Raw genomic sequence first — 72,089 nt, forward strand, 5'->3', positions numbered from 1 at the left:
GAGTGTGAGTGACACATACATGCCTCTCCAGAGAACAGCTCAGGCTTCATTCTATGAGATTTTGAAGAGAAGAGAGACGCCCCAAACACAGATGGACCTCAGGGATCTCAGAATCTTTGTTTTCCACCCTCCATAACTTGAACTTGCATTGCTCGTCTTTTTTTATTATTATTATAATTATTGTAATGTGCACGGTTGCAGGCTGTTAGGGACAATGGTAGTTGCCTGTAGAGTAAACATTGTCCATGAGCCATTTCTAATTAAGTAGAGAGCGATCAGGACCAAGACTGCATGATTGCTACATGAGCAACAGAGGGCTGGAAGAACACTGTTAAAACTGAAGTTTTAAAGTAAGTCTGTAAATGCCGTCCCATAGCAAAGGTGTTGTGATGTGACTGACTTGCTCCCTGTCTTATGCTGATCATTTCCATGTCTTAATTAAATACATGTTGCTCAGCCTATCTATAATATTTAGTATTAGTCCTATGCAAAGTTTCTTTGAGTGGTGCCATCCACGGGTGATGGAAGACATAGCATTTCACATGTTAAATGTAAACATATGACTTTTTAGCACTAATAACATATTTTGAAGAACAAGGGTCTCAGTGGTTCAAAATTAGGAAGTTTGCCTGCCACTGAAGTTTAGTATGTTGTTTGCAATAGACGTGAATTTATCTTTAGCACGGGGTCAAAAGCAGGGGTTTCACATGCACGCATCGTGTTAAAGGATGTACTGATCATGTGGTCTGAAGTGTGAGAAAAAAAGGACAAGAATAAGGGCAGAAAAAAGGCCCCTTGGTTAAAGAGAAACAAGAACATCACACTCTGGATGAAACTAAATATGTGGAAATATCTGAGTATGCACTCAGGACATCATTCATGTTTCATTGGTCATGTTTCCTGCACCACTAGTCACCACATAGGTCAAGAGGTCATCTGTGTACCAGCCAGTGGTAGAGATACAGATGATAAATTGGATCAAGTGCCACAACAATAGACAACACTGGTCTGAGGAAGCTGTTTGTGGGAGGAGTGATCATATGTCAGCAAGGGCCATCAGCATTTTGGAAAAACCCACAGTGCAAAAGGAGAAGTATTTTCTCAGCTTATCGTTTCCACATTCACACGTTCAGTCACTCGTCAAAGGTACCGTTATTCAGACATTGCCAGACATCTCTTCATAAGAAGGTAGGAGAATATTGAAGAAATCTTTAAGAAGACTTTTATTTTAGAAATATTTTTTTTTCTTTTAAACTTGTGACGTTTCAATATTTTTGTTTTGTTTTTAATCTCTGTGTTAACCTGCTTGTTTAGACTTGTATGTAGTTTCTGCTTCCTGTTGCTGCTATGAAAAATTTCTGTGAACTGGACTTAATTGCTTCTGATCTTAAAGTGTAGGTACTTATTTTAAGACTGTCATACAATCATTTAGGCCAAGTGCTACGAGCTTTGCAGTTCAACATGTACTAAATGTGTGTTGCATTCATTAAAGCAGGGGAAGCACAGAATGGGTTTTGAAGGAATATGCATGTTGGTGGTATTATGTCTAAACCTGCCAGGTAAAGTGGAACATACTGCTACTTTAATTCCTCAGTGATATTTTTGGATTTCTTACACAGATATTGAAGATCTTAATTTTATTTCAAAAATGAAAACTGGAGTCACTAGGATTGAATTAATTGTTTGTTGTCATTGACTCTTTCAGCTGTGCAGTGTGGAGGGGTTGTGCTGTACACCACCACTAGTGTCTGTGGTCTTAAAGGAGCATCAGTGGAACTGCCCTGCAAATATCACTATTCTGGGATTGGTCACTATTGGAGAGGAGAGTGGTATGAAGAGAGGAGTGGGAGAGTCATAAAATATTACCCTCCTGATTATGACTGCAGTCTGAAAATCGATAAACTTACAGACGATCACTCTGGTGTTTATCAGTTTCGGTTTTACACAACACTACACCGGAGCTGGATAATAAGCAAACTTGGAATTACAGTATCTGTTACTGGTACTGCTCAGCACAACAATTCAAAATCATTACATGTCATTTTCAAATCATACAGGCCTAGCAATGATTAACTGATTTTAATGTCAGTAAGTCATTATCTCAACTTATGTCTCACTCAAATCAGATTTGAAAGTAAAGGAAGTTGATGCAGGAGATGTGAATCAGACTAAAGTGACCTGCAGCACCTCCTGCAGCGTAGGCCTCCAGTATGTCTGGTACAAGAATGGACAGACTCTACAAGACAAAACCACAGCCTCCATACGAGTCCCAGAAGTGGCCAGTTACTCCTGTGCTGTGAAAGGTTATGAAGCTCTACGCTCCCCTGCAAAGTGTAAGTGCAGAACACCTTCAGTGTATAAGCTTAGAACCTATTTTAGTTAGAAAGTAAATACCGTATATTTATGCTTTGTTTCATATTTGTTCAGTGGTATCTCATCTGACAACTTCATTGTTTTTATGTCAGAGTCAGATAGCTAGGTGGAAGCCTTAACACACTCAGCTTTAGGGCTCTATCTTGCACTCCAACACAATTGCCTTTGCGCAAGTCGCTTTGTGGGCGGATCTTGGGCGCTTTTGCTATTTTACCGAATTTTTTTAATGACTGTTGCGCCCGACACAAATCTAAAATGGGGTGGTCTGTAGTAGCTACATTACTCATGGGTGTGGTTTGGGCGTAACATGCAATAAACCAATCAGAGCGTCATCTCACATTCCCTTTAACAACAGGCCCGTGTGGTAAATTTCCAACATAAAGTGAAAAAGACCTGAGTACCACTCTGCAGTGAAGAATGTCCTGTTCCCTTGAAGGTTCATGCATCCACCTGCACGTGGGTTTCGCTCGCCAAGTCCCTTCTCTGCTCTCACGCACCTCGAAGCATTGATAGCACGCGATCCAGGTATCGTTCACTTTTCATTGACAAGAGAATGACACCTGGCAATAGGGAAAACAGTTCTAAGTGCTCCAAAACGAAAGAACCCAAAACACAGACTCCATTAGGAGCCCATTTAATGACGGAACCGAGACAGCTATATGGTAATAAAGTACTATAGGCCATTAGTCAAAGTCACGCACACTAAAACATCACACCAAGGCGTGATCATTCAGAGGGCCATACATCATACATCATACCTGAAGGACGCGTTATGTCAGCAAGAACCGTACATTAAAATGACACATGAGAACACCAAACTTAAAGCTGTGCATTAGCTCGAAACATGAGAACACCTTATTTTTTATTGAAAAGTGTCAAAACGAAATCCACTATTATGATCGATTGGAATAATGCTGATTGGCTAAGTCAGGTGTCAATCACTAGTCACGAGGAAAAACCTTGATTTCGGATTGGGTGAGTGACGTATGGAAACTAGGAGGATCTGGGATCTCGCACATAGCATACAGTAAAAGGTGAAGCACAGTCGCTCAGACTTCAGATCGTGCGCACCTTCTCATGGGAACAGGTTATCTACTTGGTCAGACTTTGTCAGACTTTGTCCATTGTCAGTACTCGTGAATTAAACTTGGTCAACGGCAGCTCTCTTCAGTCTCCAGTGTCTTCTTGGATCGGGTTCATCAGAGTGCTAGTGATAGTGATTCAGAGTGCTAATTGGAGGTTGATTGGATTACTTGTGGTTTCATTTTCCACGACACACGCTTGTTCCATAGCGGATTGCTATTATGATGGCGGATTTGCCAGGCGCAGCGAGGAACGGTTCACAGCGCTATAGTCAGTTGGGTTTGCTGTTGATTTTTCCTCTTGACAAAATGTAATACAGAAATGTCACTTTCCGATGTTTTGGGTTTAATCTCACTGAATCACGAGGTTATGAATGCATGGTGATATTTTTGCAATGTAATCTAACATTACCTCACTATAGACAATGCAGATCTTCTGTCAGATAAGCTCTCCTCTCCCTTGCTGCTGCTGGGGCATTTGGGTTAAATGGCATCGGCATGCAGTTCAACATCACGTCTCATTAAGTCCTGTAATATTTCCTAATTTATGTCATCAACACATCCGTGATTCGTGGAAATGTGTATGCTAGATGTATACCTATTTTTTCACATCGGACACCACACTCATTTCCCTCATGTAGCAATATTTGTCCTTATAATTATGTAGGGTTTGGAGAAATGGGAACTGCGTCGTATAGATGAGAGGAGCAAAGTGCATTGCGCAACACAGGCGCCCAAGCAAGCGCTACTTCATGTGTAAGCTACGCTGTACCTCACCATCAGGCAACTCAACAACGAGAAACAGTTTCCAAGTTGACCTAACTTTCCAACTCTGCACAGTATCCCATTAAAGGCACACTATGCAGGTTTTTTAGTTTAATATGCACATTTTTAGCTTAATTTACCTTCATTTAACTGCTTCAGAGTCATTGGAATGGTTATATGACTTTTTTCGGGTTGAATGGTGGCTGTCTCGCTTCCCCCTAGCGCCTGTGAGCGGAAAAACCACCCTTGCAACTGTGGGCCGGCGGGCCGACGGCCTCAGTGTCAGGAAGTATAACGAGTGTAACGAATTGCTTTACTGCATTCAAATACACATACACGCCAGGCACCGGGTAGAAAAAGGTAGCGATGGAGTTTCTCAGACATTCGTCATGACAGAGCCAGCGAAAAAGAAGCAAAAACCGAGAAAACAGTAAGGAAATTGCCAATACTGCATAGTTTACCTTTAACTGTATGACAGTAGGCTATTTACAATATTTTATGATAGAGTTTGTAAACATGTTATCATCAACAAAAACAACTTTTGTTTGAGCAGGACAGAGAATAACAATGAATGGACGCAGCAACTACAGAAATTGTAACCAAGGCTACTTGCTGCTTTCTTTTACTATGGTTGCTGGTTAACAGTACATAATAAGCCGATTTAAGCTAATTCACAAACTCAAGACTTCAAGGCCATCAGGGATATAAAACGTTTTTGAAAACAACGAAAGGATGGAGGGAACATAGCAAAGCTTGGAGTTATTTTAGATGGGCTACAACAAGGTAGGCAAAATTGTGGTGCTTGTCAAAACCTTAGCGCAGCTGGAATAATGCTTATAGGCTGATGTTAAAGCGCACACGATGTTTAAAGCCATACACAGTGGTAAACTGGAACAAAACTAAAGGTAACTTTAGCCTTTATAGGGCTGTATAAAGTTGTCCAAATTAATAGGTCGTAATTAGGCGTTGCTGTTGTAAAGATATTGCATGTAGATGTACTATATAGGCTACTACATTTTTAGTTGACCAATGCATGAACAAAACCGGGAAACGGACAAATATTATCAAGACTTTGAATGTTTCCATCTGTGCACAGGGTGTCTGTAGATCGATGTCCATAGCATTCATTCCTGCAGGCCTGTGGCCATGCAGCGCCCTTAAAATAGCATCTGAATTTGCGCCACTGACTTTAGACCAGGAGGCGGAATTGTTTTCTGAAACTGCAAAATATCAACAGGGACCGTCTACGCCGGAACACGCCCCCTCTTTTCGCTGAAACGCCCCAGTGAGCGCATATGTACCTGTGGAGGGAAAATTCCAATGTGGAGGGAAAATTCCAATATGCACTGACTGCAAAATAGGAAAGACAAAAGCGCGAGTATACAAAGTCAATTGCGCTGGAGTGCAAGATAGAGCCCATAATGTGCACTGTATGTTCTTATTGATATGAATTTTGGTGTTCTTTTTTGGTGTACGATTATAGGTATTCCAGATAAACAGTGCTGGGGTGTGACCTACTCCTATGAGAATAGCTGTGTATTATTGGGCTCAGCGGTGGACATTCCCTCCACTTACTTACATCCAAAATATGACAGCATCAACAACACATTTTGGTTTAATAAACAAAAATCTAACAATCCCCTAGAAGATCTCAATTTGGCTGACGAGTACAAAAATCATGTGGCATATCTTGGTGACAAAAAGAGCAGTTGTACTCTGAGACTGAAAGACATCAGAGTCAGTTACTCTGGAGAATATGTCTTCAGGTTTACAACCAAAGAGGGAGAAAGTTACTCTGGATTACCTGGAGTCAACATCTCTGTAACAGGTAAACGATTTACCCTCTTCTTCTCTACATACATCAGTGTGTCTTCTTGTATCTTTACATACTTAATCCTCCAGCTCTGCAGATGTTGACCCCTCCTGAAGCAGTGACAGAGGGAGAGAGAGTGACCCTCTCCTGTGATACCACCTGTGCTCTGAGTAAAGACCCCACCTTTATCTGGTACAATAATGGACAGCCTGTGACCTCTAAACACACAACCAGAGACAACAAGCTGCATCTAAACCCAGTCAGTGAGGATGCAGGCAGTTACTCCTGTTCTGTAAAAGGACATGAGAGTCTCTCCTCAAATGATGTCTCTCTTAACGTGAGATGTAAGTGAACATATCTGCACTTCTTTATAATTTCCATGTAATGTTCTGAAGAAAATTATTTGCAGAGTAAAACAGCTTTAAGATGTGAGTGATGGATGGATAATGTAAACTGGTGTGGCATATAACCTGGCTGCACATATGTTTTAACAGACAGACCAACACATGTCTCAGTTTCCATCAGTCCCTCTGATGGAATAAAGGAGGGGACTTCAGTGACTCTGACCTGCAGCAGTGATGCCAACCCACCAGTGCACAACTACACCTGGTACATGAAGAGTGGAGCTGAATCTCTTGTTAGGGGCACAGGGGAGAGCATCAGCTTCAATGTGACCTCGGATACCAGTGGACTTTACTACTGTGAGGCACAGAATGAAGTAGGCTCTCAGAACTCTACTGATGCTGCAGTTCCTCCCAAAGGTCAGTGAGGTGTAATTTAACACTAACAGTGGATTCATCTCTGGTTGTTAAGACTGTAACAGTGAGAAACATGGGTGTGGTGGAGCAGCAGTGACGTCACTGTCTGATAGTAGGTTGGCCTCGGCCCCATTCCCAGACCCTGCTATTGTGAGTCCATGTTGCTTTGGATTAAACAAACGCATCTTCTTAATACCAGTCACTAGGGATGTCCGATATTGGCTTTTTTGCCGATATCCGATATGCCGATATTGTCCAACTCTCAAATTTCGATTCCGATATCAGCCGATACCGATGTCGATATGTGGGTTATTTTTCCTCAAAACTAATTTAGGTAACATCACATATCTCCTGTTGTGGAATTAACACAACATGCTTAATGTTATTGTGATGCCCCACTGGATGCATTCTTGAATGCAACAAGGCTTTCCAAATGTTAACATTGTCTGTGCAAAATAAGAAAAATACTTCAACTTAATTTAGGGAAAAAGTGCCATGTTTATTTATTTTTTTTAAATTGTCTTAAACAACAGTTTGGATTACACTCTCCCTGAGATAATCTTGACAATGCCCACAACAAATAGGGCAAATTTGACTTCTTCACAAATGATAAAACATTGTACCTGAACAACTATGTGCAACATAGCAGAATGTAAAGCTAACTAAAACTAGATGTACCGCAGAGCGGTACAAAATATGACCGCCGCCCAGTCCAGCACATTTTTTCCACAAAAATAAATCACGCTGAAAGGCCTATATGATTCTAACTGTCTCACTAAATTGCATTATCCACACGTACTCAATTCTCACTGATATCTGCTAGACAACAAGTACCAAAACATGATTAGTTCATAGATTTCACATGTAAAATTCATTTTATACAACCCCACCTCCATCTTGCCTGTTCATAATTCTGAGAAATTCTTGAATTGTGTGCATGTGTGCATGTTCATGTTTGTGTGTGTGTGTGTGTGTGTGTGTGTGTGTGTGTGTGTGTGTGTGTGTGTGTGTGTGTGTGTGTGTGTGCGCGTGCGTGTGCGTGTGCGTGTGCGTGCGCTTGTGTGTGTGCCTGCGTATGTGCCTGTGCAAGCGTACATATGTCTACTGTGTGAGTATGTGTCATACATATGATTACTGTGAATGTATGTGTGTGTGTGTGTATCTGTTGGTGCACATGTGTGTACATGAAATGGGTTAACATGACCCCTGGAGGCAAACATACGGAAAAAAATGGTCATCCTAGTCCCTACAGTTCTCAAGATATTTACAGAGAACTGTGTCTGCCCTACCCTCCTTTCGGGGGTCCAGTCCAGCGGGGGGGCTACAGATCAAAACGAAAAACAACGGTTCCATGCTATCCATGTGGGGTTACATGCCCACCAAGTTTTGTGTACCCCGGTCTTTCAGTGTCCCGGGAATCATTGTTGGTGTACGTCACTAAATGTACAAATAAATTATTTTATTGTAAGGCCCCCCATGAACGAAAGTACACAAAACTTGGCATGCATTCGGAGGGTGTCATAATGATCCTACACTTTTAATTTCGTGCAGTTTTGACCTTGTCAGCCAGAGATATTGTGATGAAAACACCTAATTTTTTGCTTTTTAATTTTTAACTAGGTGGCGCTATACATGAAATAAGTGGTAATGGGATGGGTTGACATGCCCCGTTAAGACCAACATACATAAAAAAGGTGGACCTCCTAGGCCCTACGGTTCTCGAGATATTCACAGAAAACTGTCTCCGGCCACCTACAGGCCAGTTGGTGTATAGTAACATAAATTAATTTATTGTGTGGCCCCCCATGAACGGAATTCCACAAAATTTGGCGTGCATACAGAGGGTGTCATAATGATCATACACTTCCAATTTCGTGCAGTTTTGACTATGTTAGGTCACAGATACCTTCAATTACAACACCTCATTTTTCCTTTTTTGTGTTTAACTAGGTGGCGCTATACATGAAATGAGTGGTTATGGAATGGGTTGACATGGCCCCTTGAGATCAACATACAAAAAAAAAAATGGTCCTCCTAAACCCTACGGTTCTCGAGATATTCACAGAAAACTGTGTCTGCCCTACCCTCCTTTCGGGGGTCCAGTCCAGCGGGGGGGCTACAGATCAAAACGAAAAACGATGGTTCCATGCTATCCATGTGGGGTTACATGCCCACCAAGTTTCGTGTACCCCGGTCTTTCAGTGTCCCGGGACTCATTGGCGGAAATTTGGGCATGCGAAAAAGAAAAAAAAAAAGAAGAAAAAAAAAAAATCTGACTAAACCTATATGACCGCCGCTTCGCTGCGCGGCGGTCATAATAACAGGCATAGTGTATGACAGGCTACCCTTTTTCTGTGTTAAATGAGCCTGCATTTGTAGGATGCTTCATGAACTGTTTCTTTAACTAAAACTCAATCACCTTAATTGAATGAATGCACAAATATGAGTCAATTACAATGTGCCAACTTTACTGCACAATTTTGAAAACATTTGTTTGAGCTACAAAAAATACTTCAGGCTTGAGGTGAAGTACAAAAAATGAAACATTTAAGGTGTACAAATCTAAGCAGCCCGGTGTCCCTAGCCCATTACTTGGGCTAATGCAATCATTTAAATTATAAACTGGGCTCAATCAGCACTGCTCTACATGAGCAACAACAAAGAGATGCAACATGAAGGTAGTGTGCAATAAGAACAAGGAAGGCACAAAGTTTCAGTCCAGACCTTCCAGAGTAGTAAACAAAGTCCTCCTTTAGTATTAGTCCAATGAACGGGGCTAAAAGACTGACTGGCCTTCATAACGGGCCATACCCACAATCAGGCTTAGCATTTCACCAGGGGCAAGGCCACTTGGCCTTCAGTTGGGCATATTTGGTGGGGGGCACAAAGGCCACATGTCAGGGCACCAAGGCCAAAGTTAACTATACAGTAGTAGGCTATAAACATGATCAAAGTTGTATTCACTGCAGTAGACCTGCATCACTGTATGAAACATTACAAAAACATAAAACATGACATATTATAACTGTAAATCATCTGATCATCTAATATTTTCAGATATCTAGGCTATATTTAACATTTATTTTATATTTGGCCTGTTATGAAATCATGTATTGAACAATTTAAGCACAGCTCAGCTTTAAGAAACTTAATAGATGCATGCTTAGCATTTTGTGATCATGAAGGCTACTTTCACAAACTCTTATAGTCAGCTGTCCTCTGATTTACCGATATCTAGGCGACATTTGTAATATTTGTTTTGTATTTGGCCCGTTATGAAATAATGTTGAACAATTTAAACACAGTGTAAAACTTAAATCCCAAATTTGGAGACATCCATGTATGTTGAAATTTACTGCAAATTCAAAACGGGATTAGTCTGGAACGGCTAACTGTACAGGGGACTGCTTTACACCTTTCTGTTCGGTAAGGTCTGCTGTTTATTCTGATATATGGTTTGTCATATGTTAAACGAAGGGTTCTGAAGTATTCCACCGAGATGAATGGGTAGGGAGATGGACGCAAAACCTTCGGTAGAATTTATGATTAAATTGACTGATATTATTTACTTTTCTCGCGAACCGTTCACCACAGCAATTAGCGGCTAACATTGTTTAAAAGCTGAGAAAAAGCTTTCATGTGATAATTGTGATGTCTGTGTGATGAGTAGGATGGGTTAATTTGGACGCACTTTCTTTCTTGCGCTGTCACTTTCTCCACTGCGTAATTTGGCCATAGGCCATAGGCTAAATATATATCGCTATTAGTAGGACGCAAAGCAGAATATTTAAAGAAGGGGGCACCAACGCCACCGTGGCCTGTAAACCTCTGATTTTCAAAGGGGCGTCACGGCCAACGCAAGGGGCTACTACGGCCACGAGCAAGTTTGTTACTGCAGCCATACACGCTTGTTTGTAACAGAGACGGTTGATAAAGGTTAACTATAGAATCTTTGTTTGTCATAGTATATATCTATGTTTGTTTGTAAGCTTCAAGACGCAGATTGATGAGGTCATCATCTGTGCGCCTGTAAACGCTTCAGGAGCGCATAGGCACTATTTGGGTGTAACGCAAGCATTATTTTATCGGTTTTAAGGCAAAAAAAATCCGATAACGATATTAACAGATATTAAATTTTTATGCTAATATCGGGCCGATAATATCGGTTGGCCGATATTATCGGACATCTCTACCAGTCACCTTACATTTCTGCTCTAATGTGTATGTCAAGCCGCATGGAAGGCTTTAGTGGTTCCACTTAACTTGTCCAAAGTATCACTGACATCAGAAGTGATTATGTTTACTGGTTCTTCAAATTGTTTTTCATTTTCCCTTTCTTAATTTCTCAGAGGTAGCTGCCATGATCCTGACAGCTATAATCACCACATTAATCATTCTCGCTGTCCTGCTGATGCTTGGAATTCTGCACTTGAGGTGATTGATAGTGTTTTTTTCTTTGATGTACTTTTGTGCAAAAATAGGCTTGGCATACACATTATTTGCGCCTGTATATTATTTCTCCTTGATATGATGTTATTTTGCCTCACAACATCAACTCAAAATGCATATGATTGTACAAAACAGCAAGAAGAAAGTTGAAATGACTGCAGATACAAGGACCACAAATGCAAACACACAGGTTAGGAACTTGCCGCTCAAAGCCTTTTACTGTTTTCTGTTGTGCAAACATCCTGTATCTTATATGAAACCATCCAAGCCTAAGTAAGCCTGGGAGCTTTTGCAAGAGTTGTACACTATAGTACTTAGACTTCTGCATCACTCATAATAACATGATGATTTCTCTTTCCTGATCAGAGTGACGCTGGTCTTGTGTACAGCACCGTCACAGCAAGAGCCATGACCTCTGACCCCGCACAGAGAGTGACCACACATGATCAAGACGACGTTCAGTATGCCAATGTTCAGATCAATCGCTCCAAAAGACAGGAAGTGCCTCTGTACTCCACTGTCCAGATGCCTCAAACCTCTGCACAGGATGATGATGTTGCCAACACTTCAGTCCAGTTCCACAGAGGGAGTGCTGCCACCAGGTGGGCATTTCTTCTCATTACAACAAAACTTGTAGCCTCTTACACATCAACGGTCTACTTATATTTGTACTCCAGGGGCCTATTGCACAAAAGCAGAATTAAGACATCCGGGTTAAGGTACTGAGCTGCGCTCAATGAATCCAAAACAAGAGCGTAATTGGTTGCACAACGAGCAAGCCAGGATGAGCAGACACGGATTCATCAAGCCAGGTGAAATCTATCCTGGATAGGTGCGCGCTCACGGCTCCCTCAAATAGACCCCGCCGCTGATCACAGATTCACTGATTCACCATGGCAACTAGAGCGGCTTTATTGCTCCTTCTACGGTGTAAAGTAGGTAGCAATAGCCTTTTCATAACAGCAACAAACAGCAACACCTCTGTTTAGGAGAATATTGCAACTAGTGTCACGACCACCACGCACAAAATGGTTATGGCGCTCCCATGACGTCACATTGTCGCATGACAGGTCGGGAATGGCGATATGTAAAAGTTAAGTAGTGATCACAAACGTTTAAATAATGAAAGTGGGTCTAGTTATATGTGATAACAATGTCTAGTGGGCAGTGGAATAACTATTGGTTTCCATTTGTGGTGACTGCTGACTGAGATAAGGGATGAGATTAAATAGATCCTGGAACTTAGCCTGGTCTGGAGCAGGCTAGCTCCACAGAATAAATCGCCATGGTAACTTATACCATAACATATCCTGCTGCCCCCTATCCCGCTTTTGTGCAACCGGATCACAGATAAATTGAGCCAGGATAACCAAGATATCCCGGCTTAATCCCTTATCCTAGTTTTGTGCAATAGGCCCCAGGTGAGGAGACCTCTACCCTGGAAAATCCAGAGTTCTCGCAAGAGCACAATTTGAATTGTCTCTGCAAGACACTCTGGCAATGAGTAATGACTTTTGCCACTTCTATCGTGGGGAGCCAATCACATCGGTGTATCTGATATAGGCGGGCCAGTCAGTAAACATTGGTCGTATATAGAGATGTCCGATAATATCGGCCAACCGATATAATCGGCCCGATATTAGCATAAAAATGTAATATCTGTTAATACCGGCGCACAGATGATGACCTCATCAATCTGCGTCTTGAAGCTTACAAACAAAGATTCTATAGTTAACCTTTATCAACCGTCTCTGTTACAAACAAGCGTGGATGGCTGCAGCAACAAACTTGCTCGTGGCCGTAGTAGCCCCTTGCGTTGGCCGTGACGCCCCTTTGAAAATCAGAGGTTTACAGGCCACGGTGGCGTTGGTGCCCCCTTCTTTAAATATTCTGCTTTGCATCCTACTAATAGCGATATATATTTAGCCTATGGCCTATGGCCAAATTACGCAGTGGAGAAAGTGACAGCGCAAGAAAGAAAGTGCGTCCAAATTAACCCATCCTACTCATCACACAGACATCACAATTATCACATGAAAGAGCTTTTTCTCAGCTTTTAAACGATGTTAGCCGCTAATTGCTGTGGTGAACGGTTCGCGAGAAAAGTAAATAATATCAGTCAATTTAATCATAAATTCTACCGAAGGTTTTGCGTCCATCTCCCTACCCATTCATCTCGGTGGAATACTTCAGAACCCTTCGTTTAACATATGACAAACCATATATCAGAATAAACAGCAGAACTTACCGAACAGAAAGGTGTAAAGCAGTCCCCTGTACAGTTAGCCGTTCCAGACTAATCCCGTTTTGAATTTGCAGTAAATTTCAACATGCATGGATGTCTCCAAATTTAGGATTTAAGTTTTACACTGTGTTTAAATTGTTCAACATTATTTCATAACGGGCCAAATACAAAACAAATATTACAAATGTCGCCTAGATATCGGTAAATCAGAGGACAGCTGACTATAAGAGTTTGTGAAAGTAGCCTTCATGATCACAAAATGCTAAGCATGCATCTATTAAGTTTCTTAAAGCTGAGCTGTGCTTAAATTGTTCAATACATGATTTCATAACAGGCCAAATATAAAATAAATGTTAAATATAGCCTAGATATCTGAAAATATTAGATGATCAGATGATTTACAGTTATAATATGTCATGTTTTATGTTTTTGTAATGTTTCATACAGTAATGCAGGTCTACTGCAGTGAATAAAACTTTGATCATGTTTATAGCCTACTACTGTATAGTTAACTTTGGCCTTGGTGCCCTGACATGTGGCCTTTGTGCCCCCCACCAAATATGCCCAACTGAAGGCCAAGTGGCCTTGCCCCTAAAATGGTGAAATTCTAAGCCTGATTGTGGGTATGGCCCGTTATGAAGGCCAGTCAGTCTTTTAGCCCCGTTCATTGGACTAATACTAAAGGAGGACTTTGTTTACTACTCTGGAAGGTCTGGACTGAAACTTTGTGCCTTCCTTGTTCTTATTGCACACTACCTTCATGTTGCATCTCTTTGTTGTTGCTCATGTAGAGCAGTGCTGATTGAGCCCAGTTTATAATTTAAATGATTGCATTAGCCCAAGTAATGGGCTAGGGACACAGGCTGCTTAGATTTGTACACCTTAAATGTTTCATTTTTTGTACTTCACCTCAAGCCTGAAGTATTTTTTGTAGCTCAAACAAATGTTTTCAAAATTGTGCAGTAAAGTTGGCACATTGTAATTGACTCATATTTGTGCATTCATTCAATTAAGGTGATTGAGTTTTAGTTAAAGAAACAGTTCATGAAGCATCCTACAAATGCAGGCTCATTTAACACAGAAAAAGGGTAGCCTGTCATACACTATGCCTGTTATTTTAGTTGGCTTTACATTCTGCTATGTTGCACATAGTTGTTCAGGTACAATGTTTTATCATTTGTGAAGAAGTCAAATTTGCCCTATTTGTTGTGGGCATTGTCAAGATTATCTCAGGGAGAGTGTAATCCAAACTGTTGTTTAAGACAATTTAAAAAAAATAAATAAACATGGCACTTTTTCCCTAAATTAAGTTGAAGTATTTTTCTTATTTTGCACAGACAATGTTAACATTTGGAAAGCCTTGTTGCATTCAAGAATGCATCCAGTGGGGCATCACAATAACATTAAGCATGTTGTGTTAATTCCACAACAGGAGATATGTGATGTTACCTAAATTAGTTTTGAGGAAAAATAACCCACATATCGACATCGGTATCGGCTGATATCGGAATCGAAATTTGAGAGTTGGACAATATCGGCATATCGGATATCGGCAAAAAAGCCAATATCGGACATCCCTAGTCGTATAGTGTTATCCAATTGCGTGCAGTGAGATTTTCAAATGCACGCTAGGTGCCGTCCCTCGAGTTGGGCCATTACATTATTCGTGGCCAGACCCTTAATCTTTCTAGATTACCAGGGTCTGGAATCTCGGAGACCTCAACAGTCTGACTTTGAACACATGGTGTGTTGTTTATCAGAAGCATCTAAAGCTTCCCAACCAGTATCCACAATTTAGCTCCTAAGCTTAGTTGAGGCTGTGCAGCAGTTGTACTTGCACACATTGAAGGTCCTGTTCACATGTAAGCTTTCTTAAAGGTGCAATCAGGAATTTTACGCAATTTCAACCCCATAGCATTTTTTGTCACATTGAGCGATCATCTCCTCCTGACCGCTAGCTGCCCATTCCGTGATTAGCATGTAAAAAGAAAAAAACGTTCTCTGGCAGCGCAGGCTCCGAAAACTGGAAACAAACAAAGTGGGGGCAGCCTGTTCCCCAAACAAACACAAAACCCTTGGTGGAATTTCTCTGGGAATACAGAAGGGAGGGGTGAGCTACCTTTCTGGCGTGATTTGTTTGGTCCTTGGTCGAAATATAATGCATGTTTGTTTTTTTTTTGGTTGGGGGGGGGGTTGCACAAAAGTGTCCGCTGATGAATTTAAACACAATCAAACTCGACTTCCTGCGCAATCCCTGACTGCACCTTTAATGTGCGGTGGAACCCAGTGGAACACAGAGGATGCGCCTGTGTTTCTGTTTTCCATCACAATCCAATGTCACTTCTCAGACTGTGTGCTGTTGTGTGTTTGCAGAGCTGAGGATGACCGTGTGATCTGTCATTGTCCACAAACAATGACAGGCCTGGAAACAGCTGACCAGAAAGACCCTCAGGCCATCTCAGTTCATACAGAAAATGTTGTTCTGGTTTACTCTTGGTGTTAAACTATTTGGAACCACTTTCTGTATTTGGTTAAATATTTGGTCACTGCCATCTATCTACATAGAACTACATTTTGTCTTTGCTATCATATCCATTCAGATTAGCTTCAAATGTTCCATATAGATAAATAATAACTTTGTATAATATTATACAGATATTACATATACTTGTCTGGGCCTTCTGTGTTTATAAATGGAAAGCAGTTTTTGTCTTTTTTTAAATAAATACATTTCAAATCCCCTATTTGTGTATCATTTGTTTATATTTGTATTTCCTTCTTTATTTATTTCAAATATAATTGTATTTCATATAGGCTTTATATGATTTACAAATCTGAATTTTGCTTTTATTTACATTTTACACAGTATTTCAGTTTTTCAGAAAGTTAGGGTTGTACATGTTTTACACACTTAGTAGAGGCAGTCATGGCCTACTGGTTAAGGCTTCGGGCTTAGAACTGAAGGGTTGCTGGTTCAATCCAGTAGGAACGGCTGAAGTGCCCTTGAGCACCTAAAGGCACCTAACCCCCTCACTGTCCCCGAGCGCCGCTGTAGCTCTAGGTTAGTGTGTGCTTCACCTCACTGTGTGTTCACTAATTCACGGATGGGATAAATGCAGAGACCAAATTCATTGTATACGCAAGTGTCAAAGTGCCATGACACTGCCAAAACTCAATTAATGAGATTCTGTGCCAGGGAATTGTTCTCATGCTGAGTTTATCTCTCTCTCTCACAAACACACACACTCTCACAAACACACACACACAGACTCTTTCTCTCTCTCTCGCTCTCTCTTTCACACACACACACACAGCAATAAGCTAGCCAGCTGTACAGGTTCTAAGAGGAATGAGGAATTCAGATATTCCCACAGTGAAAAAACACAAAAAAACACTGTATATCAAATTGTACTGTTAGGAGTACAAAAGCTTGTCACTGGGACAGTACCCTCACGGGTAAAAAAATATTTGGACATCTGTCATTACACACTGGAACTTGAATGGCATCCCATTCTTAATGCATAGGGATACTGTAATATGGAGTTGCAGCTGTAACGGGGGGACCAACACCATATTAATAACTATGGACTTAGACTGGGATGTATAAATTAATCTGGGTGTAATGGCAGGCATTCAAATAATTTTGTCCTTATAGTGTATATGTACCCTTATAGTGTGTACCCTTTCTGCTGGAGAAATGGTACAAATTCGTTGTTTTAAGGGTACTACCTCTGACAAAATATGTTGTACCTTAAACTGTAGCCTGGTAATACCAGACTCACTATTTTGTTCCACTCTGTGAAGAGTCTGAACTCTCATGATTGGGAAACGTTTCCCTCTCTACAGCATCAGAATGAACGTAGACTTTGTGTTAACTTTGAAATCATTGGTCCAGCCTAACCAATCATATCGATCAGGGATTCCGTACATTTACATCCTATTCGCCTCATTTTTATAAACTGACAATGAACCGCATCAATTTCAAAACTATAGCATGATCATCCCCTCCCATCGATAATTGGCCTGTCACCCTCTGTGTCTGAGGGAGACATTAGTGTATTATCGTGTGCAAGACTTGTATATCATTGAGAGAAAAACATTCATACAATTACCGGTAGAATAATTTTTCATTAACTCATGCCAAACATATAGATTTTTTTTTTGAAATAGGAAAGTTGTGAAGTTCTGCTATTTTGATTTTGCAATGACACTCACCCTCTTTGAGGACGTGGAAAAACAAGTTTGTGGTTTAACTCGTGTACATGCAAAACTTCAACATAAGTGTGTGGGACCCTAAGACTGCTAAGCATTGTCCTATTTTATATGGAGGCTAAGGTTTTGGAGGATTTTGTTCTTATTAGACTTGTTTGTTTGATCTTGATCAAACATGATAAATATCTATTTCTTTTTACCCCTCGATCACTTTGACTCAGAGCTTTTTGGGTTACATAGGTTTACATGCCAATGTGCACAATCAAGACCAACCAGTTTGCATCAGATATATCTCCTCCCATTTCATGGTATAAAATCTCATCTCAGTATTTGTGATGAACCAGTTGCCAATTTCTGGTGTTGCATGTCAGACAAGAGTTTGCACAGCCACATTCCTTTGACTCCTCTGTCAATCACAGACTTAGGATTTTGAACAAGGTAAGTTTCAGTGGCAGAGACGTAAATGCCTGATATAATTATCAACTATGTATCATAGGTTAGTTTTATAGTGTTCAACTACATGCAGGCATTCTTAGTTATCAGATATGCAGAGTATGCTTTGATGCAATAATGTATAGCAGTCATTGACCAATGATACTGATCCCATGATTTTCTCATTAGCTGGTCTGCAGACATGGCTGTGGTGATCAGGTATGTTACAGCCAGCAGAAATATATTTTTCTTATGATATTGTACTATGTGTTCAGTGCAAAGCCTGAGACAGATAGAAAACAGTAAAATGCCTTTATAAATTATCATTATTATTATTAAATTATTATTATTATTATTATTAGTAGTAGTAGTAGTAGTAGTTACACTTTGGTGATAGTGTGGAGAGGGTCCCCACAGACAAATCAAAGTATTGTAAACTTTGTAAGTTATAATGAGGACTATTTATGAAGTCAGTGCATTATTTCAATTTGTCTTATGATCGCCATCATCTTCAGGAGAAAGTGGCAACTTTATAAGATTAAAATTCTGACCTCCAAAACTTTTATTTAAGAGATGACCTCAGCCCGCCTGAGATGCATTTCATTAAGGAAAGACAAAGCGTAATACAGGATGCTCTGCGCAGACATAAGATTCACTGTCCTGAGGTGAGCTAACCTGCACGTTTGCATTCATCAGTATTCAGATTAATCAGCAGGGTCTTTATTAAAGGAATGACACACCAACGTTTTGGGCATTTAGCCTATTTGACGTCACCCCCAGAGTTAATATGATACATACCTTACTTCTCTGTGTGTGCAGTAACTCAGTCTGACCAAAAAGTTCCCAAAAAGTGACATATACGACACGACAGTGACACAGCGATTTCAAAGCATTTTCATACTCATTCATCTCATTCAGGTGAAGTGATTTGCACACAGTACCTGAAAAGTCCCAGTGTTACTTCCGCAAATTCCTAGTAGCAGTACTTTGCCTGAATGAGAATATAGCTCCAAGTACGTATATGCTTAGAAAACCACTGTCTTATTTTACACACGTTAAAATGATAAAATGATACTTTGTCACTTCTGGGAGCTATAGGCTATTTCACAAAATGTTGGTGTATTCCTTTAAGTCTTGAGAATATCGTCAAGATAAAAGCAAAATAGTATTTCTGTCCAAAATATAAAATCTTTGAGACCAATCATAATAATGTTATTACAAGAGAATCATAAAAAAAAATTGTAATAATACTGCTCCAATACTGTTTATGTTCCTTCCCAGACGGATGTTCCTCGTGTGGTACTGTTGGGTTCTGGGGGTGGCCAAAGGGCCTACATCGGCTTCCTTGGTGTTATGCGGCAGTTGGGAAAAGAAGATCTCCTAGACTGCATGCTCTATGTGGCCGGAGTCTCTGGATCCACGTGGTCAGTATCTGTTTATGATATTTGACAAATGCTTTTGTCGAAAAACATTACATGAAAAATAAAAAGTAAAGCACTATGCATATATGATATATAAAATAAGCATGACAACATCATACTACAAGATTTCAGTAAAGGAGCCAAATATATTCTCTGTTCCTCTAAAGCAGCGTTTCTCAAACTTTTTCAGACGAAGGACCACTTAACTACAATAAAAAAGAAACGCACGGACCATCTAGCTAAAAAAAAAGATTAGACCTACTTCAACAGTAGGCTATATTAGCCTACACAATAGGCCTACTCACTGAACCACCTTGCTTATTGTCTTTGCACTTTGCTTATTGTGTAAAAGGGTTCATATAATTTAAACTGGCATATCTTACATACAGTGTTGCAGAACTGTTTGGATTTACATACAAGTTGGTTCAATATTGCAAACAACTCATCTATATTATATTTTACCACGTCTGCTCACGGACCACTTGGGATAGCTTGTGGACCACCAGTGGTCCCCGGACCACACTTTGAGAAACACTGCTCTAAAGTACACATTCAGAAGTTTATTTTCGTGACAAAATCTCCTCATGGCCTTAAAATGGCTTAAAGATGACTTTACACCTTCTTCCACACACTGCTCACCTACTAGTGGCTATACTGCAGCTGACACGTTAGCAAGCTTGTCTGCATCTTTATGAAGAAATGTCCCGACCCCAAGTGCTCAGGATTGTTTCAGTACCCTTATGAAGTCATAAAGGGCAGCGGTTTGAGGCAGAATACTGAAGCTGTGATTGGTCTACAATCACAATCTACAATAGCATTGCAATAGTGTGCCTTGTACTGACTTTGACCTGAAATTGCAACTCTTTTTTGCCTTTTTGCTGTGTTATGTCCACTATCTGCTCTATGTGAATACCTGTTTGTTGGTTACAGGTGCATGTCCTCATTGTATCAAGACCCACAGTGGTCACAGCATGCAGAGGAGGCTGCAAATAAAGCACTTTTGAGCATGTCTGAGCACGGGGAGGGTGTCACATTCCATGATGGCGTTGAGTGGATGAAGCAGAGATATGCAGAAGGAGATTTTTCCCTCTCTGATGTGTGGGGGGTGATTACTTGCTGGATAAAGGGTGTATCTGTGAGTAGACATACTAGATTTTTTTTTTTTTTTAATTATCCTACATTCAGTCAAAAATTACACTGAAAGCACCTGAGTATAAAGGCTTTATTGCTACAATTAGGTAATTAACCACAATTAGGCTTCTCTGCTGTTGTTTGTGTTGATTTGTTTTTAGAAATACATATATTTAAGTAACTAATTCAAGCAGATGTGTCTTACTTATTCGGTAATATCCATTTCAGTGCAATGAGTGTTTTGGGGGACAGTTGTTACATTTGAGTTTCAATCAATGTGTGTCACAATTGTCCCCAGCCAACCATCTGCAATATTTGATCAAATTAAATAATAAAAATTTCACACAGAAGGAGCAGCTGGAAATTATACTACCGTCTGGTAGGGAGCTCACTGCTCTAAGTGTAGCCTATGTGCCCCCGGATGGGTGAAATGCAGAGAACAAATTTCTAGTAGAAACTTCCTACATGACCATACAGTTTAACTTAAGTTGACAAGGTAATATTATGATTTAATACAAATAGTAGGCTATTGCACAATTGGTATTTAGCAATTCCTGATTCTCCGGGTCAGGGGAGAGCAAAGTTGCAAGGCTGGTTCTCTACTGGATGTAGGGTGCGGCTGGGAAGGCAACTATTTTCCCTGTTACAAGTTAGTTTACCGTCAAAATGACTTCAAAGCTGTTACATTAAAGTAAAGATACTTGGAAATGGAACATTGATGTTGTGATATCTTAGATATGCCATAAATATAAAATGTAAATAGCAAATGGCATTCATTTTCCCCTGATAGCTGGAGACCAGGCCTTTTATGGATGACAAAGATGAAAATGGGGCCAATCCTTACCCACTCTACAGTGCAATGGAAAAACATTGTTTTCACAAGGAACAGCGAAAAGGTGCAATACTGTAAAACACACATAATATATCTGAGAGATTTGTATTTTTTAAATTATGGGATTGTGTTTGAACCCCCATGTAAAATAAATAAGGTTATGGATGCATTTTGCTAGTTCTCAATATAATAAAATCAGTAAATTGCACGTCACACGAAACGAATCACACCCAGCTATTCACCTTGCCGGTTTCTGCTCCTGCCTGGACAGTTTACTAAAATTCAAAGCTCTTCTCCTCGAACAGAAATGTGGTTTGAGTTCAGCCCCCATGAAGTCGGCTTCCTAGAGCCTGGAGCTTACGTGGAGACATCACTGCTGAAGAAGGACTTTGAAGGAGGGACAATGAAACCTGTGCAGCCTGTCCAGAGGAAGCCAATGGACATGGTTGAACTGCAAGGTTATCTTTTGCTATTAACACCCCAATGCAATAGCTCGACACAATAAATGCTGATGTTCTAATCCAGCACTACCGGTTGTACCACACTCTCCAGAAAGAGGAAGAACTCTGCTGAAATGTGATGCATATTGGTGGTTTCACTGGTATGTCAATGTTACCTCATAATATTTCAGTGTGTGTGTATTCTGTACCTGATTGTGTCACACTGGCCTTCTTGGGGATGGGGAGGTTTTTTTTGTTGGGGAGCATGGGTTACTGTAACCTGACTCCGCCAGATGGATTGCTTCGTATTCTGCTTCTGGGAACTTTCCGTTGGAGAACGTTTGGGAAGGGGCACAAATATTGGTTAGCTGATTGGATAAACCATCTGTCTATCACCACCTATGTTGGTGATAGACGGGCCAAATCAACCGATCAGATCAACGAAGCGTTCTTAATGCCATATTTTAACATACAAGTTAGGTAAGTAGCGTTAACGCTTTTAAACTTACCATTTGTATATGACATGAACCTCATCAACAAGTTTTCATGGTAGGCTACACTTCTGAAGAAAGCATATTCCTTCTCGTTAAGTAACTAAGATTCAGGGCTACCAAACACTAACTGGAATTGGCATTGGGTGTGTTCGAAACGGGTAAAGTTGCTGCCTTTTAAGATATCTAACTGGGGAGCAAGGCAGCAGGTGCGGTTCGAAACCGAAAAAGCAAATTCTGCTGCCTTTTAAGATATCTTAGAATTCCCAAATAACGGTCATTTTTGGAGGCAGCATCGATGCACACTTCATGCTCCCTCATACCCATAATCCCTTGCGGCAACGTCTGAAACAGCTGTGAAAGGTAAACAAACATGGCGGATGACATCGGTAATAGCTGCTGAATCTGTTTAAAATGTCATTTGTGTGACCTTATTTTGCTTAGATTTGTAGATTTGAGATGACAAATAAACAATTTACTATCTGATTATGCCATTGTTGTAACCATTAATAGCGTCTGGTCTGATATATCTGCCGGCTGTAAAACTAATTTATACCGTTAGCCTGCTAGCTTAAGTAAGCTAATTTAGTTTAACGTCAGGCCTTTGCTAACGTTATACCGTAGTGTTAACCAAAGATTCTAGAGTGCTACGCTCATTTTTAAAAGATACATTTAATCCAAAGTCATGTCTAGTGAGACAGCTCTCTGTAGGGAGGGAGGCAGTAGGCAGCTGTCTTCCGTTTCAAACAGACCCAATGTCTGTGTCTGTGTCCTTCATTCCTCCCAGCCACATTGCAGAGACTCCTAGCTTCCTAGCTTCCTCAGGAATACTCGAATATTCAGATAAAACTTCAGCGATAGCTATGCTCATCTCATCCATGGAAGTCGCCATGTTGTTTAGATTGAACAGTAGCTTCTCGTTGCGTCACACCTAAACCCGCCTCAAAACCAACGCTGATTGGATGTTCGTTTGGCGAACTACTCCAAAATTTCTCTATGGGAGAGATGCCAGACTGATCTGCGAGTGAAAATTCTTAATTCTTATCCCTCGGGATTATTATGCCCTAAGAGCACCAAGCATGACGACCTTGCCCCGCTAACGATATCTTATATTTAATATATACATATATATATATATATTAGGGCTGTCAATCGATTAAAAAAAATAATCTAATTAATTACATACTCTGTGATTAATTAATCTAAATTAATCACATATATAATTTTTGCTGTGAAAGTATTTTAAATATTTAAATTGAAATGAATCATTGATTAATCAGCATTAGTGACATTAAAGTTCAAAAACTCTTTTATTATTATTTTCACTGTTCAAATAATGACCATAATAATCTATGATATGACCTAATATGCTGAGGAAATAAATTCAACAGTGCTTCGGGAAGTTTTTTTTCACATACATACAAGGCATTTCAGGCCACAGATATAACCTAGGGGACACAATGAAAATAAATGAACACTCCCCTCAATGTCAACACTTATTTCTTTGCATTGATGTGCGACTATAGAGTTGATGAACTCCGGTGATATGCAAATTCCTTGCTGCAGACATTGCAGAGGACTTTATTTTCAACACTTTATTTTTATCAACACCATCAGGCCATTTTTTAAAAGTAAATGTTCCAATCAATGATCCAGGCAGCACGTTTTCTTCTCTCTCCTTCATTTTACAGTCTAATTTTTACTGACTAGAATGGCTCGGGGTCAAAGGTCATACGGAATCGATTAATCTGCACTAATTTTTTTAATCAGTTGTTTTTCTCAAATTAATTAATCGAAATTAATCAGTTATTTTGACAGCCCTAATATATATATATATATATATATATATATATATATAGCTGAATATATAGAAACAGATATCTAAATATCTAATGGTACTCCTGATTTAACCCTGATCTTTGCAGGAATGTGTGGATGTGCTATGGGAGATTTGGGCGAAATCCGAGATTATATGAAAACGGCTCTCTTGAAATGGATCCACTCAATTAGCCCTGGTACGTTACATCACCGGGTTTGTTCAGCACATTATCATATTTTACCACACCACACTGTTTTCCATCGGTTTCCTCCTATCTAAAAACATTTTATGAATGATTGTATGAATCTGCTCAGTGTTCCCCTACTTTGAATATTCTCTTAGATATGTAGTTTATGTCTTAAAATCTAAAATAAAAGATGTGCACAATTGTATAATACTTTATACTACTATACTTTTTTGTATGTACTATGTACGTATATACAGTGTATAGAGAGAGAGAGAGAGAGAGAGAGAGAGAGAGAGAGAGAGAGAGAGAGAGAATACAGTACTTGTGAAATGCATCAGTGGTTTACTAGGGAGAACAGTGTTCGCTCATTGGTTAATCATGAACCTTTGTTTGACAAGGAACTTAGAAGCTGATACGCAGCACTCTTTTTCCCAAATAAAATCCTCAAAAATGGACATTTCACAGTCTTGTGTTAAAACATCAGAATGAGATGTTGAGGTGAGGTGAGATGCAATCCATTCAAGAGCAAACCAGACAGGACATTATAGTAAGAGCTAATAAAACTAGGGGGAAATCAAAGATTCATTGCAAATACATCTTTGTTTACTTTGCCACAGAACATGCATGCTTGGAAATAGCTTGATTTGAACGATGAATATACACAAACAACTCTGGTTTACCCTTTGTGGCTTTATGGATAGGTGATGGGTACATGTAAACTGCTTGGCTTGTGTCTGTGTGTGTGTGTGTGTGTGTGTGTGTGTGTGTGTGTGTGTGTGTGTGTTCTTACCAAATGTTCATAGAATTATATTAATTTATATATTTATCTTTGTATCTTTTATTTTGCAGTGAAAGAAAATGGTGTAAATCCAGGTAAATGCCTTTGATGTGTTGTAGACTATATGGGTCTACTTATTTTATGACTGCTGAATAATATTACGTATGTTATATTCTACATTTTTTCAATTATTTCTGAATATGGTAACAGTTTACTTGACAGTATCGACATAAGAGTGACATGAAACTGTCATGAACATATGACACTGTCATGACACATGAACCCTAATCCTAACCTCTAACCCTAATCCTAACCCTGACCCTAACTCTAACCCTAACCCTAATCCTAATCCTAACCCTAAATTGTTCGGCAAAAACCGAATGTCACTTATTATTTCACTGCTTGGTTGAATTTCCCATTGTCCTACGTAATTTAGAATGACCATTAACGGTATGTTATTTGCACACCTATGAAGTAGATCCATTTTTTTGGTCGTATCACACTTGTATATTAATTCGCCGAAGTCGTTGTGAAGTTTAAATGAACTGTCACGTTGCATCCGAGCTGTAAAATGCAGACGTTCAGAACATGGCAACATTGTAGCATATAAGCGGGAAGTGGAATAAGCGGGATAATGGACTCCACGGTGGTCTGTTCACAGACGCTTCACGTCGGGGCCGTTTTACAACCTCGACCGTGCATTAATTTCTGTGAACAGACCACCATGTCGTCCATTATCCCTTACATAAAAGCGTTATGTCATAAACGTTTATGACTTGTTTATGACATGTTCATGACAGTGTTATGTCGACACTGTCAAGTAAAGTGTAACCAAAGGGAAATACCTCAGCTTCTTAAACTTGTTGCTCAATTCGGTAAAGATAAAGGTCCTAACAACTTCACAATTTCTCAAATGAACTGTCAGTAAACATCTGAATGCAACTGGTCAAACTAGGAAAAACGATGCATTGATTGACTATACATTTCTGGATATTCAACACAACACCTTGATCTAGACGATGCTGCACATGGAATCCTCTCAGTTTAGTATCCAAGATAATTTTGTCAGCTGATAAAACGGACTAGTGTATTGAAAAAGCCTTCACAGCTATTGTGTCTGTTCTTGTTTTAAATCTTACATTTAATAAGGATTTACCTCTCTCCCCTTCACTCCTCATACTAACCCTAACTCTAACCCTAACCCTAAATTTAATCCTAATCCTAATCCTAACCCTAACTTGTTATGACAAAAACAGAATGTCACTTAGTAACAGAAGCATTATGTCATAAACGTTTATGACTTGTTTACGAAACATTCATGACAGTGTCATGTCACTCTTACGTCGATACTGTCAAGTAAAGTGTAACCGTGAATACTAGTCTGTTGGTCAGCAAAAATCTGAATAATGCATGTATGTTTCTATGTTTTGCTTTTACTTACAGGAAAGATTGAAATTGTATTCATACTGGCTGACTTGATGGAGAACTATGCAGACATAGAGCACAGCCTCTCTAAGTTGGAAAGACTTAAAGGTACATTATGCAAGTTTAGGAGTTTTTGGCGACTGTAGCTCCCTCTAATGCCACAATATATTAATATTTTACTCTGCTGTTGTAAATAGCAAACTTCTCGTGACTTATCCCCCCTGTACGCAATGAAAATGCTTTGCCAATTGCAAGTTCGTTTACCATTAAATTGGCTTCATAAAGGTGAACATTTTGCACAGTGTACTTTTATGTATCTCCTTGGGGGTATAGTATTTTGTGTTTCACACGTCTACCAACCAACCATTTACACATCTTAAGCAACTGAACAATAGAAAGGACTTATAGACATTTGTTTCACTGCCATCCAGAGAGCAACGGAGAATTCAGCCTGTCACTCAAGCATCTAGAGCAAGAGACCTGGAGAAACATGATTGACCAAGAGAGGAAGAAACTTGTGGAAACCATCTTTGATGAACTGATAGCTTCAATAGACAAATGGGGCCACGACCACTCTCAAGTTAATGGCCCAGCTGGTGATGGTAAGCTGATGCAAAAAATTAGGCCTACAAGTGTCAATATTAAAGAAACTCTAACTCTAACCTAACTGTTTTCAGACATACAATGAACTGATATTTACATTACTCTTCGGCTTTATTGTATGTGTCACGGTCCACTTTTTTATAGTTGCTGCAGGTTTATTTTGATATATGGTTTGCCATGTGCTGAGTAAAGAGTTTTTGAGATAGCCCACCGAAGTAATGGGTCTGTGGAGATGGACGCAGAGCTGTGTGCATATAATGTAGGCCTAAATATGTTTAAATTTCATGTTCAAAATACATTTTCTTGTGAACCGTTTATCACAGCAACTAGCAATCGCTAATATAATTGGAAATCGTAGGTTGCACTCTTTCACGTGATATATGTGTGATATCTGTGTGATGAGTACACCACAAGCATATCAGCAGAGAAGATGGGGTGTGAATTTGGATGCTATTTGCGTCTGTTGGCCTAGCCTGGGTGTTCCCATGCTGCCTTGCGCGCAATTTGATTCACGCTGCTAAGGCAGCCTGGAGACCATGGAGCAAATTTTCGCCTGAGATAGGGAACCAATCACAGAACAGGGGGAAAGCAAGACGATGATGAGCTATGCACAGACGCATTTGATAGACATCCGTGGCACCCAATAAACAGATCTGGGCATTTTTTTCAAATACGAGAAAATGAACATTTGGTTCCCAGACCACGTCTCATTGAGAAGTGGTGGCGCTAGCCAGGCTATCTGTTGGCCACTAAGGTTAAGGGGCACAAACACAGTATAAAATCTGCCCCTATAGCATAACTTTGGCTGCACTAGCTATTAGCAGGATAACTCAAGCTATGCAGCACCGATTTTTTTGTCATTTTTCTCTACCGACATTACCCAGTGACCTCGAAAGGCAGGATCCTATGTTGAAACTGCCCGCAGTTCTACTCTAAATCAGCATTTGTCACCTATGATTTTCAGAAGTTTCATGAAAATGGTATAAAGGAATTCATGTAGGCCTACTGAGAACTTCCTTGTCTGTGTGTGCTGACCCACTCGTATTTGTGTGTAGTGTGGCATCAAATAAGCAACATGATTTTGCCCAAATAGCATTAGTTTGTGTACAAAATATAGCCTATAGTCTTTACATGTGAGATGGTGTCAAAGTCTAGTCCTTTAGAAATATTTTGTAAATCTTCACTGTCATGACAAGGGTGGGATGGTTTGTTTTAGTGTATTGTGCTCTATCACTTGGTGAGTGAAAAGTTACGTTAAAGAAAAAATAAAGGTTGCTCCCAAATCTCCTCCCCCAACAATTTGTGACTGACATGCCACTTATTGTACCCCAAATTTGTTGCTCAAAGGTACAGTATGGTCCTTTTGTGAATTTATTTAGAAAAGGTACATAAATGTTCCAGAAATGCTACATATCAGTACCTTGGGGCTTGATTTTGATCCCTGCCAGGTACATTGTCAAATTTGTACCTTAGAGAACAAAAATGGACCCCAACCGTACCCTTTTTTCTGAGAGTGTACAAAGTATGCATGTTTGCCAACAGCACATAGCCAACACTATTTGTAATTTTGAAATAATTATGTCTGAAATTAAAGAGTACCGTTTTCAGATACTGACACAAATGTCATTTCTTTTCAGTGTGGTGGGTCATGAGACATGTAATGCCATTGTTCATTGGCTGGAAGTTTGGAACTGTGGCTAATTTCCTCTACAAATTTCAAGGTGATACTGCTTTACTTAATTGATTTACAAGTGCAAAGAAATTACCTTTTTCTTTGGTAAATGAATGATCCATCTTCTGTGTTAAATGTTGCTACAGATGATGTCATACCTAAGGACATGATTCAAGAGGAACAGATGCATCTGATAGATGCAGGACTCTACCTAAACTCACCATATCCATCAGCCCTGAGAGCAGCCAGGGACATAGATCTCATCATATCTTTTGATTTCAGTGAGAGAAAACCTTTTAAGGTGAAAGCACCCATAGTCATGTAATTTCATCTGAACAACTTGAGCAAATATAAATAAATGTACCCACCCACCACTGATTGGTTATATATATATATATATATATATATATATATATATATATATATATATATATATATTCAATTTGCTATTGTGATGCAGCGTTTAGAAAGGCAATTATTTTTCTGTAAATTACACACCTATGAAGTAGCTCCAGTTTTGTGGCGTATAGCCTATTCCACTTGTAGCCTATATTACATCCCCAAATCAGAAAAAGTTGGGACGTTGTTTAAAATGTGAATAAAAACAGAATGTAATAATTTCTTAAACTCATGTTTAGTTGCAAAAAGGACACAGACAACATATCAAATGTTGAAAATATCAAATTTGACTATTTCATGAAAAATATATGCTAATTTTGAATTTGATACCACCAACATGTTTCAAAAATAGTTGGGACAGGGGTTACAAAAAATTGTGTAATGATAAAGTATTCCTCACTCTGTAAACCTGTGTGCACAAATTATGAAACAATGTAATTTGAATACTTCATAACATGAAATTGTGAAGTATTTGGGGAGTTAATCATCTACAGGACATACTATTATTAAAACATTCAGAGAATCCAGAGAAATCTTTGCTAACAAGGGGAAAAAGCTGAAAAACAAATTGGTTGGCCGTGGTCTTTTGGACCTCAGATATCACTACATCAACACCAGACCTGTTTCATTGGGCTCAGGAAAACCTCTGATAACCATTGTCTATGTGCAGTTTGATACACAATTCAAAAACTGCAACCAAAATTGTAATAGCCAAAACAGCCAAAATTGTATTGAGACATGATACAGAAAATGCCACTATCTAAATGGACTGATGTTGCATGGAATAAGGTCCTGTGGTTAGACCAATGACAATTCCATTCATTTTGAAAATCATGGACTCATCTGTGCTAAATTAGCCACAGTGCTAAAGAGGAGAGGGCCTATCCAAGTATCCAACCTATCCAACTTGTTTTAGTGCTCAGTTCGAAACCCAACATCTATGACATTGTGGAGGAGCATTAGTGCCTACAGCATGGGCATCTTGCACATGCACAATCAATTCTGAAAGATGTATACAGGTTTTGAGCAACATACACTGCCATCTACTTTTCCATGACCTTGAATTAACTCTTAATTCTGCACATATTTAAACAATATTGCTCCATAGAGGAAAAGTCCAGGTGCTAAAATGGCCTGTCTCCAGTCCAGATTTCTCAAATTAGGTGCATCATGGAATGAAACACATGTCTAAGAATACCCTATACTGTTGAGCAACTGAAATCCTATCGGGGAGTAATGGGATAACATCACATTCTCAAAACTCTTGCAACTGGTCTCCTCAGTTCCTAAATATTTACAGAATTGTGTTAAATGAACAGGTAAAGCAGCATAGTGCTAAACATTCCCTGTCCAAACTTTTTTGAAGCAATGTTGCATCAAATTCAAAAGTAGCATAGTCTATAGTTTTCATCAAATAGTTCAAATTTTGATTTTCAAGATTTGATATGCAACATGTTGTCTATGTCCTTTTTGATGCTAAATATGGGTTTATGAGACTTGAATGATATCACATTCTGTGTTTATTTGCATTTTACACAACGTCACAACCTTTTTTCTGATTTGGGGTTGTAATTCGCCGAAGTCGTTGTGAAGTTTAAATTAACTGTCACCTTGCATCAGAGCTATAAAATAGCGATCTGACAGATGTTTAGAACATAACAACACTGTAGCATATGACTGATGTGGCTTTTAGCTCAGTTACATGGCAGTAGGCTAAGTAAAACAGCGATTTTACAAAGCCTATTATATATTATTATATATTAGAACTTTAACCTTGATTTAATTATATCCAATAGCCTACTGTAATTGCCTTGTACTGACTTATTATTATAACAATTGCTCTGTATGCTCAGACACTGAGGGTGGCCAGTCATTATGCAAACATCAACCACCATCCGTTCTACAATGTACAATTCTACAAAAAATTGGACCCTAAACGCCCAAAGTCCTACTATGTTTTTGAAGAAAGCGGCAAACCAACTGTAATCCACATTCCCCTCTTTAACATGGACAACTGCAAAAGTGAGTAATTGTGTTCTTTACTAAAGCATACACTTCAGAGCATAGGCTACACTTCACAATAACCCAAATCACACTCAAAATAACTGATAAAAAGCTACCGTGATTTTCTTTCTGGCAACAACACTCCACTTTAATTATTACACTATAACAACACAATTCACACTTATCACTGAGTAACATGAAAGCAAAGAAAGAATGATGCCTGCCACTCAGTTAGTAGAGTTATATGTAGTTTATTTCCTATAGTTAATAAATGTCCATTATAATATGCCATCAAATATTAAGAAAACATGTTAAAGTTGGTCTCCAGCATACCATCTGGCGCTCTGTTGTTTTTCGGGCCATTTGCTGGATTCTTAATCTCCTACACCTCCTCATCTCTTGTAGATTTGGCTACAGATCTCCTCAAACATTTATCACTTTCCAATTTGAAAGTTTCCCAATTTATTCAAAATTTTCTTCTTTGGCTTAACTACAAAAGTAGGCTACCAAATAGCCTACCGGTAATTTAACTCCCCCAAAGTGAACTGGCTGACTAGAAGTGCTGTGATTAAAATGTAACCAAGCCAGCTGCCATGTCTCAAAACTCCCTAACAATACTGATCTAAACTGGGCTAGTAATTTTACTAGTACTTCCCTAGCCTGGGTGTCATTCCGAACTTAGTCCCGCCCGCAACATTTAAGGTCGGGAAGTTCTGTCTGGCATTGCTCCATTGTGGAGCAAGTATGCTCGCCCTAGATCGGGCGGACCAATCAAATTAGGCTTTACGATGATGGACAGGTGAGCAACAGCCCCTGGTCTATCACGTCATCTGAGCACGCTTAGATTAGGCTTATGTTTGAAACAAAAAAGCTGTGGCTAGAAGGATACATGGCTTTTAAGACCCTATATGGAAAATGCATATTAGGTTTTATCACTGAAAACAATTATTTCTGAAAAGTTGGCCAAAGTATAGATGTGGGAAAACTTGTGGTTTCACTTTCATCAAGGGAAAACAGTGCTGTTGCATTGCAACATTTTCCCTTGTTCGTTTGAAATCTCTGATTGACCACCTGTTCGAGGGATTTGCAACAGCCTTTCCCAGCTGTTTAACATGTTTGTAGCATATCAGTGTTCAACAGAATTATAAAAAAAAAACGGATGGGATATAGGTTATCAGTTTTTTCCTAATAGCCTACTAATATCTCTTAGATTTCGCTAATGAGTGTTGTAGGCTAGGAGTTATTGACGGCACTAACTTTTACAAAAGACCAGAAAACAATGTTAAGGCATTTGTGGAGAAGAAGGATGGTTTGTGTGTTTTCTTCCTACACCTCACGGTAAGCTATTTCGTTGCTTTGATTGGTTAGGTCTATCCAGTTGAGTGCAGAGGCATTCCCCACCTGTATCGGTTGAAACACTGCCCATAATTACGTCCCAATGGAGCAGTATCAGACTCATACTCTGGCTAGAATTGAGTATGACTACGTCAGGCTAGTACTTCCCCTATTTCAAGAGAAGTTTCTGCCACTGCAGAAGGATTGGATACATTGTTTCCTGCCTGCAGCAAAAGTAGGCCTATATAGGCTATATTATTTCCTGACTGCCACTGCGGTTTATGTTTATAAAGTTTAGGCGAAGTAGGAAGTAACGTTAGAAATCCCTGATCAATGTGATTGGTTAGGGTGGACCAATGATTTCAAAGTTAAAGGTGCAGTCTGCGATCGAAGGCAATTTCAGGCCCATACCATTTTTGTCACATTCAGCGATCCACAATCTGCCCATCTCATGAGTACACAGCAAAAAAAACAAACAAACAAACAAAAAAAACGGTCTGCCCCCAAACAAAAACAAAACAGTGTTGGGTTTTTCTGGGAATACTTAAGGGAGGGGTTAGCTACCTCTATGTGTGTAATTTGGTCCTTGGTTAAAATATAATTGTTTCGGACAAAAGCATCTGCTAAGAAAATTTAAATATAAACATAAACATAAACAAACACAACATCATGCACAATCGCTGACTGCACCTTTGCGATGCTAGAGTTGGAAACGTTTCCCAATCATTAGAGGCCAGACTCTCTTCACAAAGTAAATGAGTCTAATTTTACCATACAAGAGCCACCTCTAAAGCCGTACTGGCTTCACGCACTCTTTGTCTCAATCTACAGATAGACCAACAATTAAAACGGAAAAGAATGAATACTCAACCTTCCAGTCAACCTACCGAGACAAAACAAAGATAGATCACCTGGCAAATCTGTCAGCGGAAAATGTGAAGATGAACCGAGAAAACATCCTGAGTGAGATAGAAAAGGCAGTGCAGCGACGCAAGCAACGGAAATAATCTCTATGGCCTTTGTTGAAGCAGTCAGTATAAACATGCACTTACAGTACTGTACATGAAATCGTGTCAGTCTGACCTCTACAATGACAACCTATTCATGCCGTTCAACTACTGTCCTTAATGATCTTCTAGAATAGCAGAACATGATATATTAGGGGACAAAAAAACTGTAATTTTCTGTCATGAAATGCATCACTATTTGTATGTTTATTTTTAATATTGTTTGCTCTGTCATGCTGATATGAAGGAACAATGCATGAAGTCAAGGACTGTATTCACAAAGCATTTTATGTTAACACTAAGGGAATCCTAAATCACACTAAACGTTTTTAACTAAAAGTTTTCTTTTCTTTTCAGAGGGTGTCTTATTATGATTTTATTTTATTTTCATGATCTGTGTTTTTGTCATAGGGTTTCCGATAATCACATGGAGAAATTTTATCAAAAATATGTTACTCTTTAATCAAATAATTATTGGAGATGAGAATGTGATCAGTTAAGTAGATTAGTTTGTTTGCTTTTCTTTTTCTATCTTTTCTTTTTCATTCTTGCTCTCTTTTCCTTACATTATCTTTCTCTTTCTCTGACAGTATACGGGAAGGTAATTACAACTATATGGCTATAATAAACACACACACACATACACACACACACACACACACATTTACCCATGTGTCTATTCACACATGCACCCATGCATAGGCTACCATGTTTTTCTAGTCTTGCAGTGATTGTTTCTGGGAGTTCATAAAAGTGTCAGGTGATAGAGGATGAACTGATTCATCACTGTCTCATTTAACTGGGCAAACAGAGGGTAAAGGAGGTGGCTGAGAAACAGGCACTGCACCACTGCTGCCACAAGGGGGCACTTGACTCTCACAGTCAGGGGTGCAATTCCCAAAACCATAGTTGCTAACTTAGTTAGCAACTTTGTTGGTTGCAATGCAATTTCCCATTGCCAACCAACTAAGTTGCTAACGGGTTAGCAACAATGGTATTGGGAAACGCACCCCTGTTTGGGTGTGGCGTCTTTTGGTCCAGAACAGTGTTGTATTATTACACTTGCTCAAAATAACTGCAGGTCTGCACACTCTGTTGCTAATGCCTGGCCTTGCCTGCCTGTCATCTTGGTGCAGAAATAGAGTGCAATCCTGATGTGTTTTTAGAAACACATAAAGCAGTAGTCATTGCAATGGCATTTTTGCATGGATATTTTGTTCAGGATGTCCTGTCCTCAGTAAAGTGTTCATCATGTCATGACCATTTTGTTTTATAAAAAGTCTATTAAAGTTTATTAAAAGTCTGTCATACCAATTAATGTTCCCTGAAGTTTTTTCAAGAATTGACAGCTACACCAACACCAACACCAATATGTGCCTGTTTTATCCGGTACAGGTCATATCATATGCTACTTACCTGCAACCTGCCCCATGACTCTCTTGTCCATCCTCTATTTCTTTTCCATTAAAGGGCCTGTCTGTCATGTCATGTCATCTGCAGATTCTGCGGATGACATGATGCGCGCGCACACACATACACACACACCATTAATGATCAGGGCAGCCGTGGCCTACTGGTTAGTGCTTCAGACTTGTTACCGGAGGGTTGCCGGTTCGAACCCCGACCAGTAGGCACGGCTGAAGTGCCCTTGAGCAAGGCACTTAACCCCTCACTGCTCCCCGAGCGCTGCTGTTGTTGCAGGCAGCTCACTGCGCTGGGATTAGTATGTGCTTTACCTCACTGTGTGCTGAGTGTGTTTCACTAATTAATGGATTGGGATAAATGCAGAGACCAAATTTCCCTCACGGGATCAAAAGAGTATATATACTTATACTTATAGTACTTATCGGGAAACAAATTTTAATTGGGTGTCTGCAGCAGCAGCTGCTAGCTCAGACTCAACAGAGCTGGCCAACTTGTGGGTAACCTTTCACCTCAGTCTCAGTGTATCCTAACTATCAACACTCCACTTAAAGAAAGCCCATAAATCACCCATCATTTTCAGGTATCCTTCCTTCCATTCACTGAACACCCACCCACCCATGTGTCAGGCTGCATCACACAGCATGGTGACCGTTCTGTATGTGGTCAGCTGGTTCAGTCCATGATGAAGCACCTTCTCCATCAGTCACATCGTGACAACTCCACTCCAGCCAGCATCTTGAAGCCATCCTCAATCCATCTCCTCTGCATCCACCTTCCCAGGGGGGAATCTTATGCTATCTTTCTCTCTCTGTCTCTATGTATCTCTCTTGTATCTATGTGCTCTCACGCACGCACACACACACACACACACACTCTCTCTCTCACTCTCTCTCTCTCTCTCACATACACACACTCTCTCTCTCTCTCACTCACACACACACACACACACACTTACTTCTCAACTAGGGCCTGCTGTTGAGAGGCCCACAGACAAAAAGGGTCGAGGGGCATGTTAATGAGTAACTTTCTCTTCAGTTCAGCATTACTGTATGACTGTAGCAGTGCTCCAGCAGCATATCACCTCCTCCATGCTGTGGCTGTCCAGACCCCTCACTGCCCTGCTCCACTGGCCCAGACAATGGTAGATAAGTGGGGAGGGGTGCGGTGCGGAGATGCTGGTGCAGGAGCGTTGCGGCGATTGTCTCTGGGAGTTCATAAAAGTGTCGGGTGAGTGAAGGAAGAGCTGATTCATCACTGTCTCATTGAAGCAGGGAGAATAGAGGGAGGGAGAGACGTTTTTCAAAAGATCAAAAAAAGAAATCGCTCTGAACTGAATTACTGCTGCCACAAGAGGGCACTTGGTGTGTGTGAGAGAGAGAGAGAGAGAGAGCGATAGAGAGAGAATGATAGAGACAGACAGAGAGGGGGAGAGAGAAAAGGAGGATGATGTGGGGAATAATGGAAAAATTATTGGCCAGTAAGATGAAAGAATTATAGATGAGAGGCCTTTGGTCATCAAGCCTATGGTCCAGCATGGCCCGTCCAGTGGGATGCTGTCTAGCATGGGATGATGCCTGTCGAGTGGGACATTGGCAACAAGGGTAGTTATCTACCATGGCATGATGCTTGTCGAGTGGGACATGAGCAAAAGGGGTAGTTATCTACCATGGCATGATGCTTGTCGAGTGGGACATGGGCAACAGGGGTAGTTATCTACCATGGCATGATGCCTGTCGAGTGGGACATGGGCAACAGGGGTAGTTGGCCATGTGGGCTGTCCTAATACAGCACTGTGTGCCTCTCCTCTAACTGCTGCACAGATGAGATCAGGCAGGGGCGCTGCTAGAAAATGTGGGCCCTATTACAGACAATAATTCTTAGAGAACCTAGCTTAAAAGTCACTCATAAATGTGCAGAAAGAAATCTCTTTGAGTGAATTGAAAGACCATGTGATACCAAGCACAACACCACAACTGCATGCATGCATGTATGAAAAAGAGAAATATTTTGATACCACTTTAGATTGTTATGGATGGTGTCATTCCTTATTTAGAATATTTAGAATGATTGGCCAACAGAGGATGCTAATGTCAGGGCTGTTGGTGCTTCTCATTATTAATTTCTGAAGGCAATGGTTTATGGAAAGATTTTATTTTATTTTATTATTTATTTATTTTATTAATATATATTTTTTAACATAATCCAAAAATATATAGAACAAGATTGTACAAGATTTATGAAGTTATTCAGTAGCTGAGTGAGTAGCAAATCTTACAAACGAACCACCAATAAAGGATAAGACTGGCAAATGACATTATAACCTTATGACTGACCAGACTATATTGCATGAATTGTTTGGTAGTTGTTAATGGATGCCAGTGAATAATCGGACTCCTCCCATCCTTCGGACCGTAGGGACTGTGTCAGCGTTTGTTGGGACAAATCTATTGTCAGATTTCCGCTGTGTTTGCGGCTGATTTTTATTCATAAGCCTGCAGCCTCCCGAGAGCCGCCAGGCGGAGCAGACTGGGAACACATGGAGAAAGAGGGAGAGGTCACAGCAGCTCTATACTGAGGGTGAACCGCAGCCCTGCAGGGCCTAATTCACACTGCCTCAACCCCAGCCCACAGATGAGGGTGAGACACAGCAAGGGGTAGGGGAGAGTAGAGAAAGAGAGTGTGTGTAGGCATATGTGTGTGTGTGTGTGTGTGTGTGTGTAGACATATGTGTGTGGATGTGTGTGTCTGTGTGTGTGTGTGTGTTCGTGTGTGTGACTGTGTGTGTGTGTGTGTGTGTGTAGACATATGTGTGTGGATGTGTGTGTGTGTATGTGTGTAGGCCTGTGTGTGTGTGTGTGTGTGTGTGTGTGTGTGTGTAGACATATGTGTGTGGATGTGTGTGTATATGTGTGTAGGCCTGTGTGTGTGTGTGTGTGTGTGTGTGTGTGTGTCTGTGTCTGTGTCTGTGTCTGTGTCTTTGTCTGTGTGTCTGTGACTGTGTGTGTTTGTAGGCCTATATGTGTGTTATTGTGTGTGTGACGACAACACTCTCCACAATGGGGTGTCCCCCCTGTCTGCCCTGGTGCTTATTTCAATCACAATGGCAGCACATGTTTTCCATGCGTGTCTCCTCGGCGGTGGTGGCAGCCTCCATATTTGTCTGCTCGAAGGAACCAGGTGTTGCCGCCTCACCAGGCCAACACAGCCACAAATCACTGGCCTCTATTGCCAGGGAGACACAGTTAGGTCCGGCTCATGAGGTATATGAACCCAGCGTCATGCTAGAAATATGAATCCATATTCAAGGACAATATATATCATTTTTCCATGGTTTATTTTGTGGACATTTTTTTTCAAATACAGAGTACATGTAGAACTTTTTATTTATTATTTTTGATTTCTCCTCCATCTACCCATGTCCTTGATTGCCTAGCCTTTTTGCCCCCCCCCCCCCCCCATCCCTCACCCCACCCCCATCCCCAACACATTACATCATCACTGTCATCACCTCACATACATACAGCACATTGCTTGCTACAGAAAGCCTCCTCTACATACTTGCTGCACACTGCCCCCCCCCCCCCCCTCCCTACATACACAGCACATTACATTGTCTTCAGGATCTTCTCCAACACACATCCTCTACATACTTACAGCACACTGCCCCCACCTACCCACACACACACACTACACACACACACACAGTCACTGCTCCACTCCCCTCCCGCCCACACACACATCTTCACTGTCATCTATTTTACCCCTTCCCCTTCCCCCTTCCCCTTAGTTTTGCGCGTGCACGTGAGACGAAGGGCTCAATTCTCATTTCGATCGAGGGGTAGGGATAAGGGCAAGGGGTAGATACCCCTTAAAACCAAGTAAGATCGGGAGCTTACTTGAAACCGAGGGGTAAGAGAAATACCCAACATACAACGCTCACACCGGAAAAATAAGCACACCGAGAGATTCATTGACATGAAATGTTGGCATTAATAAGGATTATAAAATTAAAATGGTAATTGTTTTATGTTGCATTCAATCTTGTGGTCGTATATTGAAGGTCCTGTTCTTCACGAGGAAGTTTTCAAAAATCGCTGTTTTGTGAATGTTAACAGCATATCATTATTTGCGCGAATGTCTCGCATTTTACATATTTCCATGTCTACCCCGCGAATTGGCAGCATACCATGTCAGAAAAGTCCAACAGCAGCTAAATTCGCTGAACTTTTTTACCGCTCGTCTGATATGAATGCTGCATAGGCCTACTGCTGCCGACTCCTCGCATAGGCTATTACAGGTAGCGATTGCTTCTGATGTCAAGTAACGACCATTTGGATATTATTGTAGAATATCGAAGGAGTTGTGGGATGTTTACATAGCAAACTGCATGTTTATTTTGTCCCCCATCCCTGTTTCATTCACCCGGACCAGAAGGTAGGCTGCGAACGGTCCGTGTAACGCTTTGCAGTGCTATGTTCTATTTGCAGAATTCACATGAAAAAATATTTAAAAAATAGGCTTAAAAATCCGTTATCCATTATTTAGGACGGCACAGTAAATGGGTTATTGTTGCTTATTTTGATTTTCAATTGAGCACAGTTACGGTTTTCTGTTCAGAAGTTCAAAATTGAAATGATGCGTCAATTTTCCAATTTCCCTTTTTTGCGCTTGTGGTTGGACTGAACCACGAGCACCGGGGGGAGAACACCATCTTGCTGGGCCAGGCTAGATGGTGGAAGAGAGCGCCGCCTGAAGTTGTTTGTGATTTTGACATTACTTTAGAGATTAATAACTAAAACAAGGCACGTTAAACATAACTTTCAGCGTATGTTGAACATATCTACAGTAGGCCCTAGCCTATATTTGAATACCATGGCCATGCCATACCAAATAATTCCCCAAAGCAGAATGCTTTGCCATCGACGTCAGTCTTGGCTATACCGGGCAGGCTATACCCCAAGCACTGTTTGACATGGCATTTTTGCTTATTTAACGCTTTACGCTAGACTAGGTTTCATTAGGCTAAACGAAGACACAACAGTGAGCCTAATTTATCAGTTTATCCATTTATTAATTTCAACAGCAAATAGCCTACATTGGCCTGTAGGCTAGGGCTCAAGTCCATTGGTAATGCTCATGTAGGTCTTCAAAGCCTCCCAGAACATAGGCTAGAACACCTACTCATAAGTGTCAGGACGCAGCAATGTCTCCCTCTGCATCTAAGGTTCTGATCTCGAGCTGACATTATCAATCGCTTGGCACCTTGATGCAAGCTGAACTGTGTTTGATAGCCCTCTATCTCTACATCCGCTGATAAAATGTGATTACAACACCGCGCGCCAATATGTATCAGCCCCCCCCCCCCCCCCCCCCCCCAAACAGTAAAAAAAACCCGGCAAAAATCCAATATTAACTGAATTTTACTTTTGTTTCCAATCCAGTTTCTGTTTTCTTTATCTTGCGTGACTAATGACACATTTAGAAAATAGCAGCAATTATCTATTTGCTGACCAGTTAAAAAAAATTGAAAATTGGATTATTGAACACATTTTCTATTTGGATCAGATGGATGGAGCAAATAGAACAAAGCACTGCAAAGCGTTACACGGACCGCGAACGAACATAGGCACGTTCTGCTGTTGTTGAAATAATTCCTGAACGGTTTTATTCCGAGCTGAAAATGCAATGATAGCCTTCAGTGTGGTAGGCTACGATCTCTGTAAATTACGTTAATTCAAGTGTTTCAATCATTTCTCCCTTATGGTTGGCTAGTGGTATCTCATTTCCAAGGGGAATATTCTTCACCCCTATGTCTTGCCACTCGGTTTCGAGGGACAAGGGCTAGGGGTAGGATGAAGGGATAGGGGAAGGGGAAGGGGTAAAACAGAGAATTGAGATTGGCCCTAAACTTCCTTGTATCCTTGTATCCTTGTACATGCAGTCAACACAACCTAGAGCTAAACACTCTAAAGACTGTGGAGATGGTTGTGGACTTTAGGAAGCACCCCACAGTGCAACCCCCCCCCCCCCCCCCCCCCCCCCCAAACACACACACACCCTAAAAAAATCATTGGTGCCCCCTGCCCTCTCTCCAGGACTCGTACTCTGGTAGGACCAAGAAGGGGGCCATCACATTGGAACATCACCAAAGACCCCACACACTGTCTTTAACGTCCTCCCCTCTGGCAAGCGCTACAGATCCCTGCACACAAAACAACCAGACACAAGAACACTTCTCCTACACACTATATACTTTATCATTCCAATATGCATCTTGCACACTACATTTGCACTAATACTTTTTGCACGTTACATCCCGCTCCATGCACATGTCTTGATATTATGTCTTATTTGTATATTTGTGTTTTTGTATATTATGTTGATATGGGCCTATATGTACATTGTTGTCTATATTATACACTATGTGTCTATATTACTATGTGTCTACTGATTGTAAACGTTACTAATACATGTCTACACTGTAAAAAATAACATTACATCTTACTGCAGTAACACAAGTATACTTTACTTACTATAGGCTGACCTAGTGTTCTTACTAGAGTAACATTAGTAATGTGCCGAACTTGCATCAATGGGGTCTAAAACTTGAGATACACGAGTAAGCTTCACAACTCAGACCTAAGTAAACTGGACTCACGCAGTGCACACGCGCACAGTCAGCAGAGGGAGCATTCTGGATTCCACAGCCAACGGTCGGCAGTGTTACGGTGTGGCTGACTTTTGGGATGGGAGTGTAACACAGCTTCACCAGTGACTTGCTCTGTCCGGTAAGTTTACAGTATGTATTAATGTGTCAAATGTTTACAGTATAGGTTGAACTAACAGCATTTGTGCAAAACTGTACATTCGGTTTCATTAACAGCTGGGGTAATGTTAAGTTCAACTTGCTAAGTGGCCGATATATGCGCTAGCTGCTAACAGTTTGCAGCTAACTGATAGCAGCTATGCGAGTTAACATTGCCTCAGACCATGCAGAGCAGAAAACAAATATTCTAGGTATTCAAGCCCTTTGATATTTTTTGTTATCGAAGTTATGAGGAAGTGGTGGCGCCTGGGGTCTAGAACTAGGCTGTATAAATTTGCCAATAGCAGTTGTCTTCATGAGCTCTTTAATGAAGTTTAGTTCTAACGTTTCTCATGAGAAACGCTTGCTAGCATGCTAAGTTGATTCAAAACGTGTAAAGATTAAACTGTGTATGGTTTACGTCGATATTCCTACTGTATTGATAAAACAATTAGGATAATTGGACTCATAACCTTACTGACTGAGAAAGCCATGGTCTTTTATCTAAAATCTTTCGTTGTGTTTTAGCAAGAGGACTTAGGTTGCAGTGTGTGGAATTTAAACGAATGTGCTGTTATTGAGGTGCAAAATGGCGTCATATAATTCCAACTTATGATTGACATTTTAAATTCTATTGTGATAAATGTACTAGGCCTGAAGCAATAGAGAAAATTCAGTTGCCAAATCATAATATTTTTAGCTTAACAGTATTAATTAGGTCTCTGGAGAAATAATTTAAATGAACATTTAATGTGATAAACTTAATCAGCTGTTTTAGTTAAACATGGCCAATAGATGCATATTGATAATAATTTTGCCCTCTTTTTCTTTTTGCAGTTGGAAAACTGAAAATGCAGAGCAATGAACTGGACATGTAAGTTGTGCTTGTTTGGATGTGAAGTCAGAGGTCAGTTGCTCAAACACTACAGATTGAAACATGGAGGTTACACCAGAATACGACCGAAAAAAATTGCAGAGGGTGGTGAAAACTGGCCAACGCATCACCGGTTCCTCACTCCCCTCCATCAAGGCCATCCAGGGCAAGTGATGCTTGCGTAAGGCGCGCAGCATCATCAAAGACTGTTCTCACCTCAACCACAGACTGTTCACCCCACTCCCCTCTGGGAGGCGTTACAGGTCTCTCTGCACCCGAACCAGCAGGTTCAGAGGAAGCTTCTTCCCTGCCGCTGTCACCCTACTGAACTCTAGCTCTGCATCCCGGTGACAACCAACCAACTAAGCCCCCGTCCGATACCTCCTTGCCTGTGCCTGTTGAGGTGTCCACCATGACCATGGAAACCTTGACGGGGGACACCCACCCCCGCGGACAATTGCACTACTCTATCCCACCCATAGTGTTCTATTTATTTACAAATGTACATACTGTAATTACACTTATACATGGCATTTTCTACTGCTCTTCATACTATTCATCCTGCACATACACATATTTTTACTACTGTTATAATGTTACTGTTTCTGCACTACAGTACTGTTACCACACTGCACATAGCTGTATACTGTACATATATGTCTATATGGTTCATACCGAATATCCATATTTATTCTGCTAATACACTGCACATATTTATACCTAATTTATATTACTCTAAACCACCTTGTGTAAACCAACTGTATACTACTGTTTACACCGCATATTTCTTATCCTGTCTATGCACCACCTGTCTTTGTATATCACGTTGCATTTTTCTGCTTTTTTTGCACTTCTAGTTAGACGCAAACTGCATTTTGTTGTCTTTGTACTTGTACTCTGCAAAATGACAATAAAGTTATCTAATCTAATAGTGCCAACTATTTGTGTACATTCTGCAAGTAAACTTTACTATCCAATATAAAGTACCTTTTACAACTCAAAGTAAGGGTAACTCATTTAACAGTAGTAAATACAACTTTGTTTTTAAGTAAGCTTTACTCGAGGGCATGAAGTAAACTTTACTAGTTGGAAGTAAGTAACCAGAACTTTAAAGTCTTAAGTAAGGATAACTTCTTCTAAGTAAGTGTCGTGCCGGGCTACCCGAGCAAATACTCAAATTCAGTCCTCTCTGTGACACACCACACCAGACAAGGTTAAATTTTACAGGTTTTATTGAACAACAGGTTGGCAGCCACACCCCCCAGCGTAATGCAGTAGTGTCTGAGCAGGTGATACACAGCCGGGCCAGGCCCGTCACCAATATATCCCACCCCGGCTAATCCCACACACAGGAGTGGCCAATACACAGATAGCCACACAAACCCCAGGTTTAAGGAGGAGCAGGCAGGCAATACAACCTCACGATTTTTGGCAGCCTAATGACAGGCAATTAATTACACAGATAGAGAAGGTAATGACAATGAAACAAATAAGTAGCATTAACACCCCATAAGAAATGACATGCAGATAAAGTTGCCACAGCAGCCCGCAATTCATTGAATCACTTCACACAAATATGTTCACACAGCACTGAACACTACTCATCACACCAAACACTCGCTATGGAAGTTTCTTAATCAACGGCAGTCCATTCATAAGGGTATTGTCTGTTTTGCCACTCATGTCACCCCACTAAGAGAGGCTCAGTACACAGCTGCCCAGCTAGATGGGCGCGTGCGCAACCCGTATAAAGAGAAAAGAACAACTTGGTCGGCGATTTCCCTTCGCCGACCAAAACACATAAATCCCACCACGCACTCAGTCCCTCTAGGCCAATCACGAACCGGAGTTGAGAGAAGGGGCGGGCACTCCGTCCACTTTCTGTGATTCCCAGAGTTGAGCCCGCTGTGTCTTCCTATTCTGGCTGTGTCACGTCTTCTCCTAGTCACTGTTAAACGAGGGAAAAACACTCAGTGTCCACTCAGTCATCTGCCAGCCCATTCACTGAGCGAACAAATTATGATCACTTCCCTTAGCCATGCGCTGACTGGAACATCTCGCACTCCACGCCCAACTTCAGTCGCGTTGCATGCAACCTCTCCCGTCCGCTCCTCCAAAGTGCCGATCCTCTTCCTCACAGGCTGGAAAGTGACAAGACAAACACTCAGACAGCTACAGGCTAGACAGCGGCCTACTTATTCATCACAGGTGAGAAATATTACTCCCCTTTAGTAGGTGACAGCGCGCTTCTCTCTGTCTCTCCCCTCGCTGATCCAGACACAGTCCCGAACTCCACAGCTCTCCGGAACGACAGACAAAACAATGCACAGCCTTTACAATCGCGGTAGGCCTACTCCCGACACTGGCCCACTCACTCACAACAGTAGGAATAGGTAGGCTACTTTCCTTTTGTCGGCGTGTACGCATGCATTCATCCTGCAGACACCCATCGATCGGCTTGCTGACGCATCTCGGACCGCGTCCCCCTCCGTTGCCAGTTGGAAAGCCAAATCCTCCCTTCCCCTCCGTCTTCGTGGGCCTGTATAAAAGCACTTATCCCCGCCCATGTCCCAATCATTCAATTAGCCCCAACACCAGTCCATATAATCAGTGCAGAGTTTCTAGCCCCCAATATCAGCATGCAGACGCTTTGTTCATAGTTCAGTCCACCCCAGTCATAGCTTACACAGAAACATACATTTCATAACCCCAAAGACATCACGACACAAAGGCTGATATGTGACACTTCCCCCCCCTTTATCAGTGGTCGTCCCTGACCACTACTCCCGATACCTTGTTGGGGGAACCCCTAAATTCTCTCGATGGGATCGGCGAGGCCCCACACCATCCCCATCAGCCCGTTCACCCTGGACCTCCCGGGGAGCTTCCCTGACTTCCTCAGGCCCATCTACGTTCCCACCCAGCCCTGGTTGTCCCTGCCCACATGGGAAGCTAGCTGGCCACCACCCCAATTCTGGCCCCCTGGCTTCTCCCCGCTGCCCTGGGAGCCGATCACTCACCGATTCACCCGCGCCCCCATGAGCCCCAGCTAACCAGCTGCCGGGCGACGCCCTCAGGTGGTTCCGATGAATGGTGCGCCGGGGTCCCTCCCTTCCCTCAGGCCGGATGATGTAAACAGGTCGGTCCCCCCCAGGCTGACCCTGGACCACATACAGCTGGGGATCCCAATGGTACCCCAACTTCCCCCGGGCCCGGCGACGGAAGTCCCGGACCAGAACCCTCTCTCCAGGCAACAGTGGTGGGGCAGCAGGGCGTCGACTGTATCGTCCCTGGTCCTGCTGCTGTCGCTGTTGACTCCGTCCCTTCACCAGATGGTAGGCCCTCTGGAGTCGGCAATTGTGCCTCTGCACCCAGTCATGCAGGGTACCCCGCTGTTCAGGCCTGGCTATGCCCACCATCTGGTCCACTGGCAGGCGGGCATGACGCCCAAACACCACAAAGAACGGGGCCAATCCAGTGACGCTGTGTGGCGTGTTGTTATATGCGTGCACCAACTCTGGAAGGTGCTCGCTCCACCGCGGCTGCTCCCCTGGCTCCAGGGTATTGAGTAAGCGGAGGATGGTCTGATTCATCCTCTCACAAGCCCCGTTCCCCTGGGGGTGGTAAGGGGTCGTTCTCACCTTCCGGCAACCGTACAGGGCACACAGCTGCTTGGTGAGGTCTGCCTCAAATGCAGGTCCCTGGTCCGTCAATATCCGTTCCGGGCACCCAAAGGACTGGAATACTGTTCGCCATAACACCCGGGCCGTCGTAGGCGCAGTCTGATCCTTGGTCGGCACTGCAAAGGCAAACCTTGAGAACAAGTCAACCATAACTAGTATGTAGGGATGGCTGTCCCCTGGCCGGCCCAGGGACAGGAAGTCCAAGGCAAGTGTCTCCCACGGATAACTACTCTCCACGGGACACAACGGTGCCCTGGACTCAGTCCCTGCCGTGTTGAGCACACACTGGGGGCATTCCTTCACCCACCTTTGATGATCTCTACTCATACCGATCCAGAAGAGCCTCTCGCGCAGTGCAGTCAGTAGCCTGATCCCCTTGGCATGGCCCAAAGCGACATGGTACTGGGTCCACAGAGTTCTTCGATCAGCAGCTGGGACAACAATCGCTGCTAGGCTGTCCTGTCCCTGGCCTGCCGGTCTGCGGTGCATCAGGACCCCGTCCTGCATCTCCAGCCGCTCCCACTCCCCTAGGAGCTGTCGCCCAGAGGCCTGAAGGGACTGCCGGTCTTCCGCAGTGGGCCTGATCCCCTGCCGTCGCCACCGCTGAATCGTGGCCAGTTCTAGGTCCTGGGCCTGCCGCTCCGCCCATGAGCCTTGCTCTGAGCTGTTGGTCGCTGGTGCTGGCGTCCCCACCTGCCTCACCGCCATCGCTTCAGGAAGCCGCGATAGTGCGTCAGCGTTCTGATGGTCCACCCCTGGCTTATGGCACAGGGAAAAATCGAAATTGGCCAGCTGGGCAGCCCACCTCTGCTCGACTGCCCCCAGCTTCGCTGTTTGGAGATGTAACAGGGGACGGTGGTCGGTGAACACCTGGAAGGTGGCGCCCCACAGATAGTCTTTAAACCTTTCAGTCACTGCCCACTTCAACGCCAGGAGCTCCAATTTGAACGCACTATAGTTCTGATCATTCCTTTCGGAATCATGGAGCCCCCGGCTGGCGTAAGCAATGACCCGTTCCCTCCCCTCTTGGACCTGAGCCAGGACAGCTCCCAGCCCATGCAGGCTGGCATCAGTGTACACTCGGAAGGGGATGGTGAAATCGGCATAGGCCAAGACTGGGGCTCTCAGCAAGGAGTCTTTCAAGTCCTGGAAGGCTTGCTCACATTCCGGGGTCCAGGCAACCGACTTGGCCTTATTACCGCCAGCTCCCCTCAAAAGCGCATGCAGCGGACCCGCCTTCCGTGCGAACGCAGGGACGAACCGGCGGTAATAGCCCACGAACCCCAAAAAGGAGCGCACCTCCCGGACTGTGGTTGGTACAGGCCAGTCTTGCACCACCTCAGTTTTCTTGGGGTCTGTTGCCACCCCTCCCTGGCTGACCACATGGCCCAAGTACTGGACAGACCGTTGGAACAGGTGGCACTTGGCAGGCTGCAGCTTCAACCCGTGTTCCCTTAGCTTCGAGAAGACCTGCTCCAGATGTCCTAAGTGGGAATCAAAGTTTGGTGAGTACAGTATTATGTCATCAAGGTAGATAAGGAGGAAATCGTGTACTTGCCCTCCGAGGCACCGCTGCATAAGCCGCTGGAAAGTGGCTGGGGCGTTGCATAGTCCAAAAGGCATCCTCTCGAACTCGTACAAGCCCAACGGTGTCACAAAGGCAGTTTTCTCTTTATCGGCTGGATGAACCTCTACTTGCCAGTACCCACTAGCAAGGTCTAGGGTAGAGTACCATTCGGCTCGCTTCAGACTGGTAAGAGATTCTTCCACACGGGGGAGAGGATACGCATCCTTGTGTGTCACAGCATTCAATTTCCTGTAGTCCACACAAAACCTCCATGAGCCATCCTTCTTCCTTACCAGGACCACAGGAGCAGCCCATGGGCTGGAGCTTTCCCGGACAACTCCCCCATCCAGCATATCCCGCAGCAACATCCTCAGTTCCGCATAGAGGCTAGGTGGCACCGGTCGATACCGCTGGCGAATCGGTGCATTGTCTCCAGTGGGGATGGTGTGGTACACCGCATTGGTGCGACCATAATCCTCTTCACTGAGGGCGAAAACTTCCTGCCATTGCGCTAGCAGCCCCTGGAGCTGGTCGGATTGCGGTGGTGTCAGCCCGTCGGTCTGTTGAAGCAAGGTGTTCAGACAGTCAGAGAGGGGACTACTCACTGGCCTCACATCCACTTCCACCACTGAGTCCCCCTCCTGACGGAGGACCAGCTGGTTCGGGGCCTGCACGTCATCTCGTCCCAGGCGCCAGACACGGGCCAGAGGCCTACGGGTGGGCAAGGCCACCGGGTAGGGATGAGGGTTGCACACCCGGAGGAGGACCCGGCCTCCCTGTAGTCTAGCCAAAGCACGGCCCACGCACCATTCTTGTCCGCCCCGATAACAGTCCTCCAGTAGCACGTCCTCCTGGCTGGCCTTCGGCGCCTCTGGTACCTGGGCCCACACTGTGGTCTCGGTTTGTGGAGCCAGCCGGACTGGGTCAGTCGAGCGCAGGCGGGCCACCCCTAGGCTTGGTCCCCGATGTTCCTCCGCCTTCAGCCTCCGACACGCTGCGAACGCTTGGTCCCATGCCACCACGGCTGCCCTGGGGAGAGTAGACTTAAACAAAGTGAGTTGGTGGTCCCCCTGCTGGCGGAAACCCTCCCAGCAGTGTTGAATTATGTTCATGCCTAGTATGCCATATGCAGGGGGTAAGTATTTGTCTTCCACAATAACCACCCCTTTCCCCAGAACAGCCCGTCCCCCAACTTCAAAGTCTAACAAAGCATACCCCACATAAGGCAGGGCTAGCCCGTTAGCCGCTTTCAGTGTTAACCATGGGATATCTCCTACCTTCTTCATCTCAGTCTCCTGCAGGTGGCGCTGGAACAAGCTCTGGCCAATTAGGGTTACCTGGGACCCAGTGTCAAGAATGAAAGGGATGGGTTTGCCCTGGACAAGGACCTCCACCTGAGGGCTCTCTCCCACCAAGGCTGTCCGCATCGGGACCTCCACAGGTCTTTCCTCCACCGTGGACACTCGGCAGTGGTTGACGCTTTCTCGGGCCCGGCACTCCCGCTGCATGTGTCCTGCTTGGTTACACCTCAGACAGATTGGGCGGCCTTGGTCGTCCCACTGCGGCAGTCGCACTCTCCTTCGTGCACGGTTTATCCCTTGTTCACTGCTGCTGCCCCCAGTGGCATGTTCGGGTCTCCGTTGTGTACGCAATTCTGTCAGCAGTGACGTTTTCAAATCAGTCACCTGGGCCCGCAACTCGTCAGCCAATTCCAATCTTAATGCCTCCTTGAGACTATTCCAGTCCTGCAGCGGCTCTGCGGGAGCTGGGGGCGTGGGCTGAGGTGGACTATTATATGTCCGGCGTGTGTCTACACATCCCGGCGTCGTCCGTTCCATCTCCTTCTCCATCGCCTTGGCCTCTGTGCACGCCTCTACAAATGTCAGGTCTCGTTCTCTGCGCGCCCGCCTCTGGAGTTCGGCCTGCACCGGTCCTGGCAAGAGTCCCAACACCAGCTGGCTCCGCAGCATTTCCTCGTCCGATCCAGTTGCTGCCTCTTTGCTCCGCCACCTGGAGTGGGACTCACGGAGACGCAAAATGAATGGCCCCACCCCTTCTCCCACCTGTTGTTGGCATTTAAAGAACTTGGCCCTTAACTGACTTGTACTTACGTTGTCCCCATAAAGTTTCTCAAGAACGTCAAATATCTTAGCATCCGTGTCCCTGTCTGTGGCTGCTAATAATTGTATCTCTCTCCTGGCTTCACCCTGGAGTGCACTAAGCACAAAGTCGACTCTCTGTTCTGCAGAAAGTGACTGCGCTCTCAGGTAAACCTCTATTTGGCTACGCCACTCTGTTAGGGATTGCTGACCAGTTCTATCACCATACTTAGGCACCCAGGGTCCCCCCAAGAACCATGGCACCATCATGTTGTTTACCACAACCCCCGCTGCACCCTGTTCATCAGTCATGATGTTGTGTCAGAGAGAGGATCTGCCGACTTACGCCAAAATTTGTGTCGTGCCGGGCTACCCGAGCAAATACTCAAATTCAGTCCTCTCTGTGACACACCACACCAGACAAGGTTAAATTTTACAGGTTTTATTGAACAACAGGTTGGCAGCCACACCCCCCAGCGTAATGCAGTAGTGTCTGAGCAGGTGATACACAGCCGGGCCAGGCCCGTCACCAATATATCCCACCCCGGCTAATCCCACACACAGGAGTGGCCAATACACAGATAGCCACACAAACCCCAGGTTTAAGGAGGAGCAGGCAGGCAATACAACCTCACGATTTTTGGCAGCCTAATGACAGGCAATTAATTACACAGATAGAGAAGGTAATGACAATGAAACAAATAAGTAGCATTAACACCCCATAAGAAATGACATGCAGATAAAGTTGCCACAGCAGCCCGCAATTCATTGAATCACTTCACACAAATATGTTCACACAGCACTGAACACTACTCATCACACCAAACACTCGCTATGGAAGTTTCTTAATCAACGGCAGTCCATTCATAAGGGTATTGTCTGTTTTGCCACTCATGTCACCCCACTAAGAGAGGCTCAGTACACAGCTGCCCAGCTAGATGGGCGCGTGCGCAACCCGTATAAAGAGAAAAGAACAACTTGGTCGGCGATTTCCCTTCGCCGACCAAAACACATAAATCCCACCACGCACTCAGTCCCTCTAGGCCAATCACGAACCGGAGTTGAGAGAAGGGGCGGGCACTCCGTCCACTTTCTGTGATTCCCAGAGTTGAGCCCGCTGTGTCTTCCTATTCTGGCTGTGTCACGTCTTCTCCTAGTCACTGTTAAACGAAGGAAAAACACTCAGTGTCCACTCAGTCATCTGCCAGCCCATTCACTGAGCGAACAAATTATGATCACTTCCCTTAGCCATGCGCTGACTGGAACATCTCGCACTCCACGCCCAACTTCAGTCGCGTTGCATGCAACCTCTCCCGTCCGCTCCTCCAAAGTGCCGATCCTCTTCCTCACAGGCTGGAAAGTGACAAGACAAACACTCAGACAGCTACAGGCTAGACAGCGGCCTACTTATTCATCACAGGTGAGAAATATTACTCCCCTTTAGTAGGTGACAGCGCGCTTCTCTCTGTCTCTCCCCTCGCTGATCCAGACACAGTCCCGAACTCCACAGCTCTCCGGAACGACAGACAAAACAATGCACAGCCTTTACAATCGCGGTAGGCCTACTCCCGACACTGGCCCACTCACTCACAACAGTAGGAATAGGTAGGCTACTTTCCTTTTGTCGGCGTGTACGCATGCATTCATCCTGCAGACACCCATCGATCGGCTTGCTGACGCATCTCGGACCGCGTCCCCCTCCGTTGCCAGTTGGAAAGCCAAATCCTCCCTTCCCCTCCGTCTTCGTGGGCCTGTATAAAAGCACTTATCCCCGCCCATGTCCCAATCATTCAATTAGCCCCAACACCAGTCCATATAATCAGTGCAGAGTTTCTAGCCCCCAATATCAGCATGCAGACGCTTTGTTCATAGTTCAGTCCACCCCAGTCATAGCTTACACAGAAACATACATTTCATAACCCCAAAGACATCACGACACAAAGGCTGATATGTGACATAAGCATTACTTGTAGACATCAAGTAAACATAACTTGGAAGAGAAAAGTTTTGTTTACTTAACTTATTTAAGGCAACGAGTTTCCACCCTTTTTTCAAGTAACCATTACTTATTATTTTTTACAGTGTATTTGTTACTACTACATTTGTGAAATGTATAGAGTTAACACCTACCGAAGTCAAATTCCTTGTGTACATAAGTATACTTGGCCAATAAAAACTGATTCTGACTTAAAGGAGGGGACATCCATTCCAAAACAGCAATACAAGTCAAATATAAACACAATACAAGCAACTATAAACTTCAAGGACAGTATTAACTCAGATTCAAGTCACAGAGTTTGAATCCACGTATGCCGCCATAGGTCTATAATTAATTCATCTAACAAGCCAGTCTTTGAGAAGAAACGTTTATTCCAATGAACTGAACTCATGACATTTTGGCTCCTCCTCCACATCTAAGTGCCAAGTTGTCAACTAATTAACGGAGTTCGTCTTGCGCAAAAGCCCCATTGAACTGCAGACCCTGAGAGGGGACACAGACGCAGCCAATCAAGCAGGGAAATGCATATACAAGTGAACAGACTTTGTTGCTGAAACATTTTGCGCATATCTCAGAGACTAAAGTTTCATTCACCTGGCATATTAAGTGAACGCATTTTGGTGAGACTGGTGACGTCATGGTAGTGTATAGGTAATAAGTCTCGGCCTAACTTAGATTTCGATTTTTAAAACAATTTGTCATTCCTGTTATCTCTGGCCGCACCGGCGCGTCCGTCATCAGTCCTGTTCGTGATGTCCAGAGAAATTGCAACAGAAAAAGAGAGCCATTCTCCGTTGGACCATCTTCCACCACCCGCATCCTCTAACAAGCCGCTTACGCCGTTCAGCATAGTGGACATACTCAGCAAACCCTCAGTAAAACGAGGGACAGCACTTATCTTTGCGGACGACAAACATGCAGGTCCACATGCCCTAGGCCTACTGCACCTGCCCAAACGAACACTTGTCACCAAAGCTCCACTGTGCGCTCTCGAAGAACTTGCCAGCAAAACCTTTAGGGGGCTTGAAGTGGGTGTTCTCCGATCCGTAGAAGGTAAGCTAAACAATCAACCTGTGTTTAAATGCTATGTAATGGCCATTTTTAATCGATGTGGTTCAATTATAAAGCCTATGTAATAGCCATTTAATTGATGTGGTTGAATGATTAGGCCTACTAAATATCAAGATGAATCACTTATATTTTTTCTCTCTTTGGTGTAGGAAAGGATTGTTTGACACTATATACCCAACAGCATAACCCCAAGAAGCGCAGAAAGTCCAGGACCGCATTTACTACAAATCAAATCTACGCCCTGGAGAAGAGATTTTTGTTCCAAAAATATTTGTCTCCAGCGGACAGGGACCAGATCGCGCATCAACTGGGTCTAACGAACGCTCAAGTCATCACGTGGTTTCAAAACCGAAGGGCCAAGTTAAAGCGGGACTTGGAGGAGCTGAAGGCAGACGTGAAGTCGACCACAGTTATTGGGAGTGTGCCGTTGGAAAAACTGGACAAACTGGCCGATTTGGAGAGACTGGTCAATGGGACCGCGGGGCACCGTTCACCAGACACTCAGTCGGAAAAGCAGTTTCGGATGCCCCCCACGTCTCCACTTTCAGACCACACAGCTTGTAAAGAAAGCTCAGACGATGAGGGCGAGGAGATTGACGTAGATGATTGAATGTAAAAAATGACTTGAAAATCAAACAGCTAGTTTATTTATAAATAGGACTTTTAGCGAGCTTGATATGCCTTCGCTGATAAATTAGCCTTCTCTCTCTCTCTCTCTCTTTCGCTCGCACATTTCGCTCAGTTTGTCACAAAAGCTCACCGTAGCTTTTTTATAATGAAATTAAAAGAAAAACTGTTGTCTGCATTTATTTATGTCAAGGGGTTAAATATAATTTAATGTAAATGATTGTAAGTGTCTTGAAATCATGTTGATGCCTGTATAAAACGAAATAAAATAATAAAAAGAAAATATAAAGTTTGCTTTGATTTTAATAACATCATTCTCCGAATCGCTAGGCTAGTTAAACGTAGCCTACACAAATGTGTTGTGGGGGGGGGGGGGATACAATGAAAAATAACCCCCCAATATCTGCTATCTACAGTCACTGCCAATGGATAGTCTAATATAGCCTTAGCCTTAAAAAAAACTCCTGCACAAGCACGTTCTTCATTCCAAAGAGCGTCCTATTTGACCCTGCAAAGTGTTTTCTATTCCCCTGGCAATTTATGTGAGAATCGCAAATCTGGGCCTTTTGGAAAGAAAAGGGCCAGAGCTGTGAAAGCAACAAAACCCCAAGTTTTGGGCCAATTTCTTCAGGTCTATATAATTCTTTTTTGTTCGGGTCGAGGCTGTAATTTTTAGCGTAAAGCATGAAACACGCGGGACAAATGAGAAGGGTCCCCTGATGTGACAGGCGACAATGGAGAAAGCTCAGCCTCCCGTGGCTCCCAATGCTGAAACAAGCGTGTCCCGCTGCACGAAAAGGACAAAAACGTTTGGAGGCCATATGGTTTTTGAAATTGCCCTCACAATTTCGGACATGTTGATTGATTGAGTTAACCTCCGCTTTTTAAGCTGTTTAACTCGGCCCGAAACAAAGACAGTTTCCCATTCGCAGCCCTCTTCAAGATGCGCATCTGTGTCCATGAATGTCCGCTCCTTTCTCTCCAACCCCTTAAAGCTTGACGTTTTTAACAAGTCAATGAATTACAATGAAACTAGCGGTTTTGTAGCACTTGTCTTCCATCCATTTAAGGGCCCCTGAAATGTTATTTGACTTCTCTCCAAAGGGTTACAGGTTTAAAGAATAGTAGACCCACTATTAGTGAAAAATCTTTTGATGTTAAATAGAGGGGGTTATAAAGTGTTTGAATGACTTGCGTGCCAGATTTGTGCAAAAAAAGAGGCTTTTGTTGATTTTTTTTCAGTGCCGTTTGTCTGTTTTACTTTTATCCTTTGTGTTGTGGTGAGTGTAATGAAGCTGAAAACATTGCAATGTAAGAAAACACACTGAAAAGGAGAGACCATAGCAGCAGTCTCTCTGTGGCCATGCCAGGTTTGGAAAACCAAGCTGTAGGCAGCTAAAAAGTAATGAAATAATAACAATAATAATGCTACTACTAGCATGATTTATTATTATTAATAATAAATAATTATAATAATAATTAAATTATAATAATAATTTAAAAAAAATGTGCTCTTGCTAATGACTGAATCCACAGATTAGGCCTATCTGCTTTAATTTCAATGTATTTTTCATTTTGCTGCAGCCAAAATAACACCTTTAACCCAAAACGCCCAAATGCCTGAATTAATGACTGAATGGCTGAATTAATGAATGCATGTATGAATGAATGAATGACAAATTGGTTTTACTGCCTAAATACAAACATTTATATCCAATGCACTGCAAAATAAATTGAACTTGACCTTTCATTTCTTTTCTTTTTTTTCCATATCTTTGAAAAGAGCTGCAAAACAACACATTTACCCAAATGACTGACTGAATGAATGAATGAATGAATGAATGAATGAATAAATGCAAGGAAATTGAATTTGCAATATCTGAAATGCAAACAAATTGAATTTGAAATTCCTGAAATGGAAATAATAATGCATTCCAGCAAATGAGTCAATACAAATTCGTTTTTCTTTATTAAAATACATGGAAATTGTGCCATAATGAAGTTGCATTCATTCAATAAAGAATAGTTTTAAGTGCAAGAGATTGGTACAAGAGATTGATAGCATTTTCCGAAAGAAGACATTAATTTCATCACTTCACTATAAAAATAATTTCAGGAAATCTTTAAACATTGCCCTGTTATTGGTGTGACATGAGAAAGTAAATGTGCAAAGTAAATCCTGACTACACATATCTCTTTTCTTTTAAATTGAATGTTGATGCAATTTTATTATATAGAAACCATTTGGACAATGGACATTGTCTAATGCTGCCCCAGAGCCCACAACACTTAATAAAAAGGCAACAATGTCATGCAAAGCATAACTTCTCCTCCAAAATATATGATTTAGATGGAAAAAGGGGGCAGTGCTTGATGAAGAGAGTACAGAGGAGAGAGGACAAAGGACATGTCAGATCATATACAACAGCATGTTTGTGAAGCATATTTATTATTCGCCATAGCCCATAGGCCGAATGTTTCCATATCAACATCAGGGATGTTGACTCAGAAGGTAAACCCTAAAGCTGACTAAACAGGCTATACAAAGCACAAGCTACAATGTCGGCTGACCTGTAGACCCCTGTGACTCTTCTATAGTTTCAAAATGAAAACAGTGAAGAAAATCTTGCCTTCAATGGAAGTTTATTCTAAGAAATATAATTTTTTTTTTTCAAAAACACATGTGCCATTATTGACACCCACAGAATATGTTTAAAGCCTGCCTTTGCCAATACAATTTTTTTTTCTTATAACAATTCATGATGTTAATGAATACAATGCAAGCCAGTACCTTGGGACCTTTCCTCTCAACAGATTATCTCTGCAGATTCCAAGGTCCTCACTTTAGCTCATAGCAACAGGTCACACCTACACTGCCACTGGTTTTCTGAGAGATCAGATCACAGGACGACTGCGGAGTAAGCTTGATTTTGGTTTCAGATGTTATTGTGTTGATGTTTTGGATCATCATTCTGCTGGATGATCCAATCATGACCCACTTTCAGTGTCTTTGCAGAGGCAGCCAGATTTAAATTTTAAAATGTCCTGGTATATGATCATGTTTATGATACAGTGCACCCATTTTTGTCTTTCTAACCATCCTCTTATAAATATTCCTTGTCTAGATAAATTTGTCACAGTTTCAGTTGATTGACAGCACCCTTTAGAATTTTTGTCACCCCTGGTCAATTTATTTCATTGTTTCAATCTCAATTTAGAAAGATTTCAGAAATGTCTATATTAATTCTTTACACTTTTAACACCACATAACTTTTATTTAATGTCCTTAGTAGTGGACAGTCTTACTACCTCCTGTCATTAATCAATTTCCATGACATACTTCAGAAGGCATTGAGGGTTTTTCTGACTCTTTAGTTTAGAGTCAAACTTAGCAATGTGTAGGGCTTTAAGGTTTATTAAATGTTACTATGCTATGCGTAATTTGGAACGTATCTTGCATGCAAAAGACAGAGAGATATAATATATAAGAGACACCAGCTGGCTTGTCATTCTTGCCATCTCATATTTAATAAGAAACTTTAAAAGGAAATCCCAAATTCAACAAAGACTGGGAGTCGTCTGGGAGGCTAGAAGAGGTGGCGAAGGTATCAAGTTCCCATCACTATTTATAAGCTCTGGTTGGTGAGAGGGCTCTTTAACAATTGGCTGTACTCACTGATTTGTAACTTGGCCAAAAATGTAAATATTACTACTTTGCCTTTGAAGAATTGAGTTGGTGAGTGAGGCTATGGATCAGCCTTGTGAGCAAGAGTTGGCAAAAGGACATTATACGGTTTAGTCCGGCAGCCATGGGGTCAGACCTGGTTTTGTCGGTTAAAGTTTTTTTTTTTTTTTTGCAGAATCTTGTAGACTAGGGGTATCTCTTTAAGATTTAGGAGGGTGCCCAGTAATATCCCTTGGGCAATTTTGTATATTAACCCTTTCTTGTTCAATGTATTGAATACAAGATGAGACATTACAGGTGAATAGGGTAAAAAAATTAACTAGCAGATTCACTATGAAACTTCCCCAGTTGATTACTTACATTAATATAGAAAACAATGTATTACAAGTTATCTGAAATGTAATGTTTAAATATGCAAATTAGGCATAATCTAATTAAATATGTGCTGATTTGCATAAAGTTTAAAAAGAAAAAATCTGAACATCACAAAACCAGGTTCACCTAAATTATGGCATTTGGCTGCCAGACTAGTTTAGACTCAAGTAACAATGCATCACAACAATGCATCAATTATAAAAACTTTTATAATAAATGTATTTAAAAAATAACACTAATAGTGTACATTATTGGCCTTTTGTGTACTTTACTTTTTGCTGGGTGGTTGCACAATTGTCCATCCATTCCAAACAACTGTACCTCTGCCATGCTAGGGTTCTCAACTCACTAGCTTTTCACTCAATTCTTGGGTCCATCACACAGGGGTCAGGGGTCAGACTATGAGGGTCCCTAATAACGCTCATACTCTGGGCAAGTCTCTGATGGGCTCACAGCGAGCCATCCCAACATTCCTTGGCACCCATTAATTCCTCAAATCGCCTAAGATCCCATTGTTATCCCATGCAACATGTGTGTGACCCGATGTCCACTGCAAGGGACATATGAAAAATTAACATTGTTGCAATATGTTTTCTTCAACCACATCATTTAAAGGAGAACTCCGACGATTTATTTACATATATCTCTGTTCCTCGAGGTCTCAAAGTACTATCGGTATGAAAAAAAATAAAATAATAATCAGTGCTACCTACAGTTCGAGTGGCTGCAGTCAACAGCTAGAGCAACCAGACAGCTAGTGCTACACTTTGGGGGTATCTCTAAATATTAATAATGACATAAAAAAAACAACAATCTGAGTCCCAGGAAGGGTGTAGGATGCTGGACAAACATTGAAATATTAGACCCTCAGAATATTAAATATTAGACCCTCAGAATAAGTCATGCCTTTTATTATGGCCTCGGCCTCAGCTCCCATCTTTGATGTGCCATATTCTATTATGAATACATATTTGTCATAGGCCTGTTACGTACCATTTTAGAAGTTAGTGAGTTATGCACTTATGGACAGCACTAAGACTAAAGGTTGAAACACAATTTCACAGTTGCTCAGGCCTAAAATTGCTTATCTAATAGGCTAATGTGATCCAAAAATATATGCCTATTAACAGGGCCATAATGTTGATAGCATTTTAAGATCAATTTAAAGAACTAAATAAGGTTGTTTCTTGTTAAACAGAGCGCTAACTTTTCGATAAAACGTGGTCAAAAACGTGTTAACTTAGCAGGTGTAGACAGACTGTGTAGGCCTACCAGATAATAGGCTCTGGGCCTACTCAGCCGCTGATACTCGGCTGCCATCTTCTGGAGAAAAGGCGCCTATTAGGCCTAGCCTACTGTGGAGGTTCTTGCAAGACATTGCGTTGACAGCTTATATAATAACATACTTTTAAAAACGATGTTAGGTTAAGCTAGGCAGACATGCAATGTTCAAAAAATGGTTTTATGGAAGACCTGAAAAATAAATACATTTGCCATGTTAATCTACAAGACATTCCATGTTAATCTAGGCTTTGCCAGAGACTTTACAGGGCGAGGAATGAAAAGGACTTTGTCTCATCGCTCTCATTATCTTGGTGCCACCGAGGAAAGCGCTTTGGTGCCGCGTCTTGCTCTGGCAAAGGGTGGGGAGATTCTGCTACAGTGACAATCTGACAGGAAGATCAGAGACCGCAGGTAGAGCTCAGTTTGAAGTAGAACTCCAAGTGGGCGGGTGAGCCTTTTTCGTTTACTTTGTGAGTCTGTTTTGAGTTGTTTTGGTAGAGCGGTGGTGTAGGTCCGACGGCCGTCGGCTGGCCCGCACGCTTGCTTTATTTCATTATTTTGCACACATCGCCCACGATGGAGGAGGTTGATACTGAGGGAGAGGAGGGAATAGAGGGAGAGTCGCATAATGGCTTTACAAACTTTTTGAATGATGGACTAGGGCTAGGGGATAGTAGAAAGAGGGCGAGGACAAGGAGTGGAGGGGAGAGCCCTGTGAGCAAAGGGAGAAGGATAGAGGGAGCGGAGTAGCCTATATATATACTTTTTTTTGATCCCGTGAGGAAAATTTGGTACTCATTATAAGTTTAAGACCGATATAAGTAAACATGACATCTCCAATCCAATGAGACTTACTAAAGTGATAAAGGAGGCAATGGGTGAGGTAGCATCTGCAAGGTATGTAGGCACTGACAAGGTTATTGTTTTTTGTAAAACTAGACAGCAGCAGGAAAAAGCCCTGCGGTTGACTAGACTGGGGAAGGATGAGGTGGAGTGCACAGAGCCAGGGTCACGTACAGAAGTAAGGGGAGTCATTACGAGTGTTCCGTTCCATTGTCTATCACAGAAGATGTAATGAAGTCATGCATGGAGGGTGGCACATTAGTGAGGGCAACTCGATTTAACACTACCAAGGAGGGAAAGAAAATACCAACAAAAACAGTTTTGCTAAGTTTTAGCGATGAGCAACTCCCGCAGAGAATCATGATTGGATACGTTAGCTACGCAGTCAGACAGTAGGCTACATAACGATTAGGGCATGTAGCAGCAGTATGTAAATGGGAGAGGAGGTGCTGTCGTTGTGGAGGGGATCATGAGTATGGGCAATGTGGGCAAGAAGTATAGCACCCAAGTGTTGTAACTGTGGAGGGGCACAGTGCAGCTTATAAAGGTTGTGCAATTACGCAAACAGGGTCAGGAAGTACAGAAATATAAGGTGGTCAATGGAGTGTCATATGCTGAGGCAGTCAGAGAAGTCAAGAAAGTAAATAGGTCTGCAGCTGTAATGGAAAATGCAGCTAGTCAGGATGGGGGAACAGGAAGGGAGGGGAATCCAGCCCCTAACCAAAGATGTCTGGTGAAACCAAGTATGCTGGTAGATACAATACAGTTTCTAGCTTTCCTAGCTAATGTGATCAATTGCTCAGCCCAAACAGAGAGTCGCACTGACCGTATTAAGATAATTGTAAATGCAGCAAGGACACACTTAGACATGGTAGAAGTGAATATAGAGGAGGTAACAAGAATATTGTAGGAGGGAAAAATGCAGCCGTCGCAGGGAGGTGAATGATGGCAAAGCCATTGGTAATACTGCAATGGAATGCTAGAAGGCTAATGGCCAGGAGTTAGTTTTATAATTATTTAAAATTAGTTTATGATCTCCCTGTATTGCCTGACCTCCTATGTATACAAGAGACTTGGTTAGTACGACATTTGCAGTTTATTATCCCAGGGTATTTGTCAGTGCGGAAAGACAGACGAGATGGGCAAGGGGGAGGATGTTGCACATTTGTGAGAGGACTCTTATATAAGGAACTACAAGTGAGTGAGGGGAGTGAATGTGTGGCTATAGAAGTTGGGTGGACTTGGGGCGGAAATGTGGTGGTAGTGAATTTTTATAATCCATGCAGGGATCTATCTGAGGAGTTCCTGGAAGGAATAATACAAATTGGGGACAGGAAGGTGGTATGGTGCGGGGATTTCAACGCATATAATACTTTATGGGGAAGTGGAACAACTAACAAGAATGGTGAGGTAGTAGAGGAGTTCTTGGATAATCAAGCATTAGTCTGTTTGAATGATGGGCGGGGAACTAGGATTAATATCACTACAGGTGCACTAACAATGCTGGATCTGACATGTGTATCAATTCATTAGCTGGAGTATGTGAATGGAATGTATTAAATGATACAGTAGGGAGTGACCATTTTTCCATAGTGCAAAATAGGAGTAGAGGTCTGTAGAGAAGATATCTGGTCCTCAGGGAGGTGGTGTTGGGGAAAAAGCAGATTGGGAAAAATGTAATGAATTGTGTGAAGCTCAGGTCGAACATATCACACTAGGGAAACGTCAACGAAACAGTTAAAGCCTTAGCAGATATGTTACTTGGTGCTAGTGCAGCTGCTGTGCCAAGGTCTGTGGGGAGGCATATGAAAAAGTTTGTGCCATGGTGGACGCGAGAATGCTCTGAAGCTATCCATATTAGAAATAGAGCATTTAGAGAGCTGCGTAGGACACTCACTCCAGAGAAAGTGCTGGACTATCAGAGGGCAAGGGCAATAGCAAGGAGGACCATTAAGGTTGCGAAAAGGAAATGCTGGAGGGAGTACTGCAGCCAGATAGGGGCCAATGTGCAAGTACAAGAGGTGTGGGTTATGATCAAGAAAATGATGGGCGTGTCCAAAGCAAGAAATATTCCAGTTTTAGTAGAGGGAGACCAGGTGGCCAGCTCTGCAAAGGAAAAAGCAGAAATGCTGAAGAATGCATTTGCATAGGCACATAGTACAGCTAACATGGGCGAGGAGGGGATGGTACATAGACAAACACTGTTAAGGCAATGGGGAAGCATATGTAGTATGCAGACAGAGTTTGAGTCCTTTGGATAAAGAAATTACCCTACATGAACTTAAAAGTGCTTTGTCAAATACTTCTAATACATCACCAGGACAGGACGGAGTGTGCTACATCATGCTGAAACATGTGTCTGATACAGTATTAGGGAAAGTGCTGGAGGTGTTTAATAGAATATGGGCAGAGGGTAAGGTTCCAGTAGCATGGAAGCATGCAGTGGTCATACCAATAGCCAAGCCAGGGAAGGACCCATCAGTAGCTACTAGCTATAGGCCAATTGCACTAACATCTAACATGTGTAAACTGATGGAAAGAATATTGGTTAGTAGACTCACTTATTTTCTGGAGAGCAGGGGCCTGTTTGCCAGATACCAAAGTGGATTTAGGAAGGGGCGGTCAACTATTGATGCAATGATTAGGCTGGAAACAGAAATTAAAAAAGCATTAGCAATGAAAGAGATATTAGTGGCAGTTTTCTTTGATATAGAGAAGGCATACGATATGCTCTGGAAGGAAGGGCTCATGATGCAGCTTAAAAGATTGGGAGTAGGAGGCCGTATGTTCAACTGGGTCTTAAGTTTTTTATTTGGGCGTACAATACAGGTTAGGGTAGGAGCAGAACTGTCAGTGGCAACAGAGGTAGAGAATGGCACCCCACAAGGTAGCGTCATTAGCCCTGTGTTATTTAATATAATGATCAACAATATTTTTAAGTGTGTAGGCCCAGACATGGAGGTCTCCCTATATGCTGACGATGGAGCACTTTGGAGAAGGGGGGGGGGGGGGGGTGTCAACATTATAGTCAACAAAGTCCAGCAGGCTGTCAAGGAGGTTGAACAGTGGGCAGGAGACTGGGAGTTCAGGTTCTCAGTATCCAAAACCTGTTGTGTTTTCTTTACCAACAAAAAAGTGGCTAACAATGTTAAATTGTATTTATATGAGTAACCATTGGAGAGAGTGGATGTGGTAAGATATCTGGGGCTCTGGTTCGATAACAAATTAACCTGGTCAAAAAAGTAAAAAAGTCATAAATGTGATGAGATGTCTAAGTGGGCTTTACTGGGGGGCAAATAGATCTTCTTTATTAACAATGTATTATGCTCTTTTACAGTCAGCACTAGATTATGGATGCATGGTATATGGCTCAGCATCAGCTACACAGCTTAAGGTATTGGACAGGGTCCAGTCTCAGGCACTTAGGCTATGTTGTGGAGCATTAAGATCGTCCCCAGTGGTGAGCCTGCAAGTGGAACTTGGGGAAATGCCCTTGGTGTTGAGGAGGAGGAAATTGGCCCTTGCTTACTGGGTAAATTTGGGAGGTCATGGAGTGGAACATATAGTGCAAACAATACTGGAGCCATGCTGGGAATATACAGTTAAAAAGGGATGGGGTTTTGGATGGAGCATTGGGTCCTGGGTACAGGAGGCGGGGCTCAGAAAATAAATGGTTGCCCCAACGGTGGCGATTTCCCCAGTCCCACCTTGGTTTTTCCCCCAACCAGCAGTAGATATGGCCATGCTACAACTGGTGCATGAAGAAGCAGAGGTTGAGTCGTTGTCTGGGTATGTACAGAGCTATATAAGGGACACTTATCACTCATTCAGAGAAATCTACACTGATGGATCAAAGGACCCAGAGTCAGGGTGAGCAGGAGCCTCCATAGTGGTCAGAGGTGTGCACGGGAGTTGGCTACTTCTGGAGACTGACTGATGAGGTGTCTGTCTATTCCACAGAAATAATTGCCATAGCTAAGGCATTGGAGTGGGTAGAAGAGGCAAGGCCAGAAAGGGTGGTGATCTGTTCAGACTCTGCATCAGTTTTAAGTAGTCTACAGTCATTCAGATCGTGCAGAATGGATATACTGTATGAAGTATATATGTACTTATACCGATTAGAAAGACTTGGAATTACGATTAAGTTTTTATGGATTCCAACACATGTTGGAGTGTGGGGGAATGAACGTGCTGATACGTTAGCAAAAAAAGCCTTAGAGAGACCAGAGCCTGAGATAATTCTCCACTTGGGAAGAGGGGAAATGAAAGTGCTGGTACAGAGGGCAATGGTGAAACAGTGGCAGGTCATGTGGCAAAGAGAAAATAAAGGAAGGCATCTATATAACATTCAAAGGAAGGTGGGGAGAGAGGTTAAGGTGGGTGGCAACAGGAGAGATGAGGTTGTCATGGCCAGAATGAGAATAGGCCACACACTGTTAAACAGCACTCAATTCAGGACTGGGAGAAGGGCATCAGGGAAGTGTACTTGGTGTTCATGTGAAGATGAAACCATTCAACACGTATTATTTGAATGTCCAAAGTACCATTCTGAAAGGATCCAGTGGAAAACAGAGTTGCAGAGAGTTGGTTGCGCTGAGTTTAATCAGACTACAGTACTGGGAATGGAGGGTGATATTAGGAAGTTAACATTATCTTAAAAACTCAGGGCTCTATGCCCGAATTTAAGCCCTAAATAGCAGAATCTCCTTGTACCAGTAGGTGGCGGTATGCGACGTTGAAGCGTAAACCGCCAAATAAACCCTAAGAAGAAGAAGAAGATGCTATGGACACACTACTACTTCCTGTCACGTGGAAAAGTGACTGGCGGTATTTTTGTTTTGTTTGGGAAGCTCTGCAGTGGAGATGGTACGCAAGTTGTTGTCGAAGTTAATTTATCTTAACTTTACATTTTCTTTTCATCTTTATACACGGACTATACATTTCAACTCTAAAATTACACCCGTCATGGTCAACAGCGTTTATCATCTGTGTAATATTTACTGCTAGCTTCCGTTGACAATCGTTGTTAGCAAATGGTAAAGTAAGCTGGCGTTACTTTGCTTCATCTGAGATGAAGATGTCGTAAAAGCCAGACAGACATCTATAAAATGTTATCAGGGCAGTCCAGTCCATATGTAATGCACAATCCTAATATTTTAATGCAACAACTATATTTTCTTTCACTTGGCAGGCCGCTAAAGCACCGTTTACTTTTGACCAGTCGCCTAGGGTTGATATATGTTCGGATGCAGCAAAGGCGGAAATACTGGATGAGTGCGAAGAGGCGTTCTCTCAACTTCAAAAAGTAAGAAATTTGCTAACTATCAAGTAACTTGGTAGAAGCACAAGTTAATTAACTTAATACCTAGTTCACTCCAACATTGTATTATCACTTACCTCCTTTTCTCTTCTGTATTAGAGGTAACGTTAACGTTCGGCCAATTATCGTTGACCAGGAATGTGACAGCTCAGCTGACATTTGTAATGGCTTATATTTTCGTTATGTTGGCAAAAATAATGTTATGTTGTTTTCCAGATTCAGAATATGATTATATCGGCTGACACACAGGCCTGTGATGGTGAAAGAAATGACGTGAGTGATTATTTTCCTTTTCAAAACTACCCAGGCAACCCAGGAAGGCACTGTATAGGCTACATCAATTGGCCGTAGCCATAGAGTAAACTCGTAAACCGGTACTGGTTAGAAAGTTCAGTCATCTGCCATCTCCTCAGTACAGACTCAAATGACAGAGATGATGAGCCAGTGACTGACTGATAGAAAGCTAGATAGGCTAGCTTGTGTCTCTAGTCTCTGTACTTTCTTGAATTTCCCCTGGGGATCAATAAAGTATCTATCTATCTATCTATCTACTTGTAGGCCTACTCTGCACAATGACAATAAAGTTGAACCTAATCTAAGCTAATCTTTTTTTCAAAAAGGCAGAGACATTCATTTTGGGTTTTTATTTCTTCAGAAGTGGCAACACCCAAAGCCAGCTGTAATTTGTGTGTGGGTTATAGAAAATTATAGACCCTTTCAACTGCATAAATAAACGAGTTGTAATGAATAAATGAGTTCCTAATGCATTTCCGGTAGCACCAAAAACCAAAAACCTGACCTAATGGTAACTTGGGGATGAACATAAAAAAATAAATAAATAAAAGTTTTGAAGTCAGAATGTTGTATAGTATTACGCTAAAGTCATATTCATTTTCATTTCAAGTGTCTGCAGTGGTTTTGAAATCCTCTGGAAAGAGATTTAAAGGCTCTATAAAGAAGTCCCTGGATAGAACAACATTTTTTTTTTACCAAAGTTTCACAACCTTGCATGTTGTTCTTACCATTCCTTGCTGAACAAGATGGCTCAGCCTTTTAAAATCCTTTTGCCTAATGTCTGTTTTTCACTGAAACAGGCTCCAGACTATCTGAATGCCTTAGCAGCAGAGCTTGACCAGTTGAAACAAATGGAACCCAAATGTAATGTGGAAATTCCTCCTCCTCTTATTATTATTATTATTATTATTATTATCACTATTATTATTTGGCTGCACTGTTAATGTACCTCTGGCTCCCCTCATTCCACAGTGATCTCCACAAACCCTGAGGTTCTGGCAGCTGTGGGTAGAGATGAGGTATGTGTGCTTGCCTAACCTCTTTTTCACACCAAAGACTCACGACGAGACGAAGCCATTGCAGAAAGAGTTGAAGCGGTGTGAATTATGTTGCACGTTGTTGCCAGCTGTTGCAAGCCGTCGCAAAGCATTCACCATGTCTAGTCGCAGTTGCAAGGGTTTAGAGCGTTGCAGCTCATCTCGTCGTGAATCTTTGATGTGAATTGGGCTTTAGGGTGAGCCTTGTGTAATCGTTTAACTTTTCTTTTCCTCATGGAGCATTTGTATTTTCATGATTTTAAGGGTATACCTCAATGTCCAGTCTCAGTGTCAAATATAAATTTGATTCATTGAACAAAACATTAGAAATTACACACAAGGTGTCACTCAAAATAAAGTAAACATTTCTTGTAAGGTATCTGTAAGCTCTTTGAAACAACAAAAATGCTTTTTTCTCCCTGTGACCTAATGTCCTCCTGTTTTAACAACCTTGGTGTTTGTGTCTAAATAGACATTGTGGTGTTTTCAGGTAGTTTTAATGTGCTGTCTTGTCTCTCACAGTTAACAACACTCAACGATCAGCTGGACATGGTGGTGACTTACTACGAAACAAAGAGAGAGTCTCTCCGAGAATCTTTAAGAAGGTGTTGTTCCTTAATGCCCCACATTTAATACCCCATTTAGATCTCGCACATAAAAACAACCTCTGGAGGTCAGCACATCCCTCTATAGTCAAAGTATAGTGTTCACTAACACTATCTCTAACACACAGCACATAACATGTCACAACCATTTTATATGACACCAGTTTGTTTTTGTGTTGCACCAAATTGCACATTGCAAAATAGAAAGTAATTGTACTAAATGTGCTGTCAGTGATTTCAAGCCTGTAAAAAGATTAAAATAATAATCACATTCAGCAATCATCTCTTCACAATATGCTAGCTGCCCATTTCCTATGTACAAAAAAAAAAGGTCTCTGTAGGTAACCGGAAGCAAACAAAGTTGGTGCAGCCTCTCCCCCAAACAAAAATGAAACCCTGTTATGTGTGAAGTGTGGAAAAAATTAGCTTAAAGATGTATAAATACTGAGAGTCTGAAGTAAGGTTTGTCTTCCTCGTTAGTAGTTTATTAAGCTCTGCGCAGAGAGGTCTCATAAGCATCAGGCAATCAGGATACAGAGACAAAGTCTGTGCACCCAAGAGACAGTCAGTTGTTTCTCACGCACACATTTATACCTCGCACAGTATCATAATCTCATTGTATCATTGTATCATTACACCCTCACTGCACATACACATGACTTGGTCAATACAATGGGTTATTTAAGACACAAGGACATTACGAACATTTCCAAGGATTAAAGTTCTCCGTCGTAGGACGGATTTCCGTCAATTTGATTTTAGAAATGTCATATTTGAGATCGATGCAGATCCGATGAGAAAAAAAAAATAGGGGGGGGGGGGGCGGCTATCACCTTTTCTTTTCCTTTTTTTTAAGGCAACTAACAAATATTAGGTCCGATGAATTAATGTGTGTGATGATAAATGTTTAAAGACCTAATAGTGTTCTTGAGAACTTTCTGTGTCTCAATCAGTGACGGCTCAAGAAGATAGCCTAGCCTACCTCAGCCATGAGTTCCGCTTTGTTTTTTGTTGTAGCTACACGCTTGTCTCGTTGGCCTGGGGCGTTTGCTTAAAAAAAAGAACACATATGGAGGACTAATAACGGTCTAAAAGTTGGATTATAGTGACACAATCGAGACAGCTGATGAGGTTGGCAAATCCGTTTAACTTTTTTGGATATGATATTGTGAGCTCTATGTGCGAATTCGGAGAAGAAGCGTAGGCTGTGTTCTTTCCGTGCATCAATGTAGACAATTTTTTACTATCGCGAACTCTTGTCAGGGGAGGTCATTCATTTTGGGTGTCACCTATGACTTGAACAGATAGCCTGCTATGCCACCCCATGTAGGCTACTATTATTGTTACAGTTTTTAATCAATGCAACTAACATTATGTGTAAAGCGACGCAATATAAACCGTATGCAATGTATTATCCCGTCTGTTATGACATGTACAACAATGTTTTTCACAATTTGCAATGGAAGGTTTTGACTGAGCGTGTTAACATAAAATAATAATAATATTGTCATCATCGCGAACTGTTTAGTAAGGGGGTCAGTCGTGTTTGTGACGCACAGACAGCCTTGTAGCCTATTTTGCTTTAGGCCTCACTTTTAACGACAGTAGGTTGTGAGTGTATGTTGACAAAAAATAACCATGCAATCAAAATAGTCAACTTAAAACTTTGCTATAAAATATTATTAATTTATAGCACAAAACCATAACCAGTATGCCTACCAGAACCTTGCATATTAGCGTAATTTGTGTGCGTCTATTTGGCAAGGCCACTAGCTGTCATGGATGCGTTGTTGCTAAAGGAAGGCAGGTGTCAAAAGTTAAAAAATAAATGGAGATGGGCAGCTGTTGGAAATGGGGGAGAACTAACAAGCCATGGTGTAAAGAAATGAAAGTGCCAGGGGCAGTGTTTGGCAAGTTACTTCAAAATCGTAATGTATTATGTATTACTTATTACTGTCATTTCAAAGTAATTTGTTACATTATAATATTACTGTCTTTGAATTGTAAGGCATTACACTACTATTGTATTACTTTTAAGTTACTTTTACCAAAATATCTAGAAATATGGATTTGGAATTCTAAATGCAGTTTATTATGCTCAATGCAGCTCATTCCTTCTAATGGAGGGCGATGTGGTATAACATAATGACTAAGCTAGGCTTAAGGCTAACAACAGTAGAATGCAATAGGCGCAGTGATGGCTCATGATGCAATACAAGGAACAATCATAGCCAGAATTTTGTTAAAAGCAGACCAAAGGTCGAAGTCTGGTCAATTGTGATAGAAATGCTGTAACTTTAGGCTTAGGCCTACTCATTAAAATCAACAGAGAGCCCACTACCTGTATATTGTAACCCAAAACTTAAAAACTTGTCAAGACAGGCTACACAGTGCCGCTGCTGGCCATTGTGGTGCCCTAACTGGTGAAATACAGTATTAACCCAAGTATGTCATCATATGGCCAACTATAAAGATGTAGGCTAATCTGCCTGTTCTCAGGGATGGGTAGTATTTCTGAAACATGTAATATGTATTTCAAATACAAAATAGTATTTTGTCATTTGTATTTTATTGGGTTGAAGGAAATGGCTTTGTATTTTGTATCAAAATACTTAATTGGTGTGTATTTTTGTATTTTAGAAATACTGCAAAATACTATATGTGAAACACACTAAAAAAAGTAGATACTACACACAGGTGTAATGAATAATTGGTTATTATTTTTATCGCAATCAGCTAATGTGAGAACAGCTGTGTTCAAAGACACTAACAGCTTTTCAGTGACGGCTATTGTTGAAGCATCAGCTCTGGTCTGAAGCACTGGTGTGAAGTCGTACGCAAGTAAAGATGAGCAAGTTTACCTGTGCAAGTTCACATAAGGACACTGACAAAGGCAACCATGTCCTATTGTCTCCATGCCAATCTTTAACAGAAAAAATGTCAGATATCTCAATGAACCACAATGACATCAATAGATGGTAAGGTGTTGAGTGTGTTTGAATTCCCTTCCTTGTAGCATCCATTTCTGCATTCTACAGTGGGGACAAGTTCACCTTGTTTAATTAAATAACAATTCTATTTCCTTATTAGCTGCATACTTGAGGTTAGAGATATTAAGGCATATCAAGTTTCTCACATACTGGAACTTCAAGATACATAGCCTTATCATTTTCTTATTCAGTTCTGCACTGGACTTGAATTACGACACGCTAACCATCGCAAAGTGTTCTGATGCTGGGAACAGGCAGGGATGGGCAAAAATACATCAGAATGTATTTCAAAATAAAATACCTAATACCCTCATTTTTAATGTATCAAAATAAACTACAAAATACAGTAACCATATTATGTATCAAAATAAAATACTGTATTTTTGTATTTAGAAAATACTCAAAATACTTTTTTCAAGGAAGTATGAAAGCACTGCAAAAAAAGCTTTTTAATATCCCAAACATTTAGCCTATTAAAACTATATAGTAAAAAACAATACAATTTGGCCCGTCATACCAAATAGTATACCGTATGCAAGTTCATGTAGTGTGATCAGAAGAATAATTCAAGAATTTACATTTACATTTAGTCAACTAGCTGATGCTTATCCAAAACGACTGACAGAGCTTTCAATTAACCACATTATAATCAATAGGCCAAAATCATAATTGTGTATCTGTGCCGAATTTCGTAATTCAAGTCCAGTGCAGAACTGAATAAGAAAATCATAAGGCTATGTATCTTGAAGTTCCAGTATGTGAGAAACTTGATATGCCTTAATATCTCCAACCTCAAGTATGCAGCTAATAAGGAAATAGAATTGTTATTTAATTAAACAAGGTGAACTTGTCCCCACTGTAGAATGCAGAAATGGATGCTACAAGGAAGGGAATTCAAACACACTCAACACCTTACCATCTATTGATGTCATTGTGGTTCATTGAGATATCTGACATTTTTTCTGTTAAAGATTGGCATGGAGACAATAGGACATGGTTGCCTTTGTCAGTGTCCTTATGTGAACTTGCACAGGTAAACTTGCTCATCACAGCTGTTCTCACATTAGCTGATTGCGATAAAAATAAACCATTGTTGCCTAATTACCAATTATTCATTACACCTGTGTGTAGTATCTACTTTTTTTAGTGTGTTTCACATATAGTATTTTGCAGTATTTCTAAAATACAAAAATACACACCAATTAAGTATTTTGATACAAAATACAGAGCCATTTCCTTCAACCCAATAAAATACAAATGACAAAATACTATTTTGTATTTGAAATACATATTACATGTTTCAGAAATACTACCCATCCCTGGGAACAGGCAGATTAGCCTACATCTTTATAGTTGACCATATGATGACATACTTGGGTTAATACTGTATTTCACCAGTTAGGGCACCACAATGGCCAGCAGCGGCACTGTGTAGCCTATCTTGACATGTTTTTAAGTTTTGGGTTACAATATACAGGTAGTGGGCTCTCTGTTGATTTTAATGAGTAGGCCTAAGCCTAAAGTTACAGCATTTCTATCACAATTGACCAGACTTCGACCTTTTGTCTGCTTTTAACAAAATTCTGGCTATGATTGTTCCTTGTATTGCATCATGAGCCATCACTGCGCCTATTGCATTCTACTGTTGTTAGCCTTAAGCCTAGCTTAGTCATTATGTTATACCACATCGCCCTCCATTAGAAGTGCAATGAGCTGCATTGAGCATAATAAACTGCATTTAGAATTCCAAATCCATATTTCTAGATATTTTGGTAAAAGTAACTTAAAAGTAATACAATAGTAATGTAATGCCTTACAATTCAGAGACAGTAA

The 72,089-nt window shown here is 41.7% G+C and overlaps 4 protein-coding genes across 4 annotated transcripts in view; all 4 read left to right on the forward strand.

The window, feature by feature from the left end:
- The first annotated feature begins 1,171 nt into the window (after nt 1-1,171).
- LOC143130534 (B-cell receptor CD22-like) lies at nt 1,172-16,143 on the forward strand. Its single transcript, XM_076289994.1, has 11 exons — nt 1,172-1,188; nt 1,493-1,559; nt 1,706-2,002; nt 2,127-2,333; nt 5,704-6,048; nt 6,123-6,377; nt 6,528-6,794; nt 11,141-11,225; nt 11,376-11,430; nt 11,607-11,842; nt 15,859-16,143. Exons 2-11 carry the CDS (start codon nt 1,508-1,510, stop codon nt 15,986-15,988), a joined length of 1,929 nt encoding a protein of 642 aa, XP_076146109.1. The 5' UTR covers nt 1,172-1,188; nt 1,493-1,507; the 3' UTR covers nt 15,989-16,143.
- Nucleotides 16,144-18,046: 1,903 nt separating this feature from the next.
- On the forward strand, nt 18,047-34,987 carry LOC143130646 (cytosolic phospholipase A2 gamma-like). Its single transcript, XM_076290000.1, has 15 exons — nt 18,047-18,135; nt 18,319-18,348; nt 18,701-18,794; nt 19,411-19,553; nt 20,481-20,685; nt 21,472-21,577; nt 21,819-21,971; nt 24,370-24,459; nt 25,300-25,323; nt 26,672-26,761; nt 27,085-27,255; nt 28,894-28,977; nt 29,075-29,229; nt 31,181-31,349; nt 33,498-34,987. Exons 2-15 carry the CDS (start codon nt 18,332-18,334, stop codon nt 33,671-33,673), a joined length of 1,677 nt encoding a protein of 558 aa, XP_076146115.1. The 5' UTR covers nt 18,047-18,135; nt 18,319-18,331; the 3' UTR covers nt 33,674-34,987.
- Nucleotides 34,988-52,877: 17,890 nt separating this feature from the next.
- On the forward strand, nt 52,878-53,806 carry LOC143119177 (transcription factor LBX1b-like). The gene is made up of 2 exons (XM_076280492.1): nt 52,878-53,178; nt 53,346-53,806. The coding sequence occupies exons 1-2, from the start codon at nt 52,878-52,880 to the stop codon at nt 53,804-53,806; spliced, it is 762 nt and encodes a 253-aa protein (XP_076136607.1).
- An 11,008-nt stretch (nt 53,807-64,814) lies between these two features.
- The window catches only part of cenpk (centromere protein K), a 10,006-nt gene continuing 2,731 nt past the window's right edge, over nt 64,815-72,089 (forward strand). The window contains exons 1-6 of the mRNA XM_076290001.1: nt 64,815-64,876; nt 65,202-65,315; nt 65,547-65,603; nt 66,425-66,488; nt 66,597-66,643; nt 67,184-67,266. Coding sequence (XP_076146116.1) covers nt 64,874-64,876; nt 65,202-65,315; nt 65,547-65,603; nt 66,425-66,488; nt 66,597-66,643; nt 67,184-67,266 — 368 coding nt within the window. The 5' untranslated portion in view covers nt 64,815-64,873. The remainder of the gene's footprint in view (nt 64,877-65,201; nt 65,316-65,546; nt 65,604-66,424; nt 66,489-66,596; nt 66,644-67,183; nt 67,267-72,089) is intronic.

Source organism: Alosa pseudoharengus, unplaced genomic scaffold, assembly GCF_046254945.1.
Source record: "Alosa pseudoharengus isolate Yale_2024_CS ecotype anadromous, Long Island Sound unplaced genomic scaffold, YU_APseudo_1.1 YU_APseudo_1.1_scf_1, whole genome shotgun sequence".
Lineage (NCBI taxonomy): Eukaryota > Metazoa > Chordata > Actinopteri > Clupeiformes > Clupeidae > Alosa > Alosa pseudoharengus.

Excerpts from the sequence above, each read along its gene's own strand:
- LOC143130534 (XM_076289994.1), top strand. The coding sequence starts at position 1,508 with ATGGGTTTTGAAGGAATATGCATGTTGGTGGTATTATGTCTAAACCTG. Across the intron at positions 2,003-2,126 it reads AATTACAGTATCTGTTACTG|ATTTGAAAGTAAAGGAAGTT; the intron begins GTACTGCTCAGC and ends CACTCAAATCAG. Across the intron at positions 11,843-15,858 it reads AGAGGGAGTGCTGCCACCAG|AGCTGAGGATGACCGTGTGA; the intron begins GTGGGCATTTCT and ends GTGTGTTTGCAG.
- LOC143130646 (XM_076290000.1), top strand. Across the intron at positions 18,795-19,410 it reads ATAAGATTCACTGTCCTGAG|ACGGATGTTCCTCGTGTGGT; the intron begins GTGAGCTAACCT and ends GTTCCTTCCCAG. Across the intron at positions 31,350-33,497 it reads TAACATGGACAACTGCAAAA|ATAGACCAACAATTAAAACG; the intron begins GTGAGTAATTGT and ends CTCAATCTACAG.
- LOC143119177 (XM_076280492.1), top strand. The coding sequence starts at position 52,878 with ATGTCCAGAGAAATTGCAACAGAAAAAGAGAGCCATTCTCCGTTGGAC. Across the intron at positions 53,179-53,345 it reads TGTTCTCCGATCCGTAGAAG|GAAAGGATTGTTTGACACTA; the intron begins GTAAGCTAAACA and ends TCTTTGGTGTAG.